The sequence below is a fragment of the Megalobrama amblycephala genome, linkage group LG12 (assembly GCF_018812025.1).
Source record: "Megalobrama amblycephala isolate DHTTF-2021 linkage group LG12, ASM1881202v1, whole genome shotgun sequence".
NCBI classification, from domain to species: Eukaryota; Metazoa; Chordata; class Actinopteri; order Cypriniformes; family Xenocyprididae; genus Megalobrama; species Megalobrama amblycephala.
Window position 1 is genome coordinate 30,547,219 of NC_063055.1, and position 72,089 is coordinate 30,619,307.

General features: G+C 40.2%; 3 protein-coding genes, 1 long non-coding RNA gene and 1 pseudogene across 7 annotated transcripts; all 5 read right to left on the reverse strand.

Annotated features, from left to right (window-relative positions):
• Positions 1-1,300: 1,300 nt before the first annotated feature.
• On the reverse strand, positions 1,301-2,595 carry LOC125280182. Its single transcript, XR_007187552.1, has 2 exons — positions 2,441-2,595; positions 1,301-1,424 (listed from the first exon to the last, which is right to left on the reverse strand). It is a non-coding gene; the product is annotated as an uncharacterized LOC125280182 (long non-coding RNA).
• A 1,690-nt stretch (positions 2,596-4,285) lies between these two features.
• On the reverse strand, positions 4,286-16,848 carry LOC125280181 (HLA class II histocompatibility antigen, DP alpha 1 chain-like). Of its 3 annotated transcripts, XM_048210527.1 has the most exons (5): positions 13,635-14,250; positions 13,161-13,408; positions 11,795-12,040; positions 7,891-8,181; positions 4,286-6,511 (listed from the first exon to the last, which is right to left on the reverse strand). In XM_048210527.1, the coding sequence occupies exons 2-5, from the start codon at positions 13,168-13,170 to the stop codon at positions 6,390-6,392; spliced, it is 669 nt and encodes a 222-aa protein (XP_048066484.1). In that variant the 5' UTR covers positions 13,171-13,408; positions 13,635-14,250; the 3' UTR covers positions 4,286-6,389. The 3 variants fall into 3 exon arrangements, with proteins under 3 accessions (XP_048066484.1, XP_048066482.1, XP_048066483.1); XM_048210525.1 differs by lacking the exons at positions 13,161-13,408; positions 13,635-14,250 and adding an exon at positions 16,705-16,848; XM_048210526.1 differs by lacking the exon at positions 13,635-14,250 and having other exon boundaries at positions 13,161-13,573.
• Positions 16,849-24,342: 7,494 nt separating this feature from the next.
• LOC125279293 lies at positions 24,343-28,250 on the reverse strand (annotated as a pseudogene).
• Positions 28,251-40,998: 12,748 nt separating this feature from the next.
• On the reverse strand, positions 40,999-44,234 carry LOC125280183 (DLA class II histocompatibility antigen, DR-1 beta chain-like). 2 transcript variants are annotated; one of them, XM_048210529.1, is made up of 6 exons: positions 44,089-44,234; positions 43,733-43,797; positions 43,525-43,629; positions 42,548-42,851; positions 42,353-42,466; positions 40,999-42,265 (listed from the first exon to the last, which is right to left on the reverse strand). In XM_048210529.1, the coding sequence occupies exons 1-6, from the start codon at positions 44,156-44,158 to the stop codon at positions 42,243-42,245; spliced, it is 681 nt and encodes a 226-aa protein (XP_048066486.1). In that variant the 5' UTR covers positions 44,159-44,234; the 3' UTR covers positions 40,999-42,242. The 2 variants fall into 2 exon arrangements, with proteins under 2 accessions (XP_048066486.1, XP_048066485.1); XM_048210528.1 differs by having other exon boundaries at positions 42,548-42,829; positions 43,525-43,797.
• A 15,643-nt stretch (positions 44,235-59,877) lies between these two features.
• Positions 59,878-66,708, reverse strand: LOC125280323 (H-2 class II histocompatibility antigen, A-D alpha chain-like). Its single transcript, XM_048210796.1, has 4 exons — positions 66,404-66,708; positions 61,156-61,401; positions 60,461-60,745; positions 59,878-60,357 (listed from the first exon to the last, which is right to left on the reverse strand). The coding sequence occupies exons 1-4, from the start codon at positions 66,459-66,461 to the stop codon at positions 60,236-60,238; spliced, it is 711 nt and encodes a 236-aa protein (XP_048066753.1). The 5' UTR covers positions 66,462-66,708; the 3' UTR covers positions 59,878-60,235.
• Positions 66,709-72,089: the final 5,381 nt, after the last annotated feature.

Here is a 72,089-nt window from a genome sequence, read left to right on the forward strand (position 1 = left end):
TTGGATTTATGATGTTTTGAGCAATTATAACGGAAACACTGATGCCACGCATCACACAATTCAATCCAATAAAGGCACAAATTCTTCAAAAGGTCTCTGTTTCTTTAGTCAATTTTGCCTTAGTTATTCAACACTTATACCCATTAAAGGGCACCTATTATGCCCCTTTTTACAAGATGTAATATTGGTCTTGGGTGTCCCCAGAATGTATTTGTGAAGTTTCAGCACAAAATACCCCACAGTTAATTTATTATAACCATTTGAAAATGTCATTTTTGGGGCCTGTTTTAAAAAGAGCTGTTTTGGTGTGTACCACCTTAAATATAAATGAGCTGCATATCCCCGCCCTGCCTTTGGATGAGGGCGTAACTTGCATACCTATGGCCAGAGCCATAGAGAGACAGAGTTGCGACAACGGAAGTTCAAAACGCTTGATCGTCACGTGATTCGTGTAGCCTTCAGATAGTTCCAGGAAGTGCTTCGGCGGCAATTCAAAATGATAGAGTTTGAGAGACAGAACCGTGATTTTTGGTAATTTATAGTCAATAAATGCATCGGTTTACAATATTTATATAATACACCGGCATGTGAATGTATGTAGTTACAGCAATGTTGTTTTTAAAAGATAAAAACCTGCTAATATTTGAGGATTAGTGTTTTCAACCAGCGTTGCCTGCCTTGTTAACATATTTCTGGCTAACATTACCTTGTTTAAAGATCGCGTTGCAGTTGTTTTGAAGTATTTTTATGTTTTTAAACTTGTATGTTAGTTAAGGGCAATCATGTCATGTTCACTATGGTTTTACAGGGACAGGAGACATGCAGGTGACAGGTGATTGTCTTAAAAAACCCATTGCAAATAAGTGAAATGTAAAATTTAATGAAGTGAAATTTAATTAATCTTAATGTTTACAATTCTTATGCACCCCATTCACTTATTATATATACATTCATACGCAATATATTCAATTCTAAAATAAAACATTATACACACATTGACTTTTGCACTGATTTTACAATGGATTTATACATTTATAATAAACTGCATGTCAAGCATTTCGTCTGTCCTTTCCTACATGTTCTTGTAGTCTCCGCTATGGTTTGCAGTGCTGGATGAGGATGATCCAGTCACTCAGAGAAAGCAGTATGAATGCATGGTTTCAACACTGACACGGAAAGGAGAAAGTTATGTTCTAGTCAACAGGAGCAATATAAATAGAACTAAAGATTGTGCGCCAAGTTGTGTGTTAATCATATACAGGTGTATCTGCCTTTTTTCACAAAAAACAACACTGGGAACTTTTATGTTTATTAAAGGTTTATTAAAAATAAGGAGCAAGGAAAAGCTTGCAAAATCCAAGGAGCAGAGACTGGCGGTGACAGCATCATTGCATGGAGTCTTCAGGATCTGAATCCCCTTTGTGCTTGTATTGAAAGCAAGATAAAAGGAAACAAAATGGGAGAAATTAAATACAGTAGTAGTATATAATATACAGTTTTGGTATTTAGTATGATTTCCCATTTAGCCTAGTGTGTGTGTGTGTATATATATATATATATATATATATATATATATATATATATATATATATATTTTTTTTTTTTTTTTTTTTTTTTTGCTGCTTTTAAGCATTGTTTTTTTTTAATCTCACTTATAAACTTCCCTCTCCCCATCAATCCAAAAATCAGCTGAGCTGACACATAATAGACAGTCAACAGAATCACAATACATTCTCGAATATAAATTCTAAAATAAGGATTTTTTTCTTTATTCCCAGGTGAAAAAATATTATAGTAATTTATAGTAAATACCATAGTGTTTTTGAACCATACTATAGTAAAGTACTTGAATTAATTTGTTGTGGTAATTCTATAGTTGCTGTGATAATAAAAGAACTATAGTAATATAAACAAATTACGTTACCCAATACTGTACTAAGTTTTCTACAACTTTAGGGTATATTATACTACAATATACACTACAGTATACTGTAGTAAAAAACTAAAGTATACTACAGTATTTATTACAGTTTATCAGTTCACTACATTGTAGTATGCTGTAGCATTCATTAACAACGTGTTGTAAATACTATAATATAGTATACTACAATTTACTATAGTATGGTTCAAAAACACAATACTATTTACTATAGTAGTTTTTCACCTGGGTTGTACATTTAATAAGGAATAAGGATATTCTCATTTTACCACTTTCACCCACCACAAGCCCCAAAGTTATATTTAACCCCGTTTAGAATCCCTTTTCTCTAATTACACAACGATGAATAAATTGTTTTAATCTATTATCTAATCTACTATCTGATAACATCCCCTGGAACTATTTATTTAGTGAGCAATATCAGATAGCATGCTTTAATACACAAGTTAATTTGATTCAGATGTACTGATACTATAAAACATTATAATTTAAACGGCTTACCTTTTAAAAGTGCATCACAAACGGTCTGTTCTGCTGTAACTCTACGGCGCGGCTGCTACTTCCGGGAACTATTGAGAGGCTCCACGAGCCGCCATTGCTGTAAAAAACCGTTCCATTGGAGTCTATGGAGTTGTCGCAACTCTCTCTCTATATGGCTCTGCCTATGGCAATAAACAGTTGGTAGAAGCAGAATGGCTGAGAGTGAGAGACCCGCTGTTTTGTATGGCATTCAGCCGTACATGTTTGAACCGGAATCAGACCCAGATGATGAAGAGACTCCGGCAGAAGAAACACAATTGAGAATGGAGCAGGACGTCTCTGAATGGTTATTTGATACATTTATGTACTTAAAGAGTTTTAATCGCGTCCCCTTTGCAATTATGGATGTGCAACACACACACACACACACACACACACACACACACTGTGATAACGTTCGCGCATTTTTTGAAACTACAAACACAAATACTGTGATAACGTTTGCTAAGTAAACATACACAGTTTTTAATACAATATCTTTAAAAAATATATATATACGTGTGGATACACACTATACAAACAAGGTTTAAATTATATACACAGACATTCTACGACGACGACAACAACTTTAGACGCATTTGTTATTGAACTGGCTGACATCGACTGAAATGACTATTTGCTCAAAAAACATTAAATACACTTACTTCTTCTGGAGGTGACGTTGGATCGCGAACAGTAGGCAACGATCCACACTTGAGGATTAACTTTGAAGCAAGACCTGCTTTGAATTGACCCTCGTTCTCAAAACAGTCAGTCAAAAAATGATTCGCGCAAACATAAACGTATTTTGGAATTTTGAGTGGCGCATTTCCTTCGTAAATAAAATCCATCCACTGCGTTTTCAGTGGCTCTGATGTCGGAAGTAAGTGAAAACTACTATATTCATTATTACATCCCACAACAGAACACTTTCTTAGGAGACATTACCGGCTGTCGTTGAAACAATGGAGGATGGTTGACAGATCACCGAGGTCGGGGTCTATGCCAAAACCAGATTGTCAATCAAACCACGTGGGTGGGGCTTAGCGCAATTCTACGTCACAGTGAGAGCAATCTTAGAACAGGGCGTTCTGAGACGGTGCTTATGAATTATTGAGATTGTAAAAAAACCACTGGGTGGATTTTTCTCATTCTAGGGTGGTTTTGCTCACACACTGCCAACACACATTTATGGCCAAACACCATGTACAAGTGAATTTTGCATAATAGGTGCCCTTTAAGAAGGTTTTTTTTTTTTTTTTTTTTTTTTTTTTTTTTTTTTTTTTTTTTATCAGAGGATAATAATTAGCTTCTGAAAATAGCATCTGTCACACCATTGGTTGCAAACTGAAGATGAATGGAAGTGAAGTGCAGCAGTAAAATGTTTATTAACAAATGAAAAGAAACAATATACTATGGCAAACAAACAAACAAACAAAAAAACTTTCAAAAACTGGAAACAGAACAACTAACTGTATCACATTAAAGACAGACCATGAACTGATGAAAACACAAAATTTAAATAAACATTCTTGACCAATCAATGCAATGAATGTGCAAATGAATCAAACTATATGAAAAAACATAGAAACAGATAAAAACCATGGAAAGCTGAAACATGAACAAAACCCAACCAAAACACATATTTTCCCTTACAGCAGCAAAGAATCACAATAATTACACTGTAATGTGATTGAAAATTCATTTACAACTCATTTTTAAATGAGTTGTAAATGAATTTAATTTAATTTATATATGTTTTTATATATATGTTTATATATGTTTTATATATGTTTTTAATTTAATTTATATATTTATTTTTTTCTTTTCATGTTGCATGAAAAATTTAAAGGGGACCTATTTTGTCCCTTTTTACAAGATGTGAAATAAGTCTCTGATTTCCCTCAAAATACCACACAGATAATTTTTATAGCATGTTAAAATTTCCACTTTTTGGGGGCAAAAATGTGCCATTTTTGTGTGTGTCCCTTCAAATGCAAATGAGCTGGTGCTCCCGGACCCCTATCAAGAAGAGGGTGGAGTTTCAAAAGCTCATGCTCTGGCATACCGGCAACAACAAAACAGGACAATCTCATGCAATGAAAATGTCACAAATTGTAAGTAGCGGTGTTCTTTAGCCTTACATGTTCAGTCATCTGTCATCTGACTGTACTGTGCATAATAAATACGTATTTATGAATTACGCTGATGGTGAGCATGGCAGGATAAAAATAACAACATAGCTCTGGTCTCCTGGTGTCTTCACGTGCTATCAGAAAATTATGAGCTTGTTGCATTCAAGGGAGACTTCAAAGGGCGTTCATGTGCAATTTTTACCTAGGAAACTTGTATTTACGATAATCCCGATAGCACATGATTATAATGATAGGCAGCATTAATGAAAACAGGCAGAGACTATTGTAGTTTTAGCACATTTGCCATACAGGGTGCCAACAAGCTCTTACAGAAAGGCAATTTGGAAGGACTCACAATATATGACATGTGATAGTCTGGATCTGAAGTTTGCACACAAAGTGTATTGACCCATCTTTTAGAATCAAACTTTTTGAAAATTCTGCTTTGAAAAGCCCCTTGTTTGTGAAGTAGTCAAAAATGATTAGCGCAAACGTATAATACTAGCAACTTTCTTCAGGACATTTCCTTCGAAAATTAATTCAGCCATGATGTCCTCTGTGAGTCTATGGTAATGCCTCTTTTGGTGCAGGCATTGTACAACTCCAGCTGCTAAAGTGAGGATACAGAAATGACGAACTCTGTGCTTCTCACTCAGGGCTGTGTCTATGCTAATAAGGCAGATTGTCAAAAAAAAACTACATAAGGTCACAATGAGATTGACTATGACTTTGTGATAAGAGTTTAGATTACTTCTTATTAATCTTATGAACTCTTTCCCAACAGTCCTTGATTACCAATCAAGTAGGCATAAAAGTCTTTGCAAGACATATGTTTAAAGTTTTATTGTGTACACAGAAGCCCCTGCTATGTTACCATCCTTCTATTTTATAAGCATTTTGGGATATCGCATAAAAAAAAATGATGGATGGACCCCAAGAAGACCATGATGTGCATAAAATCTAAAAATACACATAATAAAAAAAACGTACGTGCTCAGCTAAGTCAAATAAATGTATTATGCGACACAAAAACCTGCGCATTAAGTACAATGGAAACACTTTTACAGAATAAATTCCTTGATGCGCATCAAAAAATGTGACTTTGCAAACCGATCTTGTTGCACAGCATCTGAAATTCTTTGGTCATTTTGTAATGCCTGAGCAAAGTCTGTCGTGAAAGTGGTTTGGTATCCCTACCAGAAGCATCTCACACGACTGCATTCACAAACACCAGGAATCTGAATGCAAGAAAACATGATGGTATGATGGATAATATATCATTTATCATATAAATTTCATATTATATATGAAAATTATTATATACTTTGGCTTCTACTGCAGCAACTTCCATTTTTTTTTATTGATATTTATCGTCAGTTTGTCAGGAAGTGACAGTTTTGTTCTCTTTGACTCACTGGATGGAAACATTGCTTTATTTGCAAATGTTTTATGAGATATTCCAAATTTGCGGAAAAAAAAAACAAAATAAAAAACTTTTTAACAATTTGTTTGTTATTAGCCTATTCTATTGTTAAGGGCCACACGTTGAATGTAAAAAAAAATGTATTACTTAACATATTAAAGTTCAATAACATTTGTTGTGAATGCATCTGTCAACGTATTTAGCCCCCCCAAACAACCCCCCCTCCCCCTGTCCTCTTTTTCTGAAAACTAAAATATGGTCAACCTGTCAAGGAGAATGACACTTATGTTAATTTTAGCATTTTTGTCACATTGCTCAGTAATAGAAAAATTAATAGATATTTTCAAAGTTCTGCTTCCATATTTCTTCATAGTCAGTTACAGTTGTGTCCTTTAATGAGGAAAAACATTCCTACAGCTACTCCCAAAAGTCCAAGAGTCACACCTACTCCGCAGAACACAGCTGGAACAACACTTGGGAGGGCAACATCAACATCTGAAAAATACATACATAGGATAAAATATTAACAGGTTATTTTTTGTAGCAGAAAAAAAAAGTACTGTATGGTGGCCGAGAGAGCTTAAATGAAGAAAACACATGCAAATAGAAAAAACACCAGCAAATAAAGAAAACATCTTCATTAGTTTGACAACACATGCGCTGCAAAAGTTCACAACACATGCAAATACAAAAATGTGCTATTATTTTGTGTAAAAAATATTATTAATAAATTATTAATAATAAATAATATTTTTTTAATAATTTACTTGATTTTATGTCTCAAATCCCAGTCAGTTATTCACTGCAGAAAGTGAAACTATAAACTCAGTGATGAGAGCTCTACTTTAACATGTTCTGATAACACTATTTAACCTTAATTTATTCTTAATATTACTCTTGTGGCCCATACATAGTACATAGTGGAAAAAAAATTGAGAAAAGGTGTAGGTGTTAAACATGTTGTTGTTTTTAAATGAGGGGTTAGCTAATCTTATTACAGTGCATCGTTTATGTGTGATGCTCTATAAATTATTGCAGTGCAAATTAATATATTAATTTAATTCTAAAAGTAGCCTCATCATCATCATCATCATCATCATCATCATTCAGATCATTGCAGAAGGGGGCTTGAGATCACCGGGCCTGGTATGTGCTATTTGCAGCGTGTCTCTGTATTTGCTTGTGTTGTGAGTATTTGCAGCATGTGTATATTGTTGTGAACTTTAGCAGCGCGTTTCTGTATTTGGATGTGTTGTGAACTTTTACAAGCGCTTTTTTGTATTTGCATTTGTTGTGAGTATTTACAGCGCGTTTCTGTATTTGGTTGTGTTGTGAACTTTTGCAGCACATTTCTGTATTTGCATGTGTTGTGAACTTTTGCAGCGCGTTTTTGTATTTGCATGTGTTGTGAACTTTTGCAGCGCGTTTCTGTATTTGGTTGTGTTGTGAACTTTTGCAGCATGTTTCTGTATTTGCATGTGTTGTGAACTTTTGCAACGCGTTTCTGTATTTGGTTGTGTTGTGAACTTTTGCAGCGCGTTTCTGTATTTGCATATCTTGTGAACTTTTGCAGCGCGTTTCTGTATTTGGTTGTGTTGTGAACTTTTGCAGCGCGTTTCTGTATTTGCATGTGTTGTGAACTTTTGCAGTGCATGTCTGTATTTGCATGTGTTGTGAACTTTCCATCGCGTTTCTGTATTTGCATGTGTTGTGAACCTTTGCAGCGCATGTGTTGTCAAACTGATGAAGATGTTTTTGATGAAGATGCTGGTGTTTTTTCTATTTGCATGTGTTTTCTTCAGTTGCAGCGCGTTGAGCTCTCTCGGCCACCGTAGCACTGTTTAATTTTCATTCTATTTGAAAATCAAACTCACCCCATATTTTGGTCTGAGGTTGCCCTTGGAGGGCTTTGTGGTTCACCGTGCAGCTGTAAATGTCTCCTTCAGCAGGTGTAAACTTGAGAGTGGAAAAGATGTTGAAGCTATTATCTGTCCTTGGACGGTACTGACTTAAACTCATGCCCTCTGTCACATTAACATTATTCTTAGTCCATGAGATGTTGACAGATGGAGGATAGAAGCCGGTCACATGACAGATAAGGGTGTTCTGAACACCCAGCTGCACATCATCCTTTGGATAGATTGAAGTCTGGGGTGCATCTAGATCTAAACACAGATAACATTATTTGTTCATTTTTTTAGTTCAGTCAAGTAAGCAAATATATCTTATTATGCATTATATAAACTTTTGAGGCACAAGTTTGTGAATTTCTGATGCAAATTTAGCATAGGGAACGTGTCCCTCATGTGGATATCCCCAATCGCATTGAGTGAGATAGTAATTTTCCGCAGAAATTTGATGTTCAGTTAGCTCCTGTGCAACACTGAAACATGAAAAGATGTGGCTGATAATACCGAATGGCTTGTGTAGTGAACAGCACATTCTAGGGCCCAGTTTATGGCCGGGCCCCTCTCTGTCGTAACAGCGGACAAAGGTTTGCTACATTTTGATTGTATCTTGGTGGCCTAACACAAACAAACTGTCCAACGCCATCAGATAAAGATGTAAGGACAACATCCAGACCTCTCTTAGAGGGCAAGAAGAAGACCTCTTGTACCAAGCCTGACAAGGACAGGACTTCTCATTGGTCCTCATTGGCCCTTCACCCATCTAGAGACTACTTCCTAAGGTTGGCCACAGACCCGCCATAAAAATTCCTCGGGACCTTAGCAGCAATGGGTGAAACAAAGAGAGATCACAAAGATCCATCCAAATCCATTCAAAACTATGTTTGAAAACCTTAGAACTGATGCAAACTACACATCCATTTCATACTTATTCACAGAAATAAGTATTCTCAGTGACAGCTATTTGTAGTGCAACATCTGATACAAATTCAGCTGTTAATGTACAATTGAATGACAGTTCAATCTTTTTCCATCATGTTTAGTCTCTATTTGTTTAGAATATTGCCAAAGGTATTCTGGTGGTGGTTTGGAAAGTGAGAAATGCATTGGTAAACTTTAAAGACACTGTAAAGACTTCCAACTTTGTGCTTTATGCAAATGAGTTCCACAGGAGAAAGAAGGGTGGGTCACACTCTGTGTGTCCCCTCTGATGCCAGCAGCCAATCACAGCATTCGAATGGAGAAGTGCCAAAATGCAATCTCCTCCTCATCGGAAAGGAATAAAGGTACCCTTTCAACAGACACTCCTTGTTCTGAGTCTCCCATCGGGTGAGACATAACAGATATTGTTCTGAGTCCTGGCTTGCGAAGCTGAGACACAACAGATACACGGTTCTGAGTCTGTCCTGCACGAGGATAGATATTAACAGACACCGTTCTGAGTCTGTCCTGCACAGGGATAGACATTAACAGATACAACACCGTTCTGAGTCTCTGGTTCATCCAGAGAGACAACAAAAGGTCCTACGACCTGAGTCTACAGCTTGTGAGGCAGCAACCTAGACGACCACATTCTAAGCCTCCAGCTTGTGAGGAAAGAGACATCAACAAACACTACGTCCAGATTTTCCGTCCAGTGAGACAGTGATGACATCTGCAACAAGGTTAAGCTCAGGAGAGCAAACCTTCACTCCAAGGTACCTTCGTCTGTGTGTTCCAGATTGTTAAGGACCTTCTGCACCTACACCAAGGCCTCATCTGCGTGTTCCAGATTTTAGGACCCTTTGGTGCTCCAGGAGATCAGCATCCCACAGAGCTTCGTGTTCAAGACTGTTGAAACAGATTCTGGCTCCTCTCCCCACTGCATTGTCACCCAGCACAACCAGTGGAAGACGTCACCGTCATCGGACTCAACCAAGTGGAACGTAAATATCACTTAACCAAACCTCTTTCCAGAGACCTTGGTATTGTTGTATATTATCAGTATATAGTTTCCTAATTCCTATTAGATTCAATATAGCTGATGTTAGTCAATAACAAATAATCTCTTGTTTATTTGTTTGTTGCATAATAAGGTTCTCCACCTTATTATTTTCAGAGGAACAGTTTATCTTTCCATAAGATAATGTAACTCTTCCATAGCCACACCCAACTTAATCACTTGTATTCTATGTATCTTATGCACTTTATTCCTTCATCATTCATGGTATTCATTTAGTAGTTGTGTTAGTTATTCTTGTTTATCTTGTTTATCTACACTTGTGTCTTCCTTGTGCTGATAATACAGAAAAGGCTCTACAAGTTAGCAATTTCACCAGTCTTTCAGATAAATCAGCTGACCACTTTACATTAATTCTAAATGAATGAAAGCCCCTGTTGGGAGTGTTCTCATACTGCCAAGGTAAAAGACCTTGACTGGTGCCCTGAACAAGGGAAAAAGGGGGAAGTGGTCATCTGATGTACTCATAACCACACCTTAAGAGATGTGTGATCCAAAAATCACAACGTCAGCGGTGACGTGAGTACCAATCCCTATTTTACTTTGCGTCCTTGGATGGACAAAGTAAAAATCACTACACTTGGATGTTGTGATTAATGTCATTTTCCTATAGGTAAACATGGGTCAGTTGATTTGAGATCTGTCAGAACCAACACTATTCTTGATTATTGTAGAATATTATTACAGTTTAAAATAAATGTTCTCTTTGAATATACTTTAAAATGTAATTTATTCCTGTGATATTCCTGTTTATTTGTTTGTTGTTGTTTTTTTCTGATACATTTTTTCAGGATTCTTTTATGAATAGAAATACAGTTTGAAAGGTCAAAAATATTTTGTAGTCTTCTAATATTTTTTATAATTTTAATGGGGCCAGGGTGCCAGAGGACTGAAGTGGAGCCAGTGGGAATGAGGACCGAGGTGAAGCTGGAGGGAAGGCCGAGACGAAGGAATGGAGTTATGGAGGGCAGCAGATATCTCATAAATATCTACAGAGGCCAGTTGTGGGAGTGTGGGTGGGGCTTTCCTCCTTGCCAGATCACACACCTGCTCTGACTCTTGTGGGGCTTGGGCCCCAGGCCGATAGTTGGCTACTTGGCTTAGTCCTCTTTACTTCTGGCGCTGACTCGTGCATCTTGGTAAGCTTGAGCTCTCCATCTGTGGTGGGCTCTGGCATTCACTCCGTGCAAGGCATGGGATAATAATAATAATAATAATAATAATAATAAAACGCACAGACAGCTGTCCAGGAAGTTAATGCAGCATGCTTAATGTAAAAATCCACTGGTGTGGCTCTCGAGGGACTGCTCCATGTTTAGTTTATCCCTATACTGGAACTAAATGCCAGTGTCAATGCTAAGCAATGGAATGATTTGGACAAAATAAAGACTATTAACAACATAGATCCATATGACTTGGTAGCCCAAGTATAGATTACAGACTTACAGACTATCTTGTTTTTGTACACATTTTGCATGAGTTTAAATGTTATAAACTGAAATGAATCTGTTTTGAATTCACTTAAAGTGAGTAATGGCACTATTGTTTTCTATAGAGCTATTTTTAATATAGTTGACCCAGTTTACCCAGTTTTGAACTGAACTGAAGCGACAAGCGAATTGACTGTATAATGACACTATTGTCTTCTACTGTATTCAGTACTATTGTATTGAATTTGAATTTGTCAAATATCTGATTTAACATGAACACATTCTGCTTTCTGTTACTTCTTAGAAACAACTTAATCCATCATTGCTGTTTCTAACATGATGTTTTCAAATTAGTGATAGTGACAGAGGTTTGGACACTTTTTTTGAAATAGCATCTAAAGTTTAAACATTTAAAAGTTCATAGCACATTCTCATGACTTACCTATTTCTAGTGGTAGGCTCTTGAACGTATCAATAAATCGTGGCAAGTCACGTTTGCATCCTACTATTGCATCAGCACCAATTGCATAAATTCCGGGAAATGTTATATTTCCCACAAAATCAGGTAATGTAGGTACTCCTCTCTTCTGTTTAAAGTCGACATGCCCCACCTCTTCTTCATCATAGCCAATGTAATACTCTTCTTCTATATCAGAGCATGCAGCGTATTCGAAAGCTTCATGTTCAGCTGAAAAAGATTGAGCATCATAAAACATAAATACAATAAGCTTAATTTTTGAGGTTAACAATTTAGTTATTTATTGCTGATGTCAATCGATAGAGATTTTCCATATCCATATTGCAATGTAAATATTGTGCAGTTTTCAAGGCTGAAATACTACAATAACAGGATGTTATTTAAAAGTTAGCCCTCTGGTATTGTTCATTTGGGGGTCACACTGACCAAACACCTGAAATATAACATAGATCCATATGACTTGGATGTAGGCTAGGTGCTAGGTTTAGGGGGAAGACGGGGGAAGATTCTTTTAAACTATAACCTATTTAGATATAAGTTTAAAACATGTACAGGATGTGAGCAGTCATGCCCTAAGGGTTAGAGAGTCAGACTGGTAACCTGAAGGTTGCGGGTTCAATTTTCAATACCGGCAGGAAATGACTGAGGTGCCCTAACCCCCAATCGATCCCTGGGCGCCACAGCAAAATGGCTGCCCACTGCTCCGTGTGTGTCCATGGTTTGCGGCTTGTGTGTTCACTACTTCTAATGTGTGTGCCCTTGGATGGCTTAAATGCAGAGGACAAATTGTAAGTATGGGTTACCATACTTGTCTTTAACTTTCACTATTTTTGACTATGATTGTCAGCCAATGTTGTTATTATAGGAAATAAAAAAGAAACGTTTGCTAAACATCTTTTCAGCATTTTGTGTTGTTATTTTGGTCAAGAATAGGACATCAGTTTGATTAGCATATTTTACCTGTTTTTGACATCACTGTTCGATGTCAGTTTGATGTCTTTTCAACATCAATTGCTCACTGGGTTCGTTGTTAGTTCTAAAGTGATTTTTTAGAATTAGCAACGGAGGCTTGGGCTCAACTGTTAAACAGTCAACATGAGACTTGACAGAGCAAGAGAATCTGTGGGAGTGATTGTGTCAGGCATGTGTCACTTTGCTTATAGCTGATTAGTCCAATTTCAGTTTGAGGTCTCTTACATACCCTGAACATACCCTGCCCTGGAGCAGGTTAACCGCAGAACATAAGTTAGTATGGTGATGAACACTGCTCAAAGCCAAGCCAATTTCACACCTAAAACCCAGGGTTGGCACAAACTAAAATGAAACATACCTAGTTTCATAGCTGTCCACCTAAACCGGCTTCATGGTATAGGCCCAGAGTTTGGTCTTGTGCTCCCTGTCTCCCTCTGCTGGACAGGTAATGATTTGACATTGTCTCGTTTAGTTCCTTGATTGCCCTCATGCATAAATAGCCCTGTGTTTTCTTTTGTGTTTGTGGTTGTCGTTGACACATAGCCTGGCTTCTGTTGTTCCTTGTTTCTAGTGGTTTTCATTGTAAAGACAATTTCCTCTGTACATCTATGCACGCATATGGAAAAACTTGTTACATTATTGTGTGACCGATAACTAAAGTAACTAATTACACATTTTTATTTTGTATTTAAAGTAATCATGAACTGAAAATTCTTATTTTGTTATGGAATATTGCAGTATTTATTAGGAATGATTTAGCTGTGCACATCTTTTTTTTTTTTATTTTTATTTATTTCTCCCTCATAATCTAATCAAAATATCTTCCTCTCACACTTGCTTCTCTTCTCTTCTCTTCTCTTCTCTTCTCTTCTCTTCTCTTCTCTTCTCTTCTCTTCTCTGATGATGTGTTCACTGACATGAGGGGCGGGACAACCTATCACTCACATGAGATTGCATCAATAACAAACGACAACTGTTCATTTAAATTCCGATGGACTAAATCAAGTCTCTCCAAAATTTTCTTGTTTGAGAAGCTGTTTCACTTGACCACAATAGGGAAGAAAAGACTATCACAATTTCAGTTTAATGCAGACTTTAAAACAGACCATCAGTTATGCTATTAAAAGTGTTGTGTTCTTATGTCACGTGGCAGATAGTGTGCATGCTCTTTCTTTCTCTCCCTCTGTCTCACACACAAATGTGCATACCCAGAGTGAGTCCGCATGTGCCTCTGTGTCATGTACAGTGCAGATAATAGTTGTAAAATAAAAGTTTAGGTGTTAGGTTTGAATATGTTCTTTTTAAATATTCTTAAAAACTCAGTAAATGACTGAACATTTTTGTTTAACACAACCTCTGCTCGCACATGAGGCAGTCAATCCAAATAATAAAAAAGTCATCAAGTTATAAGATCAAGGTTTTTATAGAGTGGTGTAATTAAATTTATAATTACAGTTGACCCATTTTATATATATATATATATATATATATATATATATATATATATATATATATATATATATAAGGAATGGGTCAACAGTGTAATTATAAATTTAATTACAGAAATTAATAGATATAATTACATGCAAGTATTTTTTTAAATATAAGTACAATGTAAAAACATGTGTGTAAACAATAAGTGCATTGTATTAAATGATTAATTACATAAATTATATTACAGTACATTACATACACTATATTGCCAAAAGTATTGGGACACCCCTCCGATTTATTGAATTCAGGTGTTCCAATCCCTTCCATGGCCACAGGTGTATAAAATCAAGTACCTAGGCATGCAGACTGCTTCTACAAACTTTTGTGAAAGAATGGTTCGCTCTCAGGAGCTCAGTGAACTCAAGCGTGGTACTGTGATAGGTTGCCACCTGTGCAATAAGTCCATTCGTGAAAAGTGGAAGCAATTGGGAACAACAGAAACTCAGCCACGAAGTGGTAGGCCATATAAAATCACAGAGTGGGGTCAGCACATGCTGAGGCACACAGTGCGCAGAAGTCGCCAACTTTCTGCAGAGTCAATAGCTACAGACCTCCAAACTTTGTGTAGCCTTCAGATTAGCTCAAGAACAGTGCGTAGAGAGCTATATGGAATGGTTTCCATGGCCGAGCAACTGCATTCAAGCCTTACATCTTACGTCAGATGCACTGGTGTAAAGCACACTGCCACTGGACTCTAGAGCAGTAGAGATGTGTTCTCTGGAGTGATGAATCACGCTTCTCTGTCTGGCAAATCTGGGTTTGGTGGTTGCCAGGTGAACGGTACTTGCCTGACTGCATTGTGCCAAGTGTAAAGTTTGGTGGAGGGAGAACTATGGTGTGGGATTGTTTTTCAGGGGTTGGGCTTGGCCTCTTAGTTCCAGTGAAAGGAACTCTTAATGCTTCAATATACCAAGACATTTTGTACAATTTTATTCTCCCAACTTTGTGGGAACAGTTTTGTGATGACTGGCCTGTACAGAGTCCTGACCTCAACCCGAGAGAACACCTTTCGGATGAATTAGAGCGGAGACTGTGAGTCAGGCCTTCTCGTCCAACATCACTGCCTGACCTCACAAATGCGCTTCTAGAAAATGGTCAAAGATTCCCATAAACACACTCCTAAACCTTGTGGAAAGCTTTCCCACAAGAGTTGAAGCTGTTATAGATGCAAAGGGTGGGCAAACTCCATATTAAACCCTACAGATTAAGAATGGGATGTCCTTAAAGTTCATGTGTACGTAAAGGCAGGCGTCCCAAAACTTTTGGCAATACAGTGTATATGTACTTTTATGTACATTAGAATATTATGTTACATCTAATGTTGTTAAATTAATGTTTATTGCATTTTTAAAATTTCATGTGTGTTACCATGATGGTGTTTAGTGTTTGTGTGAATGACACTGTGTGCACCTTCTATATATTTCTATATATTAGTGTTGTCCTTCTCAGCATGTGGAAAAGTTGCTTGTGATGAACTTTAATTCATAATGTGACTCTCATCACCACTGTGTTTGGTGGTTTTCAGTGTATTAAAAATGTACAAAACAGATATTAGTACTTCAATAGGTTGGTAAATTAACATTATATCACTTAATGAAATATGTTTTATATATATATATATATATATATATATATATATATATATATATATATATATACTGTACATTTAAGTTAAATCTGTAAAACCTAAAATGTTGCTACCATATTTTTTACGGTAAATTTCTGGCAACCACAGCTGCTATATATATTTTTTTATTTTTTTATACCATAAATTTAACAGATTTATTTATTTATTTTACAGTGTGTATAATAAAGTAATGAGCCATACTTATTACAATATTATATGGTTTTGAACTGTAAAATAGACAGTAGACTAAATTCTGTCCTGTAAAACCAAAAATGTTGCTACAGTATTTTTTATGGTACAGTTCTGGCAATCACATCGGCAGATTTTTTTTTTTTTTTTTTTACCATAACTTTTACAGGATTTTTTTTTTTTTTTTTACAGTTTGTTTATTTACTGTTAAAATTTCTTATTAGCACCTCTAAAGGTGATATAAACACATTACTACATTGCTTATGAATTAATTTGGATTGATGTGAAGTTTGTTTTGCTGATTAAGTCAAATGTTCTCATTACATAGTTCTCAGACATTTTGTACTGAGTTTTAAAATTTACTTGTCGGTAATACCAAAGCAATAAAAAAATATAAAACAAATCTTCTGATTACTTTACACAATATTTAAACAATTGCTGTGTATCAGAAGCATTTATTGAAACTTTCGACCCCAATAAAAGCACAAAAAAAGGTTTTAAATGAACGATAGGTGTTACAAATGATTTTACAAGTTTGCTATTTTTTATGAAATTAATCAACAGTAACAGCAATTTAAAAACTTCAACTTACATTGTGCACTAGTTGAAAGAACAATGGTTAGGGTGAAAATGATTATATACAGCTCCATCTTGATAGATGAGTGTTGAACAGTCATCTGAGAAATTTTTAACTGAGGTAAAACAAGCAGGTATTTTTTCCTCTGTTAGTGCTTTTGCATCATCCACTCAGAGTTTGACTAACACAGTGACATCACTGTATCTAGGAGGAACAGAAGTTTCCTCTTTCATAATCTTATCTAACAAAACTGCAATAACAAAATGTTGTTTAACTGCTGTTTAACTACTAAAAACTTTGGATTAGAAAATCAAAATATTGTCATTTTTTGTCTTGATGATTAACTAACTTAACATTAGTACTCTTTAACATTAACATTAACAAAAGTACTAACTTAACATTGCTCTGACACTGACAATCGTTTAAAAATCATTAAAAAAAAATCATAAAAAAAAAAAAAAAACTTTCAGTAACAATTTACTCCGATATGCACAATAGTATGAAGGCTGTACTATACAAGGTATGTGAGTGTTCACTATTGACAATATTTTTTGTATGCATGGCATACCCGGAGGATCTTCTGTGTCAAAAAAAGAAATACAATAGAGAACATTACTGATCCTACAATGCAATGGGCCTCATTAATGAAACACAAGCCAAACAAATTTTTAGTGTACAGTAAACCTTCAAGACCAAAGAGGTGGTGGTGGACCACACTCACAACCAATATCAATGAGGGGGTCAGTGTTAAGATGAGTACCTATATATAAATACCTGAGACTGCTGCATGATGATAGACTTGACTGGTCTGAAAGCATTGACTCCCTCTATAGGAAAAGGGAGAGCAGACTATATTTTCTGGGAAGGTTGGGGTCTTTTAACATCTGTCAGAAACTGCTGTTGAAAAATATCTGATATATGTGAAGAATATTGCTGGTTGCATTTTTATATTCAGTAATTGTTTATAAAACATACTATCTGCAAAATCAGATACTAAAAACACATTCTGCCAGGGATGTTCCATATTGTAGCCACCAAGGCGTCTCATCTGGAAAATCGTTGCAGCTCCAAAGTGCTCTCGAGCGCCCCTGGCTGGTTGTTTTCAGAAGAGCTCCTGGTATTTTGTTAGGCATATGGCCAATTACTCTCTTTTGCATTTATGCAGTATAGTGGGAACAACATGTTTCCTGGAAATGGTGTACAACAGGGTTTGAGATGTGTTTTCTCTTGTTTGGTGGGTTTGTCAAAAATGTCAGCCCAATCAGCAGAAACATATATATAAACCACGCAGTATTAAAGAGACAGCTCGCACAATGGGTCCAAGTAAAGTCGTTTACAAATGTGCCCGCTGCAGCTCGGTATACGCGACAATTGAAGATATTAGAAGACATGTTTGTCATAAGAGTTTTATATTTTTAGCTTAATTGCAAGTTTATTTATATACCAAATTTCATACACAATGACTTTTGTATACACACTGATGCACATGCTGCTGTGGGAATTTGTAAGTAAATGTAATTAACATCAAAATAAATTCACAAGAGCAAGTATATTGTTAGCACATTTATTTACATTAAAGGCAATAACTGAAATAATAAGAGCACAAGTAAATCTGAAACTTCTTTAAGTCTGTCTAAATATAATTTAGTAATTGCAATGTCTTCTGGTCCATATCCTTTTCTTAAGAAGTGCTAGATTAATGTAACATAAAAATACTAAACATATTTATATATTTTGCTATTGTATTGTGGAGTGACACTTTCATAAACTTTTCTCTGCTCCTCTGATTATAGGCCTATAATGTTAAATATTACAATATCATAGCACAACAACAGTGATCAGCAATAATGATAAGCCTAATACTCACTTTAAAAATAATAAGGTCATATATATCATAACATAGTCTCGGAGGTAAGAGGTGGATTATCCTTCACCTGAAATGTTTGTCTTTTCATCCTGAAATGTGAGGCAAATGTTGAATCAACAATAATTAGGAACCACGGTATCCACAAATCCCTTCACTCGATTGGAATGTTCTCTTTTATTCTGGATGGATGGCAAGGGCAGTGACTGTAACATTGAGCATATTTTGCAGTATAAAACACGTATTTATACCAATTTCATCAGGCTCAGCAAATTCTTCAAAAATAACACAAAGAATGGCCTTCTCAGCTGCCATAGTTGCAACTCTTGCATCATCAGAACAGGGTGTTCAACACTTTAAAAAATGTTTTGCAATGTTTTGTCGGGGCTGATCGCAACCCTGTTCAAGCAATTATCATAATGTCCACATGATCATGTGCTCTCAAACTTTTGAGAGTTTTAGTACTAAATGCTTTCAGAAGACACTTACTACTTTGTATCAAAATTCTGGAAAATCATTCATCCATCAAACAGACAATAATAGCATATACTTCACATAATTGAGGTAGACTTTCATAAGAGTTTAGCTGTAATAAATGTTTAACACACAGAAAGAACTCCTACAGGTTGTATAAAAACACACATGCTATATAAGATATATCTAAGGAAACTACTGTTGATTAATTCATATAATTGAGGTAGAAGTTCATAAGAATCTGGCTACAATAACTTTTTACACACAGAAATAACTCGGGTTAGGCCTATATAAAACATACATGATACAAAGTATATATCTAAGTAATTTATGAGTGAATTTATTGAAGTTTAAGAGAAAGTCTCTGGAATGTTCCACTGGAAAGGAGGGGGAAAAAAGAAACTGGTCAATGGTTGATTTCGTGCCATGGGACTGTCTCCCCAAATCGCAAATCGCAACCTACCTCACATAAATAAATTTTATTGCACAGCATTTTCCCCCAACAAACATACTAAGCTTGGAATAGAATAAAATATGCAAAAAACTCTATTAAATACTCTGCAGTTTGACAGAATCATGTAAGTGAATTTAGGGTGTGTACTTTCCTGATACATATATACAGGGATGGGCAGTATTTATGATGTATTTCAAATACGTATTTCAAATACAAAATAGTATTTTGTAATTTGTATTTGATAGGGTTGAGGAAAATGGCTTTGTATTTTGTATCAAAATACTTTAGTGTTTTGTATTTTTGTATTTTTAAAATACTGTAAAATACTTAGTAAGAAGTCTACATGATGACATCATAAAATTGCAACCTCTGATTGGTGCCTACTCAGTAGTTTGCAGAGACTTGTTGCGATCAGAACAGAAAATTGATCCATATGGAAGAAGGTGGTCAAGGTAAGAAACGTGCAGGCTGTCAGCTTTCCATCAATTTTTAGCATGAATTGCTATAATTTTTAACAGTTCATGTTAAGTTTTGGTGTTCATTTTAGTAGCCTAGGCTAAATAGTTTACTAATTTACATAATGTTCTTGAAAACAATTATACCAAGCAGCAGCCTATATTTATGATTAACAATCAAATGATTAATTGGTTAAAAACCAATGCCAACAGCATTGTGGGTGACCCTACACATCCGTCACATACACTTTTCATTCTCTTGCCATCACGGAAGCGGTTCCGAAGCATTCGGGCCGTTACATCCAGGCTGTGTAACAAGTTTCTTTCCTCAAGCCATCAGGCTTCTTAACAAAAACTGAACTGAACTGAGCTGAATATGCACACACACACACAAACACACGCATAATTGTGGGATTGACCTGGACTTAACACACATTCGTACTCACTTCGTATACTCACGATTCAGTATCATTCATACTATATCATTTCATTACTATATGACTGTTTACATGCTGTTTTTGCACATCTTCCTGGACTGCTGCTATTTTTTCATTTTTGCACAATATTTTTACTTACATTTTTGTTACTGTTCACTTTATCTTGTTAAAACATGTTTACTGGCGGAGCTACTTTGCTATATTTGCTATTTTTTTCTGTTTTGTGTTTTTGTCTTGCACTGCTCTATGTTGTCTTGCACTGATGTGTGTTGTCTGGTAATCAGGTTGCACACATGCATCATATGCACTTTTTTGTTGTTTTATGTAGCATCAGGGTTCTGGAGGAACGTTGTTTCATTTCACTGTGTAATGCGTCAGCTATATATGGTTGAAATGACAATAAAAGCTTCTTGACTTGAATGACTTGTTTGTCATTGAGTCAGTGTTGCTGATGCAAAGTAGGCCCTTCATTACCAAACACCAAGTAACTAAATTAGGATACAATTATGAGTCATTCGCAAACATTACACTGTTGGTTACTTTAAAACTAACCTTCATCAGGGAGATCACAGGGATATGTGAATATTTGTTCTGTTAAAGCCACAATATGTAAATTTTCGCCTCTAAAGATCGCTAATTCAAAACAAAGGCGAAGCTCAATGACACCTTGATTTCACGGAATCATGGGATGTATTGTCTTCTTCACGTCTTCAGCCGGTGGAAAAGAATCGGGACAGGACTCAGGCAGAAATCATGTTTATGGAGAGATTATTAACGTTACTTTAGTATGAAGTAGAGCAGGACCAAATGCTGTGGAAGCTGAACGAGCCCACTGGAGCGATTACTAATGAGAGACAAGCGCCAGTGCGACACACAGCACGACAGCAGCGGATCTTTTATTATGCCACAGTCGCCGCTTCCGCTTCTTTCGGTCATGTGAACGTAGGGTAAAGCAGCACTGTTTATCATATTAGATACATTTGGTGTTGAAATTTGGTATAGCGCTACTCTGCGCGTTCGCTCAGCAGCTATATGAGACACTTGTTGCACACTGAAGTAAGCTAGATCGATATTAGTCATGGTAAAACATGGTACTCGCAATAAATCAAGAAAACAAGATTCAAACAAAAAGACTTAGGGCCAGATTTACTAACAGCTTGTGCCAGCGCAAACCCACTTTTGGCGTTAAAAAACTACTTAAATTTACTAGTTGTGTTTGCGGCTGACCTTATTGCATATGCACTTTTAGGAGTTTCCCTTTCAGATGCAAAACTTATGGGAGGAGAATATTTAAATGAATCACACAATGCGATTTACTAATGTTTGCGCTCGTCAATTTACTGGTATTTACACCATTATTTAACGCCCTAAAAAAGCTTGTCTGAACCCATTTTGACATGGCTGCAATTGTTGCTGTTAGGAGGAGACACCGCAGAGAACAGAGAGCATGTGGTAGAAGGATTATTAATTTCTTTGAAATGCCAGAGTAAGACATTATCCGAATATATTCGTTTGCCAAGCTATGTTGGCCTATAGGCCAACATGGCTTGGCAAACTATATTATACAGTATATGTGTTTGTCAGATTACATGTTAAGTTGTGCCTGTGTCGACCCGCACCTGATGAGAACATCAGCATCAGGATTCAGCTCTGTTTATATGCGACCCAACTCTAATTTGCACTGCTCTTGGTAGATTGCGTTAGTCATTATGTAAATGATCTGACCATGTCTGTGTTCTTTAATTTGCATGTCAGCAGAACACGTGCAAAACTTGCCACACACTTGCCTACACATCTGTGGAATTGCGCTCTCACGCTAATTTGCCCCGTTTAGTAAATCTGGCCCTTAATGTTTTAAGCGATATAACATGATGAGTTTTCTGTTGATGAATGTATCCAAACAGTTACTTCCCTGTCTAATAAAACTCATAAAGTACTAAAGTGTCTTTGATTTTTCCATAGATTTTCGACAAAATAAAACGGGAAATCGAGGGTAATGATGTCATTGATAGGCGACACACAGACACGGTGTGTGTCCTGGTTAAAATTGCTTATTTCTCTGGATTTAGAATTTCTTGGAAACATTTGGGATAATGTAAGTACACAAGGCAACAAAAAATATAACATTGTTTTAGTGGTTTTTGGAAATTTAATCTAAAAAATCCTACATATTTGTGCCTTTAACTGGTTGCATATGTCAGATTTATTGCATGACTTTATTGCAGAGAAAAGCTGTTGCTATCAAACATTGTTTACTTAATCAAGTCAGTGTAATGATGAAGGGATCGATCAAATAGGCCAACTGATGGAGGGTTTGCGAAGAAATTTCATGCTCATTTTCAAAATACAAAAATACAGTATTTTATTTTGATACATGGTGTGGCTGCTGTATTTTGTAGTTTATTTTGATACATTTAAAATTAAGGTATTTGGTATTTTATTTTAAAATACATTTTGATGTATTTTTGCCCAACCTTGCATATATAGTAATTATGTTGTACATACAAGTAAATAGTGGTGACACAAGGTACTTACCTGACATGTATGTACATGGAAACTAATAAGAAACACTGCTGTATGTTCCAATGGTACATACATGGTAATTACTTTGTACCTATAGACAAGTGTTGGGTAATAACAGTCACTTTTATAGTGTCTGTATATGGTAACTAACAGACACATTACTGTATTTACTAATGGTATGTACATGGTAACTATGTAGTACTTATAGAACTTATAAGTGTGGTTAATAACAGGCACTTATTTATGTTAACTTGTAAGACACATTAATGTACTTACTAGTGGTATATACATGGTATATATGTACATGTTGTACTCAGGGACAAGTGTGGACAAAAATAACGGACACTTACTTAACTACTGTGAAACAAATGTGCTTACCAAAATGATATACTACAGTAACTCTACAGCACTTTATAGTGTTAATACTTATTAAGTAGTCATTTTAAGCAAGGCTTTTGACACATGACAACCAATCGGTTAAGTGAATCATTGTCCAGTAAAGATTGGTCAAGTTGAACCGCAGTAGTATAACATGTAGTACTCAAGAAGTATCTTGTACCACATTATCTAACTGGTATATTCACTAGTACGTTCATAGTATGTGTACAATAAAATGAACCCTTGTACATAAACATTACATAGGAATTACCAACTCTTTAACCTTTGTAATAATAAAGCATATTAACTAGTAAGAACTGTAAAATAAGATGCACTGCAATGTGGAGAGCAATTTAGCATTAACAGTTCATAAAACACTACATAAAGTACATACATAGTGCAGCAAAACAATTAGTTTATTTCTTAAGAATTTTGTTTTTAAATGACATCAGTGAGGAAACACTATTTGGTAAGCCTCTGTTTTTTTACTGTTGTTAACATGTACACACTGTAAGTGTCCGTTATTTGTGCCCACACTTGTCCGTGAGTACAACATAGTTACCATGTATATCACTAGTAAGTACAGTAATGTCTTACTAGTTGCCATAAACAGTGCATAATAACAGTGCCTGTTATTACCCAAACTTGTCTGTAAGTACTACATAGTTACTATGTGCATACCATTAGTAAATACAGTAATGTGTCTGTTAGTTACCATATACAGACACTATAAGTAAGTGCCTGTTATTACCCAAACTTGTCTGTAAGTACTACATAGTTACTATGTGCATACCATTAGTAAATACAGTAATGTGTCTGTTAGTTACCATATACAGACACTATAAGAAAGTGCCTGTTATTACCCAACACTTGTCTATATGTACTAAGTAATTACCATGTGTCATGGAGTCATGTACCAGGAAAGTACACGAACTGTAAAATAAAGTGCTACCGAATTTAGCAATACACATTTTTACAATTTCCTTTTTGGTTTGCAGTGCACGATAAACACATAATGGCTGTCCTTTGCTAAGAATAAATAGTTGAAACACAATAATGATATCACAGTCACTTACAGAAAGTTGTATTAGACATTGCTGATGTGACACCAGAATCCTTCCTGTCAAAACAAAAGGGGAATTGATTGTCATAATAAGAATACACTACTAAAATATTTGTCTTTATCTATTCTGACCTGCTGATTTCTGATTTCTTCTTGTAATATTAATGAGTCCAGAAGCTGCTATGATGATTCCCAGCACCAGACCAGACACCCCGATGGTGATTTTAATCCTGTCAGATTCAGAGATAGAGGGGTCTGTGGAGTATCATTTTGTTACCATAACATTTAAAAGTGGGTAATGTCAGTTCAGCATGTCTGCATATTATATTGACTTCAAATTTTTAAATCTAATGTAAGACTGGCAGAAGCTTTTAACAGAATTAGACACTTTTACCCCAGTCAGTGATCATGGGCTTGTTGAAGCTGCCATGCTCCACCATACAGGAGATCTTCTCTTCAGATTTGGGAGTATATTAAAGATAGGAGTGAATCTGGTAGTACCAGTCCCCATCATCCAGCTCCTCAGTGGACATTGTTCTTTTGTCTCTCAGCCAGGACACTTTGATTTGTTCAGGGTAGAAGTCATATGCACTGCACACCAATGCAGCAGGAGAGCTGCTGCTGACCAGATTTACTGACCTAAGTTTAATCTTGGGTTGCACTGAACAAAGAGTAGAAATTTACCTCACTTCTGCTCACAATGCATGACAATATCCCAGAAGACCTCAAGATAAAAATAAAACAGCTAAACCTTTTTTGTAATTATTTTAAAAATGCAGTTTCTGTTAAAATTAGAAACTAAAAAGAGTTTTTTTTTTCCAACTTACCAATTTATCCATTATTTTTGCTGAATTTCTAAACACATTTATAAAATCTAACATGGTATGTTGTTCAAGTAGCGTGCATAATCCATTCCAATCTCAGTAAACCCCAGAAACTTTCCCAGAGTGCTGTTGAATTCAATTTGCACAATTTTATTAAAGGAAATTGAATAAATGAGTTCCACATCACTGAGATCACAGGAAATATAGTTCCCTTTCAGTCGGTCACGTTCGACGTACGTCAGTAGTGACCGACGAATTGGGATATCGCTTAGAGAGCCCTATCATCTTCGTGTAAACTAAAACAAGCCAATGGAATTGGCGTGCGATATTTGCATAATGCGCACCGCCCCCGACAGGTGTATATAAATAGGAAGCGGATGCAATCGCACTCTGTCTTTCGCTTCGGAGCCATTCACTGGTGTCCTGTTTGAAGACTCCTTTCTTCGTTTGTTTTCTGAATTAAAACATTGCCTCAAGAAGAGGGTTACAGCGAGCTTCAGTGCTGGTGAAGAGGGCACGTTCAGCGAGGTCGCGAGTGTCCGAGGAGCTGAGCTATAAGCTCTAAAACTGCTGTTTTCACAGCAACACAAAGAGTGTGTGTGTGAGCGATTTGGGCCGGTTCCTCGGTGTGTCAGGGAGTGGTGTACCTGACACATCGCGTCGCTCCCTGGGTGCTTCAGCACGAGTGAGTTGACTTCCCCTTCTAAAAGAGCTTTACAGACGAACCCTGACAGTATGTCATTTCGTCTGTGCGTTACTGGGTGCGGTCGTTCCCTGGTCCCTGCTGATGGGCACAATCGCTGCATCTCGTGTTTGGGCGTTCAGCACGCTGAGGCAGCTTTTGTGGATGGTTCATGTTCCCATTGCGGGAACATGACCATCACGGTGCTGAGGTCGAGGCTCTCCTTCCTGAAGTCTCAGGAAGCGGGAGTCCCCTCTCCTATGCCGCGTACGACCGTTTTTTCCGGCCCTGGGAACCGGAAGGACGGTACGGCGCTGTATAGGGAGGGCGGCCTGAGGATAACGGTCAGGGCTCCCCCGCCGAGCGGAAACGCTCCTCGGGCCCCTGCCCCCTCGCCAGCACCGCAACCCATCTTTCGCCCGTTGGTTTCCGCTGGGCCCTCTTCGGACTGTCCAGCCGTTACCTTCGGTGCGCCGGCGGAGGATCAGATGTCGGTCGCTGCGTCGGAAGGCGAGTTTGAGAATTCGGGGAGGAAGATCCGGACGCGCTGCCGCCCTCCGGGACGGTAGCGGTGGCCGAGTCGGATCCCGAACTCTCGGCTGTGCTCTCTCGGGCAGCCTTGTGCGTCGGGCTCGAGTGGAACCCTCCACCCTGTCCCGGCCCATCTCGGCTGGATGATTGGTACTTGGGGGGGGTCGCGCTGGGCAGCCCCAGCGTCCCGCCCCAATGCCTTTCTTCCCGGAGGTGCATGATGAGGTGACCAGGTCTTGGCAGACACCGTATAGTGCCCGTACCAGGCCTGGCCCCCCGTCCGCCTTCACCTCCCTGGACGGCGGGGTAGCCAGGGGGTACGCGAGGATCCCGCCAGTCGAGCGGTCTGTTGCGATGCAGTTGTGTCCAACAGCCACCGGCTGGCGTGGTGAGCCGCGTCTCCCGTCCCGGGCCTGTAAGTTCTCAGCCGGTCTGACTGAGAAAGCTTACAGTTCCTGTGGGCAGGCTGCCTCCGCCCTGCACGCGATGGCCCTCTTGCAGGTTCACCAAGCAAAGGCGCTGTCGGAGATGCCCCAGGAAGGTCCTGACCAACAGCTGCTGGGGGAGCTGCGCGCTGCCACTGACCTTGCCCTCCGGGCAACGAAGGTGACAGCACGCGCTGTTGGTCACGCGATGTCTACCTTGGTAGTCCAGCAGCGCCACCTCTGGCTGACCCTCGCGGACATGCGGGATGCCGACAAGCAGCGGTTCCTAAATTCCCCCGTGTCCCCGGTCGGCCTATTCGGCGACGCGGTGGAGAGCTTCGCCCAACAGTTCTCCGCTGCACAGAAGCAGGCTGAGGCTATCAGTCACGTCATGCCACGGCGGTCCGCTGCTGCCTCCACCCAGCCGCCCGTGGCTCAGCCTCAGCCCGCTCGTCGCCGAGGGCGCCCGCCTGCATCGTCCTCCGCCCCTGCTAAGACGGCAAAGCAGCAGCCTACACCAGCCAGACAGCAGGGTGCCGGTCGCGGGCGTGGTGCCCAGCCCGTCTCCGCTAAGCCCGGTGGTAAACGCAAGAGCAAGACACGGCACTGAGACGGGCAACCTGGAGGGGAAGGATCTTGCTCTTCGGGAGAGTTTTCCACCATCTCTCCCACCCCCGGAGGAGGGCCGGGGGGAATTTGTGTTTGTCTGTCCACCGCCGCTGGCTCTCCGGAGTCCAGCGGTACCCACTTTTTCACAAAAAGAGCAGTTTCCTCAAACTCCAGGTCACAACAAGGGGTGTCTGCCAGTGTGCCAGGCTCCGCCTCGCCGCTGACAGCTCCCTCCCCATTCGCCAGCAGGTGGCAGTGTGTTGGTGCAGACCGTGCCCCGTGCGCTGTCTCCCATGCACACTGCTGCCTCGCAGAGTCCGACCCCACTCCGGGCCGCCCCCAAGCCGTCCGGGTCGGGTCCCTCTCTGCCTTGCTGCCCCACCCCCGGTGCGTCTGTGGTGCCTTTGGTCCCGCTGGCTCAGTGTCTGGAAGCGTGGATCACGCTCCCCAGCCTGTCCAGTTGGCTCATTCGTACTATCAGACTCGGCTATGCGATTCAGTTCGCCCGGCGTCCCCCGGTCTTCAGGGCTGTCCACTTCACTCAGGTGTTCGTTGGACAATGCACCTGTTCTCCGGGCGGAGATTGCTGTCCTCCTGGCGAAGGATACAATCGAGCCGGTCCCTCCAGCCGATATGAAGTCGGGGTTCTACAGCCCCTGCTTCATTGTACCGAGAAAGGGCGGTGGGCTACGGCCAATCCTGGACCGTCCCCAGGATTGGTTTGCAGCAATGGACCTGAAGGACGCGTGCTTTCATGCCTCGATTCTGCCTCGACACAGACCCTTCCTAGGTCGGTCTGCGTTCGAGGGTCGGGCATGTCAGTACAAAGTCCTACCCGACATGGTTGTAGCTCCCAGCCGGTTGGGTCTTCAGGTCAACTGGGACAAGAGCAAACTCGCCCCCGGGCAGAGGATCTCTTGTCTCGGTCTCGAGCTAGACTCGGTCGCACGGACTGCGCGTCTCACCGAGGCGCGCGTCCAGTTGGTGTTGAACTGCCTGAGCTCGCTCAAGCGCAGGACAGCGGCTCCACTGAAAGATTTTCAGAGGCTCCTGGGGCATATGGCATCTGCAGCCGCGGTAACGCTGCTCGGATTGCTTCATATGAGACCGCTTCAACACTGGCTCCGCGGCCGGGTCCCGAGATGGGCGTGGCAGTGCGGCACGCTCTGTGTCCCCGTGACACCGAGCTGCCGTCGCACCCTTGTCCGGTGGTCGGACCCTTCGTTCCTGCGGGCCGGAGTACCCCTCGAACGAGTGTCCAGGCACGCTGTGGTCTCCACAGATGCCTCTGCCACGGGATAGGGGGCCACGTACAACGGGCAGGCAGTGACAGGTCTTTGGACGGGGCCTCAGCTGCATTGGCATATCAATTGCCTCGAGTTGCTAGCGGTTCGTCTTGCGCTGGCCCGCTTCAAGAAGCTGTTGTCAGGCAAGCACGTTCTAGTCCGCTCACACAGCACTGCGGCCGTTGCGTACATCGACCGTCAAGGTGGTCTACGCTTCCGTCGCATGTCGCAACTCGCCCGCCATCTCTTGTTGTGGAGTCAGAAGGTTCTGAGGTCCCTTCGGGCCACTCGTGTCTCAGGTGTGCTCAACCGTGCAGCCGACGAGCTGTCACGGCAGCATCTACTTGCGGGCGAGTGGCGGCTCCACCCCCAGGCGGTCCAGCTGATTTGGCAGCGTTTCGGCGAGGCCCAGGTAGTCCTGTTTGCCTCCCCGGAAACTGCCCTCTGCCAGTGGTTTTATTCCCTGTCCGGCGGCACGCTCGGCACGGATGCCCTGGCACACAGCTGGCCCCCGGGTCTGCGCAAACATGCGTCTCCCCCAGTGAGCCTTCTCGCACAACTCATGTGCAAGGTCAGGGAGGACGGGGAGCAGGTTCTGTTAGTGGCTCCGTACTGGCCCACTCGGACCTGGTTCTCAGACCTCATTCTCCTCGCGACAGCATCTCCCTGGCCGATTCCTCTGAGGAAGGACCCCCTGACTCAGAGACGGGGCACCCTGTGGCACCCGCGTCCCGATCTGTGGAACCTCCACGTGTGGTCCCTGGACGGGATGCGGAGGTTCTGAGTGATCTCCCGCAAGCGGTTGTAGACACCATCACTTCCGCTAGAGCTCCTTCCACTAGGAATCTCTATGCGTTGAAGTGGAACCTGTTCGTCGAATGGTGCGCCTCTCGCCGAGAGGACCCCCGATCATGTTCGGTCGGATCCGTGCTTTCCTTTCTGCAAGATGGGTTGGAGCGAAGGCTGTCTCCCTCCACCCTGAAGGTGTATGTTGCCGCTATTGCCGCACATCACCATGCAGTTGAGGGTAAGTCCCTGGGGAGACACGATCTGATCGTCAGATTCCTGAGGGGGGCCAGGAGACTCAATCCTCCTCGCCCTTCCTCCGTACCCTCTTGGGATTTGACCCTGGTTCTCACAGCTCTCCGGGGTCATCCCTTTGAGCCTTTGCAATCAGTCGACCTGAAACTATTGTCTCTTAAGACGGTTCTTCTGGTTGCATTGGCTTCCCTGAAGAGGGTAGGAGATCTGCATGCATTTTCGGTCGACGAAACGTGCCTAGAATTCGGGCCCGGTGATTCTCACGTCATCTGAGACCCCGGCCTGGATACGTGCCCAAGGTTCCTACCACTCCCTTCAGAGATCAGGTAGTGAACCTGCAAGCGCTGCCCTCGGAGGAGGCAGACCCAGCCCTAGCTTTGCTCTGTCCCGTCCGCGCTCTGCGCGTTTACGTGGATAGAACGCGAAGCTTCAGGACCTCAGATCAGCTCTTCATCTGTTACGGAGGCCAGCAGAAGGGAAAGGCTGTCTCCAAGCAGAGGATGGCCCACTGGATAGTGGATGCCATCGCCTTGGCGTATGATTCCCAGGGCGTGCCTTGCCCGCTCGGGTTGAGAGCCCACTCCACCAGAGGGGTGGCCTCTTCCTGGGCGCTGGCTCATGGCGCCTCGCTGACAGATATTTGTAGAGCTGCGGGCTGGGCGACACCCAACACGTTCGCTAGGTTTTATAGCCTACGTGTAGAGCCGGTATCTTCACGTGTACTCGCATCCACTAGTCGGTAGACGTGTTGTACCCACTCTAAGTGTCGGCTTGCAATGCCATTCCCGCCACTGGCCGGATACGTGCATACTTCTCTCCAGTCGTGTTCCCCGCTTGGCGAACCCTGTCGAGCTCCTCCGCCTCCCCCTTCGGCTCGGACATTGCGGAGTGTCTGATGCCAGGCCTACATCCGTCGCTGACGCTGTCTGTTGGCTGGGGCCCATATGTCGTGACCCCTCTACGTGAGCGGTCCCATATGTGTATTTTCCACGGTTTAAAACTCCCTACGGGCCGAGTCCGTGTCTTTCCCTTAGCAGAGCCAGCTCTGCTGTCACCTGTCAGATGAGTCTCCCCCTAACCAGGTGGAGCCATCCCAGGGACTCCATATGCGTACTGCCCCCCGGGCCAGTCCATATGTGTTTTCCCACGTAAACTCCTCCCCCATTGGGTAGGTAGTGGTCTCCGCAGCGTCCCTTACGGGTTCGCTTCCCCAGTGTAGTCTAGTTTACTTAGTGGGTATTGGTTAGACAGCAGTAGACTCTCTCGGTGTAAGCTCGCCCCCTTCACCGTCAGCCGGTGCTATGGGCGGCTGAGCTTGCGCTGGGCACTGGAAGGGGTTTCGTAACTGTGGCGCTTTAGTTGGGATCCCAATTCGTCGGTCACTACTGACGTACGTCGAACGTGACCGACTGAAAGGGAACGTCTCGGTTACGTATGTAACCCTCGTTCCCTGAAGGAGGGAACGGAGACGTACGTCCCGTCGCCACAGTTTCTGTACCCTCGCTGTAGTGCGGACACCAGTTGTCTCCTCAGCGAAAAACAGAGTGCGATTGCATCCGCTTCCTATTTATATACACCTGTCGGGGGCGGTGCGCATTATGCAAATATCGCACGCCAATTCCATTGGCTTGTTTTAGTTTACACGAAGATGATAGGGCTCTCTAAGCAATATCCCAATTCGTCGGTCACTACTGACGTACGTCTCCGTTCCCTCCTTCAGGGAACGAGGGTTACATACGTAACCGAGACGGTACATTTGGTACAGTACATAGACATAATAACTATCTGGTGAGAGAGAGAATTTAAAAAAAACACACAATAACATCCTTGTATTTGCAACTATCTTTCTCAAAAATGCTTTAGCTTGGGACCATTTTGGGGATTTCCGCCTGGATTTGGCCTACCCAAATTAAAAAAGCTTCCCATACCCACATACAGTGCTCTAAATACAAAATTGTGTGTCATTTTACAGGAAACCCTTTGAAGATACATAAACCACTGCTGAATGTGATGAAAATTATAGTTTAACCATTAAATGCATGAATGTTTTGCCAATCATTCTTATATATTTGGGTCTTGTGACCCAGATCTACAGGTGTATCTCAATAAATTAGAATATCATGAAAAAGGTTTTTTTTTTTTTTTTTTTTTTTCAAAACAAAAAAGAGGCCAAGAGGTACAATACAAAAACATGCAAGATCTAGCCAGGAGTAACTGATAAACCATGCTTTATATAGGCAGGGAGAACAAGATGATGAGATACAGCTGAAAGCAACAATTGATGAGTCCAGGCAATGGATTATGGGGAATGTAGTTTGTGAAAGTGAAAAGTCTGAGGTGGAGTGCCCCCTGATGGCTCTCAAGGGCACTCCAGCTGATGAACGTGACAGCAGTGTTCATTTTTCTCTGCATCAAGAGGTCTTAAAGTTAAAATGTTTGTGAATGCTATTGCAAAGTGTGTGGTAAAGACATGGTTATGAATAATGGTAGTAGCTTTGAGTTGAATGTTTCTGCAATTTTTTTTTTAATCTTTTTGATTTTGCTGCCTTGCATACATCTAATGAGGGCAAGTTGCAAATATGCTAACAATTCTAGAAACAGATCATGTCTCTTCAGAAGAACTTCTGAGACCATGTAGATATGGTTGCACTGACATTATTTGTATTGACTCAATTAGATATCCATTCTTAATAGCATGAGTTTAAATAATGTCAGTCAAGCACTGCTATTACTGATGTGTTGTGTAAAGAAAGTCCTTACTATGGCTCATCTTACCCGACTGCCCTCTCTTAAGAGATAAAAGTATAACTTTTTAACAACTAACACCAAAGGAAGTGGCTGGTTTTGTTGTAATTTCTTTGACATAGCTTGGTTGATGAAATCAGTTATGGTCTTGGTCACCATTTTTCAGGACAATGTGATACCAGCAAATCTGCTGTCTTTTGCCATGATCAGGCCCAACAGATACATTTAATGTTATATTCATTATTATAAACTCAGCAAAAAAACAAAAGAAAAAGAAAAAAAAGAAATGTCCTCTCACAATCAAATACTTATCCATTGACTACACTAGATTTGCTAGTTCTTGCTGTGAGATGTTACTCTACTTTTCCACCAAGACACTTACAAATTCTCAAACACGTCTTGGGGGACACATGGTTACACGTGGGTTGCCCTTCCAAGGGCAATCAGCTGTCCTTCCCATCTCCCTGTTACACTGTCTAGGACATTTTACATTTCAGACATTGCATTTTATTGCCCTATGCACATCTGCAGTCCTCATGCCTCCTGCAGCATATTCACACAGGTAATCAGGGACCCTGCATGGGCATCTTTCTTCTGGTGTTTTTCAGTCAATAGAAGGGTCTTGTGTCCTAAGTTACTGTAACTGTGTCTTTAATTGTCTACCACCTGTAATCTGTTAGTGTCCACAGATGCATGTGCAATAATTGTTTATGATTCATTAAATTATTTTTAATTAAAGCTCGGGAGGAACACATTCAAATAATGTATCCAATCATCATGTCATTTCAGCCAGCTGTCAACAATCAGCAATCAACATATGTACCTGATCAGCATAAGTGGAGGCCTATATATAAACACAGTCAACTCATCCTTATTCCTCAACAGTTTTTCGGCATCCCTGTAACTCCTCACACTCGCCTGGTTACTTTCCTAACCTGAAATACGGGGGAAGTACTCGTGCCAAATACTGAGCTCGGAGCCCTTTCTTTAGACAGCATGCCAAATGCGCATACTATTACTATCTGATTATTTGTATGTGTGAACTTGTGAAACAAGCATGTAAAACATTGTTTATCCCTTTGGGGTCAACAAACACATCCGGGCGTTGTGGTAGTTTTTTTTTTTCTTTTTTTTTTTTCTTCACATTGCAGCAAAATCGACTTAAATACTCTGTCATTTATGATCATACAGATAAAAGCAATACATCATCCAAAACTGAAAAGGATTTACTTTTATTAATGTCAACAATCAAAAAAAAATATTGTGTCTTTGTAAAATACAGAAAACAAACAGGGTGTGCTTTCTTTCATCACGTCTCCATGAACTTTTTTCTGAAGTGCATCAAAAAAATTAAACCAAACTCAATGAATACTTGTTACACAGACATGAACAATAAAGAAACATTTAAGCATCTACTTTTAAATGATCTAATTCAAAACGAAAACAAATATTCTCTGTTCATGTATGGAAGGAGAGCGATGTTCAGTCTGTGAAAAGGGTCCATTGTTGAATACTGTATTATGAAACTATAGGGAAGTTTGTTAAAATCTGATCAAAACTTCCCCATAGTTCCCCCAAATCTTTCCCATGATTACAAGCTTCAGTTCTTTTGTAAAAGAACCTGTTTGTATGTTTACAACAATCATGGAAAACCAGTTTTTAAATACCAGAGATGCATGACTTTCATAAACACAGTCAAACCTGCACCAGATATTTAAGTTTGTGATGCTTCCTCATACAAAAGCTCACAGAGTGAAAGGAAGGTATTTTAATCTTGTGAAAGTTACTGTCATGGTGAGGGAATACCTTTCATAATATTCAGCTTTTTATAAAATTTAGTCACTGCCCACATTTCAACATTTAATAATCAACAACCACATTAAACACCACCATTTTACACACAATGTTTGATGAAATAAAAAAAAAAAAACCTCAGCCTTCACTTGGCTGTTAACATGCTTGCTGCAAGAACATTCAGAGGAGAGTATGAGGGAGTATGGAAAAAAATAAAAAATAAAAATAATAATAATATATATATATATGCTGCACAAAAAAAAAAAAAAAAAACCTGCTGCTTAAATTGTACCTGCAGAAAAGTAGGTGAAAAGCTGCAACAATTGGTACAAAACCACTTCGCAATGTGCTGCAAGTCTACGCCAGCACAGTTAGTTGGTGCTCCAACACAGGACCCAGCAAAGGGATAGAATACAAGAGCTAGATGCACAAACTAATAACAATGTGCAGGACACTTTGTCTGTGACCATGTTAAGCTCCGAAGGGTGAGAATTTCACAACTCTGAAACTGAAATTGAGAATGGACAACTAAAAGTTAAAGTTGATATCAAATATGATTTCCAACAAATACTGAATAGTTTCAACCACACAATCTATCTTTTTATCAATCTGTCTTTGGTCACAATAAAAAAATCATCGATTGGACACTAGGTGGTGCTATAACTTGAAAAAAAAAACATGAAAACAGCTGTAACTATGCAACTGTTAGTCTGATTGATTTAATCATGCAGTGTCTTGGTCCAAGGGGGCATGATCTAGGAGGACATTGGCGTATCTCAAAAAACATGGCCGCCATTAGCCAATGAAGTTTGAGCACCTATTAGACAAGGTTAATGGAGGCCGATCGGAACGAAACTCGTGGCCATGTTTGACTCATGGGCCTAGAAGTCTGTAAGAATTTTGAAAGAAATCGGCCACTAGTTGGCGCTAACGAGTTTTTACACCTCAGTAATCACGTGGTGTTTAACAGATCTACACAATATGCATATCATTGGATAGATCTCCACATTCTGAACAACTTTGCCTCAAGAATCAATGCTGTCAATCAAATCATTCATTAATTATTCATGAATATGTGAAAAACGTTTGCGAACTAGTCCTATGTTTTTGGCCCGATCGGAACAAAACCAGTGCAGGACAATTCTCTGGACTCTCTAGATCAATAATTATTAAAAAAAGTTTAACTTTACCCTTTGGGTCACTATAACAGGGTCATTTAGAAAGTGGGCATGGCTAAATATGCCCAAAAGCCGAAAACTCAGAAATTCAGAAAAATAGGTGAGCATATGCAGCTTATGACTCTAAAGAAGCATGCCATTTTTTATGGAGATCGGACCATAGGTGGCGTTATAACTGTTAAAAACTTTTATAAAAACATATGTTTTTAATGGTTTTGGATAAAATTGTGTATAACTTTGGGTGTGGTCGACTTATTTTCATGGGAGTCACGTGCTTAGACTCCTGAAACCTCATACCAGACCTACCAGATGATACCAGACTTGCCAGGTTTTGGCTTATGGTTTGTACAACGTTGTGATTTAGCGCTTAAAAACTAACAAATATCTTGGAAACTGTTAGTCCGATCGAGACGAAACCAGGGTAGGAAACACAGAACCTAAGTTGATTAACTACATGTTAGAGCCCAAATGTCAAAATTTTGATAGGAAGTGGCAAAAAAATCAAACACATTCTTGGGTCATTTTCTAACCTATAATTGATTTCAAATGTCCATATCTGCAACAAAATGTGTGAAAACACATTTAATTAATGGTTTTTACATGGAAAATGTACTTTAAACACAAAACAGACAATTTTAAAATGAAAGTGAGCCAATAATTGGTCAGCCAATAATTTAAAAGTCATGTTGTCATACTACTCACAAATATTGTTCTATAATTCATATTTAGAGTTTATAAAATCACTATTTTAACATTTAATATCACTTTTTTGTCAAAATTCGTCACTTAATTTCCAGTTGATTATTAGTTTTAACAGTTGTGCCACATTATGAGTAAAATGAAACCTGAAAGTGGTGTTATAGAGATATGCAGAAAACCCATCATGTATTTCAAATACTGAATCTACAATAAAATATGTGTCTCTGTGTTTGTTCGTGTGTGTGTGTGTGTGTGTGTGTGTGTATGCATGCTTACTGTGCATCAAGTAGTATTGTTTAAGCCTGTTCTTTCTCTTGTTTTAGCATATATCATAGCTGTTTCTCTATGATTTCAGTGGTGACATGCTTGCTAAATAAAACAATTCCTATTTACGCATATTTGCTTAAAGGCCTTAAAGTGCTTGAGCCCTGGTAAATGCTGCCTGCAGCTTTAATTATCATTATTGTTTTTATGTACTTATTTATTGAATTTTTTTTTTACTTTTTTATTTCCTTTAAACCTGAATGTATTGTAAAAAAAACCCCATAAATAAATCATAAATTTAAAAAAAAGTATAATTTAAAAACTTAATGTATATCAGAAATGTACATACCGAACAAATCGAAATCGAAATTGAAAATCAAGAACATGTTTATCTCAAAATTATACGATACCAGATGAAGAATAAGGGTCTTATCTAGCGAAACGATCGGTCATTTTCTAAAAAAAAAAGTAAAAATGTATACGTTTATAAACACAAATGATCGCCTCTCACAAGTGCTTTTGCCATTCAAATTACAGATCGAACATGGCGCCAGTTCCGTTTTTTCCATAAGTTGAATAGGGAAGGTGTAGGACATACAGCGTAAGCTTTTTGAAGAATACGGAAGGCGGCCTGACGGAATCACTTGCGAGGTGGTCATTTGTGTTTATAAATGTCAGGAAATGAACACGGAGAGAGGATCCAAGTGCAAGTAAAACAATATTTATTGACAGAATACGCTGTACAATAACTTCACTCCAAATGGGCAGTCGTTGCAGTGACTGAGGCATGCTGAAGCAATGGTGTGCGGAGGCAGATGAACAGGGTGGCGCAGGGCTGCAGCGGGTATCAGAAACCAATGATAATCCAACACAGACGCGGGCACAAGACGACAGTTCATATAATCCACCCAGACGCGGGCACAAGACGATAGTCCAGAAATCCAGGAAACGGGAAGTGAAACACGAAACACGACACCGGGACAGCCTGCAACGAACTGACAAAGACACCATGTAGACACGCACATTAAATAGCAAACACTGAACAAGACACGGCTGGCAGCACATCACAATCAGACAGGTGGGTGACGCCAACACAATCACTCACTCACCGGCAACACACACCGCAACCACACGAGGGCGAGTAAGTGAACCCATGAACCGTGACAATAAACTAGACATTTTTATTTTTTTAGAAAATGACTGATCGCTTCTCTAAATAAGTCCCTTATTCCTCGTCTGGTATCGTAAGCCCTTTAAAGCTGCACTGAAACTGTAATTTTGACCTTCAACCGTTCAACCGTCCAACAGGTCTATTGAAGTCAACTATAAGGAGAATAATCCTGGAATGTTTTCATCAAACACCTTAATTTCTTTTTGACTGAAGAAAGAAGGACATGGACATCTTGGATGACATGGGAGTGAGGAAATTTTCATTTGAAAGTGAACTAATCCTTTAAGTGTCATGATCACCAGTGAGAGTGCCCTTTCAGCCACTAGAGGGCACTCCATCCCGGACTCTCTGTTCACCCATTTCATGGACTACATTTCCCATACACACTCCCTGGACTAATCACCATTCATCATTGCACTCAGCTGTTTTGTGTTTCATTATCAGTGTCTGTCTATTTAGTCTCAGTTGTTTCTGTCCTTGGTTGTGGTTTGTTATATTCTGTTATGTGCACATTTTGTACCGCTGGCTTTTGTTTTCTGTGGACTGTCACTCTGGATTTTGACCCATGCCTGTGCTGGATGTATGATTTTGGATTTCCCTTTTATTAAACTGCTGCACTTGGATCTTACCATCTTGTTTCTGTGTGCAACCGTGACAGAACAAACCACCACTATATTGATCCAGCAGCATGGATTTCCGGATCCCTTTCCCGGCCCGCATTACAGAACGGATGGCTCAAGTTCGGACATTGAGAGCCCTACGGCAAGAAGGATGGGAGGTAGGGTGCTTTGCAAAGGTCTTTTGGGCGATGGCGGTGGGGCTGGATTACAATGACGCGGCTTTGAAAGACCTGTTTAATGGTTGCCTTGACGAGCCGTTGTCTCATTGTGAGATGGAAGGGCTACAGAGCTTAAACTTTTGGAAGTTTGCCGCATATCTCTGCCATCGGATAGAGTGGGCCTCACCTAGACAACCAGCCAGTGAATCCGCTTCAGAGCCCGTTCCAGTCAGTAAGTCCGTTCCAGCTCGTGAGTCCGTTCCTGAGATCACTGAGGAGGTGGGCGCTGAATCTTCGCTTCCCACACGGAAGAAAAGGAAGCGGAGGAGGAAGGCTCCAGCCAGTGAGTCCACTACAGAGCCCGCTCCAGCCAGTGAGCCCGTCCGCTCCAGCCAGTGAGTCCGCTCCAGCCAGTGAGTCCGCTCCAGCCAGTGAGTCCGCTCCAGCCAGTGAGTCCGCTCCAGCCAGTGAGCCCGCTCCAGTCAGTGAGTCCGCTCCAGAGCCCGCTCCAGTCAGTGAGTCCGCTCCAGAGCCCGCTCCAGCCAGTGAGTCCGCTCCAGCCAGTGAGTCCGCTCCAGCCAGTGAGTCCGCTCCAGCCAGTGAGTCCGCTCCAGCCAGTGAGTCCGCTCCAGCCAGTGAGTCCGCTCCAGCCAGTGAGTCCGCTCCAGCCAGTGAGTCCGCTCCAGCCAGTGAGTCCGCTCCAGCCAGTGAGTCCGCTCCAGAGCCCGCTCCAGTCAGTGAGTCCGCTCCAGAGCCCGCTCCAGTCAGTGAGTCCGCTCCAGAGCCCACTCCAGCCAGTGAGTCCGCTCCAGCCAGTGAGTCCGCTCCAGTGCCCGCTCTAGCCAGTGAGTCCACTCCAGTACTGCATGCTCTCCCTGTCAGTCCCGTGATGGCTAGGAGGGCTGTCTTCACTTTTTATATTTTGGCTGTCTTGCGTGCCTGGAGGATGCACTCAGAACAGCCCGAGCCCGCTCCAGCCAGTGAGTCCGCTCCAGAACCCGCTCCAGCCAGTGAGTCCGTTCCAGAGCCCGCTCCAGCCAGTGAGTCCGCTCCAGAGCCCGCTCCAGCCAGTGAGTCCATTCCAGCCAGTGAGTCCGCTCCAGCTCCGCATGCTCTCCCTGTCAGTCCTGTGATGGACTCAGGGCAGCCCGAGCCCGCTGCCGTCTCAGAGCAGCCCGAGCCCGCTGCCGTCTCAGAGCAGCCCGAGCCCGCTGCCGTCTCAGAGCAGCCCGAGCCCGCTGCCGTCTCAGAGCAGCCCGAGCCCGCTGCCGTCTCAGAGCAGCCCGAGCCCGCTGCCGTCTCAGAGCAGCCCGAGCCCGCTGCCGTCTCAGAGCAGCCCGAGCCCGCTGCCGTCTCAGAGCAGCCCGAGCCCGCTGCCGTCTCAGAGCAGCCCGAGCCCGCTGCCGTCTCAGAGCAGCCCGAGCCCGCTGCCGTCTCAGAGCAGCCCGAGCCCGCTGCCGTCTCAGAGCAGCCCGAGCCCGCTGCCGTCTCAGAGCAGCCCGAGCCCGCTGCCGTCTCAGAGCAGCCCGAGCCCGCTGCCGTCTCAGAGCAGCCCGAGCCCGCTGCCGTCTCAGAGCAGCCCGAGCCCGCTGCCGTCTCAGAGCAGCCCGAGCCCGCTGCCGTCTCAGAGCAGCCCGAGCCCGCTGCCGTCTCAGAGCAGCCCGAGCCCGCTGCCGTCTCAGAGCAGCCCGAGCCCGCTGCCGTCTCAGAGCAGCCCGAGCCCGCTGCCGTCCCAGAGCAGCCCGAGCTCCCTGATACGGCCACGGAGGCCGTCACCGAGCTGGCCGCTCTCCCTGATACGGCCACGGAGGCCGTCACCGAGCTGCCCGCTCGCCCTGATATGGCCTCGAAGCACCCTTGGCTAGTCCTGCCGCCGCCGTCCAAGCCTTCTGCCCTGCCGCCGCCGTCCAAGCCTTCTGCCCTGCCGCCGCCGTCCAAGCCTTCTGCCCTGCCGCCGCCGTCCAAGCCTTCTGCCCTGCCGCCGCCGTCCAAGCCTTCTGCCCTGCCGCCGCCGTCCAAGCCTTCTGCCCTGCCGCCTCTGCCCAGGCTGCCAGAACCGTTGAGACCCGCCTGGTCTGTTCCTCCAGCGCCGCCCTGGCACTCAGCCAGGAATCCAGACCTGCCAGTGCCCGCCTGGTCAGTTCCTGCAGCGCCGCCCTGGCACTCAGCCAGGACTCCAGACCTGCCAGTGCCCGCCTGGTCAGTTCCTCCAGCGCCGCCCTGGCACTCAGCCAGGACTCCAGAACAGCTGGAACCAGCCTGGTCAGTTCCTCCAGCACCGCCCTGGCACTCAGCCAGGAATCCAGACCTGCCAGTGCCCGCCTGGTCAGTTCCTCCAGCGCCGCCCTGGCACTCAGCCAGGACCTCAGAACCGCTGGAACCAGCCTGGTCAGTTCCTCCAGCACCGCCCTGGCTATCAGTTGGGCACCCTGGATCTGGCCCACCATCCCTCCCCCTGATCCTCCTCCTGTCCACCTCCCTCCTGAGTTTTTGTGTGTTTGTGTTTTGTCTGGTGGAGCGTCTGGTAGCCGCTCCTTTGAGGGGGGGTAATGTCATGATCACCAGTGAGAGTGCCCTTTCAGCCACTAGAGGGCACTCCATCCCGGACTCTCTGTTCACCCATTTCATGGACTACATTTCCCATACACACTCCCTGGACTAATCACCATTCATCATTGCACTCAGCTGTTTTGTGTTTCATTATCAGTGTCTGTCTATTTAGTCTCAGTTGTTTCTGTCCTTGGTTGTGGTTTGTTATATTCTGTTATGTGCACATTTTGTACCGCTGGCTTTTGTTTTCTGTGGACTGTCACTCTGGATTTTGACCCATGCCTGTGCTGGATGTATGATTTTGGATTTCCCTTTTATTAAACTGCTGCACTTGGATCTTACCATCTTGTTTCTGTGTGCAACCGTGACATTAAGGACATATGGGGCAGTTTCCTAAATAGAAATATGTCATTCATAAAAATTAAGACCAATTAGATGCAAGTTTACACATTCACTTCATCTAATAAGTTGGTTTTTTTTTTTTTTTTTTTTTTAATAAAGAAAGAAGAGTAAAATATGCTCATCAGATATGTTTTAGTTGTTTTATGTATTCAGCATAGCAACAAAGACTTATGAGTTTCAACACTAACAAACTCCTCTACTTCTACTGTATGTACAAAAAGAGACAAACTCAGTGAGAACAATCTGTATTTTCTCGATATTTTATACATCATTTACATCATTGTCAACATTGTCACATCATTTGCATCGTCACTGATCTTACTCAAATATGATATTATATTCATACAATGCTTCCTAGAAAAAAAATAAGTGTCAGATTTTATGCTATATTTATATCATTGTTGTTTCCCTTGTTTTAAATTTAAAAAACAAAGCATCAGCTAAAGGATTGTGCAAATTGTGACGAGCAGGGCGGGCGAGAGCCGTGAGGGAGCGGTGCGAGGCCGGTGACGCAAGTGATAATGAGCATCAGCTGCGCATTGCACCGGTCTCAAATCTCTCATGGAGGAGCTCCGGAAGCCTAAAAGGAGGAGCGACGACAGTGAAGGACGAGGGAGGACCAGGCCTGGACTTTACTTTATGTTTTATTACGTTTGTGTGGCTGGCAGACGTCCGTGAGGGTCTGCCGGCATTACTTTAATTTTATTCTTTGTTTATTTTACATATTAAAGTTTGTTTACACGTTTGCCAGTTCCCGCCTCCTTCCTGTACATACAAACTGTGTTACAAGGATTGCATATGATAATTGTGGCATAAAGGACAATGCCTCATTCTTGGTCTCATTGCAGTCAGAATGAGTAACTAAAATATGTAAAAATAGGCCTAATTATTAATCATGTGCATGAGTTATCAGAAATCTACCATCATCAATGAGGTACTAGGATCCTCCCTGTCAAGAAAAAAAAAAATTTATATGTTACATGCATTAACAGGGATGATGTAAATAGACTAACGTCATTCTGAAATTCTCACTAACCTGTTGATTTCTTCTTGTAATAAATGAGTCCAGCAGCTGCTATGATGATTCCAAGCACCAGACCAGAAGCTCCAATAACGATTTTATTCCTCTCAGACTCAGGGAGAGATGGATCTGTAGGGTACACTGGTGTGTCAAACTATGTTGTCCACAAAAGTAGTACTAAGATTAGAGTAGGTGAGTATCTCCTCTTACCCCAGTCGTAAATCATGGGTTTATTGACGCTGGCATGCTCCACCATACACGAGATCTTCTCTCCAGATTTGGGGGTGTACTCCAGCTCAGAGTGGATCTGGTAGTACCAGTCTCCATCAGCCAACTCCATTGTTGAGGTCGCTTCAGAGGTCATCAGTTTACCATCTCTCAGCCAGGACACTTTGATGTGTGGAGGATAAAATTCATATGCGCTGCACATCAACACAGCTGGATGTTTGCCACCAGCCTGCGTCACTGAACTGAGCTTAACCTTCGGTTTCACTGAATCAAGAAGAGCAACATCCTAAATACACAGGTTGTACAGTATAAAAATCATTATGTCTAAGGAAAGTAACCATAAAACACAGAAACCCAAAGAGTGTGTGTGCGCGCTTTTGTTGTGATTTATGAGGACACAAATTTGTATAATGACATGGGTATTACACTGGTATTATGACGCAAACATTAAATATGAGGACATTTCATGAGTCCTCATATTTAAAATAGCTTTAAAAATATACTAAATGTTTTATTAAAAATGTAAAAATACAGACAGTTTCCTGTGATGGGTAGGTTTAGGAGTAGGGGTAGTCTGGGGGATAGAATGTACAGTTTCAGTACAAAACAGTACAAAAACCATTACGCCTATGGTATGTCCTCACTTTGATAGCAAAACAAACCTGTGCGCGCGCGTGTGTGTGTGTGTGTGTGTGTGTGTGTGTGTGTGTGGTTAATTTGCTAAAAGAAAGGTCAATTGAAGAATCCCTGTAAATATGAATTATTATAATAATTTTTAAATAAATTTTTAAAAAATAATTATAATAAGTTTTTAAAATTTGATTCCTTTCAAATGCTACTATTTAATGCTTACTATTTCTGGTGATATTAAAACTTTCTGCAAATAATTATTTTCTAGATACTAACATGTGCTCTACATGTTGACAGTAAAAATGAGAGAAGAGTCTTGAGCCACTTACCTGATTTATCACAGATATGGGAGTCAATTTCTTGAGCATTACCTTTGCAGAACCAGTCCACAACAGCTCTTTCTTCCTGCACAATGGTGCCATTGTTCCAGATCTCTGCAAGTTTCATTCCATACTCATTAGACCCCACAAACCTCCCCAGAGTGCTGTCAAATTGTATGAATAGATATTTATTGAAGTAATAGTTGTTAAAATACACCATGTCACTCATATTAGAGGAGCTGTAGATGCATCTTGACATACGGTATCGGTAATATACATTAGCTGAAAAAGAATTTAGACAGAGAACAAACTGTCAGATAAATATGTCAAGAAGTAAGAAACAGAAGAACTTGGATGCATCAGTCAGCTGGTTGTCTTTATAAAAAGTACTTGTCAAGTAATATTTTCCTTGGAAGGTCCACCACCATTAGAACGTCACCCTTCTTAAGATAATGTTGCACCAACACCACCACTACTACTACTACAACTACTACTACTAACAATTATAACAATAATAATGCAATTATTTTTTATATTTAATTATATTACTTAGATACCTCTAATGTTACTTACCACTTTCTGCAACAAGGAATGCAGCCAGTGCCAATATAAGATCAATACTCAAGAGCTTTGGCAGTGACATTTTCACTCACTGAATCCCAGTTGAATGTTGTCAGTTTTTTGTTCATGTTTATGAGATGTCTAAGATAACTGTTCAACCATTTAGTGCAGGGATAAGCGTCAAGAGTTGCTAGGCAGAATACTGCTTTCATTTGAAAACAAAAAACAGTTATTTTCAAGTTATCTATCTGGTGAATTGTTACATTATTTAGTGACAAATTTCAATAATTAGGTATCCAAGCACTGAAATGTAACAGTGTAGAGACCATAAATCCAAAAATTGGCAGGATGGTCACAATCGTGCACCATACTCACCACTACACACACCCATCTGACATATATATACAGTACAGTCCAAAAGTTTGGAACCACTAAGATTTTTAATGTTTTTAAAAGAAGTTTTGTCTGCTCACCAAGGCTACATTTATTTAATTAAAAATACAGTAAAAAACAGTAATATTGTGAAATATTATTACAATTTAAAATAACTGTGTACTATTTAAATATATTTGACAAAGTCATTTATTCCTGTGATGCAAAGCTGAATTTTCAGCATTGTTACTCCAGTCTTCAGTGTCACATGATCCTTCAGAAATGCTGATTTGCTGCTCAATAAACATTTATGATTATTTCCAATGTTGAAAACAGTTGTGTACTTTTTTTTTTCAGGATTCCTTGATGAATAGAAAGTTCAAAAGAACAGCATTTATCTGAAATACAAAGCTTCTGTAGCATTATACACTACCGTTCAAAAGTTTGGGGTCAGTAAGAATTTTTATTTTTATTTTTTTGAAAAGAAATTAAAGAAATTAATACTTTTATTCAGCAAGGATGCATTAAATCAATCAAAAGTGGCAGTAAAGACATTAATAATGTTACAAAAGATTAGATTTCAGATAAACACTGTTCTTTTGAACTTTCTATTCATCAAATAATCCTGAAAAAAAATATTGTACACAAATATTTTGTACAATTGTACACATTAAATGTTTCTTGAGCAGCAGATCAGCATATTAGAATGATTTCTGAAGGATCATGTGACACTGAAGACTGGAGTAATGATGCTGAAAATTCAGCTTTGCCATAACAGGAATAAATAACTTTGTGAAATATATTCAAATAGAAAACAGTTATTTTAAATTGTAATAATATTTCACAATATTACTGTTTTTACTGTATTTTTAATTAAATAAATATAGCCTTGGTGAGCAGACGAAACTTATTTTAAAAACATTAAAAATCTTAGTGGTTCCAAACTTTTGGACTGTACTGTGTGTATATATATATATATATATATATATATATATATATATATATATATATATACACACTCACCTAAAGGATTATTAGGAACACCTGTTCAATTTCTCATTAATGCAATTATCTAATCAACCAATCACATGGCAGTTGCTTCAATGCATTTAGGGGTGTGGTCCTGGTCAAGACTATCTCCTGAACTCCAAACTGAATGTCAGAATGGGAAAGAAAGGTGATTTAAGCAATTTTGAGCGTGGCATGGTTGTTGGTGCCAGACGGGCCGGTCTGAGTATTTCACAATCTGCTCAGTTTCTGGGATTTTCAAGCACAACCATTTCTAGGGTTTACAAAGAATGGTGTGAAAAGGGAAAAACACATCCAGTATGCGGCAGTCCTGTGGGTGAAAATGCCTTGTTGATGCTAGAGGCCGACTGATTCAAGCTGATAGAAGAGCAACTTTGACTGAAATATCCACTCGTTACAACCGAGGTATGCAGCAAAGCATTTGTGAAGCCACAACACGCACAACCTTGAGGCGGATGGGCTACAACAGCAGAAGACCCCACCGGGTACCACTCATCTCCACTACAAATAGGAAAAAGAGGCTACAATTTGCACGAGCTCACCAAAATTGGACAGCTGAAGACTGGAAAAATGTTGCCTGGTCTGATGAGTCTCGATTTCTGTTGAGACATTCAGATGGTAGAGTCAGAATTTGGCGTAAACAGAATGAGAACATGGATCCATCATGCCTTGTTACCACTGTTCAGGCTGGTGGTGGTGGTGTAATGGTGTGGGGGATGTTTTCTTGGCACACTTTAGACCCCTTAGTGCCAAATGGGCATCGTTTAAATGCCACAGCCTACCTGAGCATTGTTTCTGACCATGTCCATCCCTTTATGACCACCATGTACCCATCCTCTGATGACTACTTCCAGCAGGATAATGCACCATGTCACAAAGCTCGAATAATTTCAAACTGGTTTCTTGAACATGACAATGAGTTCACTGTACTAAAATGGCCCCCACAGTCACCAGATCTCAACCCAATAGAGCATCTTTGGGATGTGGTGGAACGGGAGCTTCGTGCCCTGGATGTGCATCCCACAAATCTCCATCAACTGCAAGATGCTATCTTATCAATATGGGCCAACATTTCTAAACATTTCTTGTTGAATCAATGCCACGTAGAATTAAGGCAGTTCTGAAGGCGAAAGGGGTCAAACACAGTATTAGTATGGTGTTCCTTATAATCCTTTAGGTGAGTGTGTGTGTGTGTATATATATATATATATATATATATATATATATATATATATATATATATATGTATATATAGTGCTGGTCATATAGTTAGAATATCATCAAAAAGTTGATTTATTTCACTAATTCCATTCAAAAAGTGAAACTTTATATTACATTCATTCATTACACACAGACTGATTATATTTCAAATGTTTATTTCAAAAATTCAGTATTATTCCAAAATTCAGTATCTCAGAAAATTAGAATATTGTGAAAAGGTTCAATATTGAAGACACCTGGTGCCACACTCTAATCAGCTAATTAACTCAAAACACCTGCAAAGGCCTTTAAATGGTCTCTCAGTCTAGTTCTGTAGGCTACACAATCATGGGGAAGACTGCTGACTTGACAGTTGTCCAAAAGATGACCATTGACACCTTGCACAAGGAGGGCAAGACACAAAAGGTCATTGCAAAAGAGGCTGGCTGTTCACAGAGCTCTGTGTCCAAGCACATTAATAGAGAGGCGAAGGGAAGGAAAAGATGTGGTAGAAAAAAAAGTGTACAAGCAATAGGGATAACCGCACCCTGGAGAGAATTGTGAAACAAAACCCATTCAAAAATGTGGGGGAGATTCACAAAGAGTGGACTGCAGCTGGAGTCAGTGCTTCAAGAACCACTACGCACAGACATATGCAAGACATGGGTTTCAGCTGTTGCATTCCTTGTGTCAAGCCACTCTTGAACAACAGACAGCGTCAGAAGCGTCTAAAGACAAAAAGGACTGGACTGCTGCTGAGTGGTCCAAAGTTATGCTCTCTGATGAAAGTAAATTTTGCATTTCCTTTGGAAATCAGGATCCCAGAGTCTGAAGGAAGAGAGGAGAGGCACACAATCCATGTTGCTTGAGGTCCAGTGTAAAGATTCCACAGTCAGTGATGGTCCACTGTGTTTTCTGAGGTCCAAGGTCAACGCAGCCGCATACCAGGAAGTTTTAGAGCACTTCATGCTTCCTGCTGCTGACCACCTTTATGGAGATGCAGATTTCATTTTCCAACAGGACTTGGCACTTGCACACAGTGCCAAAGCTACCAGTACCTGGTTTAAGGACCATGGTATCCCTGTTCTTAATTGGCCAGCAAACTCGCCTAACCTTAACCCTATAGAAAATCTATGGGGTATTGTGAAGAGGAAGATGCAATATGCCAGACCCAACAATGCAGAAGAGCTGAAGGCCACTATCAGAGCAACCTGGGCTCTCATAACACCTGAGCACTGCCACAGACTGATCGACTCCATGTCACGCCGCATTGCTGCAGTAATTCAGGCAAAAGGAGCCCCAACTAAGTACTGAGTGCTGTACATGCTCATACTTTTCATGTTCATACTTTTCAGTTGTCCAAGATTTCTAAAAATCCTTTCTTTGTATTGGTCTTAAGTAATATTCTAATTTTCTGAGATACTGAATTTGGGATTTCCTTAGTTGTCTTAGTAGTTATAATCATCAAAATGAAAAGAAATAAACATTTAAAATATATCAGTCTGTGTGTAATGAATTAATATAATATACAAGTTTCACTTTTTTAATGGAACTAGTGAAATAAATCAACTTTTTATTAACTTTTTCTAGACCAAGCTGGCAATAAAATATTAAAAGAATTTTGATTGATCAAACAGTTTACAGATACAATTTTTGCATGTGTTTGGTATGACCTGTTATCCACAAAGTCCAAACTTCTCAAAACTTTGTACACATGGAATTTATGATTCTCGGGAGGTTAACAGCAAATTCTAAAGTCTACACTCCATTTCAACTAAAAGATGAAGGCTGTGATATTAATGTTGTCCACTAGAGGCAATATTTTAAGCCTGATCATTTTCTATCAGTTTCCATCCCTTTGAATGATAATAAATGCATTGATATTGTTCATTGGTGTAACTAGTGTACTGACAATATAGTTTTGTATAATAAGTATACATATATATATATATATATATATATATATATATATATATATATATATATATATATATATGGGGTTGGGAAGGTTACTTTTAGAATGTATTTCACTACAGATTACAAAATACATGCTTTAAAAAGTAATCTGTAACGTATTTCGTTACATTACTCATGTTTAGTAACTTAATCTAAATACTTTGGAATACTTTGAAATACTTAACACAAAGGACAATGGATTACAAGAAACACAAAGTATTAACTTGATGTTCTGTTTTAAGTTTACAACCTGTAAATAAAAAAGACCTCTACCCACCAGGATTTGGTTTTCCACAAAATTGTATTTTTAACATCAGTTACAAAATATATATCTGCAGTTTATTAGACATAACCTATGTATTGGTAAAGAATTTCAATATCTTGATAAACAAATTATGAAAATATTTGTTTCTTTTAACATCACATCAATATATAATTACTATTGATATATCATTCCTAAATTATATTTTTATATTTGTAAAGATGTGCATCAGAGGGATAACAAAATATTAATTAACAACAATAAAATATTGTTAATAATATAGGTTGTTTTATAGGTGTATAGAGTCAAATTGACACAGTGGTTTAAATTGTTTTATTAACAAAGTTTCTTTGTAACATTTAGAATGTTTATAAAGAAAATGAAATGAAATGATCTACCCAATAATCTTGAGAGAAGGCCTATATTCAAAGCTGACTCACCTACAGTTTTTTGCATCTCTCCACCACCACAATTTACAGGTTTGGAAAAAAAATATGTTTATACTAATATTTAACCTTAGTGCACTGATAGCTGCATTAATATTAACCATATAAACAACAAACAGCGAAAAAAATAAATTGTTTTCTCATTTAAATTATTGTATAATTTCAAGATTAACAGCAAAAACAGCCTGGTCTGACTTTAGCTTTGTGAAATTATGCTACATTAGACACCTGCGCAAAACACAATCAGCAGACAGACTGAATGAAATGCAAATTCACTCTCTGACAGTAGGTGGTGCTTGTGGAACAGCAGCCATAGAGCGTTTCCACGGTTACCACTATACACAAAGCAGCTGTGGTGGAGATAAGAGGAATAGCCATCAAAACTTTTCTGAAGACAGTTCCCTTCAGAGATACATTCATATCAACCCCAATTCAATATTTATATTATTCTTCCTATATTTCGCGAACAGTGAGCTTGTGCATGGTGCTGTATTTTCTCTGCTGGTGCATCTGTTCTCCTCTTTGTGCCCGTTTTCAGCGTGTGCATGTGTTAATGTCCTGTTGACAGACTTAATAAATATTTCCTGACATTTTGTGAAATTATAAAGCAGTTTGTTTGCAAACCCGGAATAAAGATAGACCAAAATAAAATTAAAAAAACCTTTGGATTTATGACCAGTGGACTACTGCATCTCTATTTTTGATCATGAACTCGAGTACGCGCCATATACCTAAACATTTGGAATTAATTAAGATTTAAAGTTTCTCTGTAAAGTACACCCAAGAAATTGGCTTTATAAAACATTATTTACCGCATGATTAATTGAATGTTAATTTTATGAGGATTTTGTTATTTTTCAAAGACCTAATAAATTCTTATAAATATTAAAACGTAGGCTAACCATACAAAGCTCAACGTACGAGTAAATAGGAAAATAAGGAGTAAATAAGGAAAATAACATTTTCAAAGACCAAGAGTTTAGGCCTACCTCAAGATGCTTTAGATTAGATGTTGAATCCTTTGAAGCCGTTTTGTTGCAGGTAGCATCTTGCATTGCACTATGATGTTACTTTACACCCTTTTTAATGTTTATATAAGTAAAACTGTCTTTGAATTTCCACTAGAGAAATGCGTTATGCCCTGTTTTCCTGTCCATTTCTTGCGTGCGATCTCATGTGTGCACTCTGCAGTTTTCTAATATCTGAACAGGCTGCGCGCAGTTTGTTTTGTTTTTAAACAGACAAAGTCGGATAATCATCAACATTGGCTCATTGGTTAAAAATCCCCAAACAGCTTATGTTAATAGCTATTAAATAAAATAAATGACATTAAAATTCAAAGTAATCACTTTGGTAATCTAAAATACTTTTTGAATGTAACTGTAATTTGATTACCATCTATTTAAAATGTAACTGTAACGAAATACAGTTAGGCCTACTCAAATTTTGTATTTTAAATACTTAACATCGTTACATGTATTTCGTTACTCCCCAACCCTGTATATATATATATATATATATATATATATATATACACACACAGGTGCTGATCATATAATTAGAATATCATCAAAAAGTTGATTTATTTCACTAATTCCATTCAAAAAGTGAAACTTGTATATTATATTCATTCATTACACACAGACTGATATATTTCAAATGTTTATTTCTTTTAATTTTGATTATTATAACTGACAACTAAGGAAAATCCCAAATTCATTATCTCAGAAAATTAGAATATTACTTAAGACCAATACAAAGAAAGGATTTTTAGAAATCCTGGCCAACTGAAAAGTATTAACATGAAAAGTATGAGCATGTACAGCACTCAATACTTAGTTGGGGCTCCTTTTGCCTGAATTACTGCAGCAATGCGGCGTGGCATGGAGTCGATCAGTCTGTGGCAGTGCTCAGGTGTTATGAGAGCCCAGGTTGCTCTGATAGTGGCCTTCAGCTCTTCTGCATTGTTGGGTCTGGCATATTGCATCTTCCTCTTCACAATACCCCATAGATTTTCTATGGGGTTAAGGTCAGGCGAGTTTGCTGGCCAATTAAGAACAGGGATACCATGATCCTTAAACCAGATACTGGTAGCTTTGGCACTGTGTGCAGGTGCCAAGTCCTGTTGGAAAATGAAATCTGCATCTCCATAAAGTTGGTCAGCAGCAGGAAGCATGAAGTGCTCTAAAACTTCCTGGTATATGGCTGCGTTGACCTTGGACCTCAGAAAACACAGTGGACCAACACCAGTAGATGACATGGCACCCAAAACCATCACTGTCTGTGGAAACTTTACACTGGACCTCAAGCAACATGGATTGTGTGCCTCTCCTCTCTTCCTCCAGACTCTGGGACCCTGATTTCCAAAGGAAATGCAAAATTTACTTTCATCAGAGAACATAACTTTGGACCACTCATCAGCAGTCCAGTCCTTTTTGTCTTTAGACGGTTCTGACAATGTCTGTTGTTCAAGAGTGGCTTGACACAAGGAATGCGACAGCTGAAACCCATGTCTTGCATACATCTGTGCGTAGTGGTTCTTGAAGCACTGACTCCAGCTGCAGTCCACTCTTTGTGAATCTCCCCCACATTTTTGAATGGGTTTTGTTTCACAATCCTCTCCAGGGTGCGGTTATCCCTATTGCTTGTACACTTTTTTTCTACCACATCTTTTCCTTCCCTTCGCCTCTCTATTAATGTGCTTGGACACAGAGCTCTGTGAACAGCCAGCCTCTTTTGCAATAACCTTTTGTGTCTTGCCCTCCTTGTGCAAGGTGTCAATGGTCGCCTTTTGGACAACTGTCAAGTCAGCAGTCTTCCCCATGATTGTGTAGCCTACAGAACTAGACTGAGAGACCATTTAAAGGCCTTTGCAGGTGTTTTGAGTTAATTAGCTGATTAGAGTATGGCACCAGGTGTCTTCAATATTGAACCTTTTCACAATATTCTAATTTTCTGAGATACTGAATTTGGGATTTTCCTTAGTTGTCAGTTATAATCATCAAAATTAAAAGAAATAATCATTTGAAATATATCAGTCTGTGTGTAATGAATGAATATAATATACAAGTTTCACTTTTTGAATGGAAGTAGTGAAATAAATAAACTTTTTGATGATATTCTAATTATATGACCAGCACCTGTATGTATATATATAACACAATTTTTCAAGTTGCAAGTCATGATTAAAATGCTATTTAAAATGAATAGACAATTTTATGTCTTTCGTGATAATATATTCTAGAAGTTCTATAAAGCCATTTAGTGTAGTGGTACATTGTGAATAATAAAACTATTTTGTGTTAAAGTACACATGAAATCAAAATCGACCCTATTTACTATGTTAGTGCATATTGCTAGTCTTGTGGTAAACAATTAATCCGTGCACGTTAAAACACAGAAAAAAAATTGTTTGTCGCAGTAATCTTTAATCAAAATCTGAAAAGTTACTTCCGGTCTGGAACTGTGTTCCTTCTCTGATAACGTCAGTTTGACAGCTTGGGTTGAAAACGCGCAAACCACTCCTCTGCAACCGTTCGTCTTCTATGAGCGAGATATGGATAGGAGGAGCGCGAGAGATGGAGAGGAGGAGCGCTAAAGTAAAACTCTGCCCTCTATTCAATATTCCGTTTCACTTGGAAATATGTCACAACGCTGGAGAAAAGTCGTTTGCAACTTCCGGTTCACGCGGACTTTAAACTGCAAGCATATGGTTAGGAAGCAACACATATAGAAATAAATTATACAAATAAAAAGGACTTAAGAAAAATGCTTAAAGTAAATAAGGTTTTGAGCAGCAAATGTTCTTCACATGATCTTCACTGAAGTGGAGACATGGGCCTGGACCCCCGAGGTGCAGCCAGGGATTCATGCTGAGCTGATGGAGGGGAAGTCAGACGTGAGGTAGAGCCGAGGAGCTGGACAACACCAGTGGTGCCAACAGATCCAAGGGACTTGCTAACCAATGGTGGAGATGGGACCAGGAAATCAGACAGGAACATCGGCAGAGGAAGATCATCTCAGACAGGACTGACGAGGAAGATGAAGACTTGGTCCGCTCCTAGCTCTGAGATGGACTGATCCGCATGTGTAAACTCCAGGGCTTTGATGTCATCTGGCTCAGGTTCTGGGATGACCTCGGTGGGTGCCTCGGGCCGCCGTCTCGGAGCATCCAGCCCAAATACCCCAGCCACCTTTGGTTCTCAGAGAGAAGGAGGAGATGCAGCACTGGTGAGTCCATGGTTTCCCTTGAAGGGCACTTCGGGTTCCAAATGAAAGTGAACAACTGGATCCCAACATGAAGTGCCCTTCCACAAGGCTGTGTGAGGCTTAGTGAAGGGCAGGGCCGTGCACAGACCTTTTGAGGGGCATGTGCTGAAACTGAAAAAAAGGGCACTATAATATATATATATATATATATATATATATATATATATATATACATACACATACATATATACAGGGTTTCAGGGCTTCTTTAAAAATAATTACAACAGCAATCTTCTGTGCGCCATGTGTTTGAAGATGTTTGATTTCACTGTGATCCAGGGATGTCCCTCTCAACACATTAATACACACACATTACATTCTGCATTATAAAATATAAAGAAGCACAGTGACCTGATGATTCTATAATGTTTTTTAGTTCCTACAACATTACTGTAGTAAAACCATGTTTTACTATGTTTATACATGTGAAGAGCGGGGAGTATACAATACTAGATTAAAAACATTATATAGCGAGCAAATACATATTAACATCGTAAACATTAACCATACTGTGTGACCATATAATATGATTAAATGTTAATGAATTAAGTGTATGCAGATAGCCATCATAAATCAAAGAAGAAATTCCTTAGAAATATATTTTACCTAGCTGACGACGGGGATCACTCAGTCGCTTTTTTGTCAAACTCAAATGCAGTTACGCCGGGTTTTTGACCAGCGAATATGTGCAAATGTGCAATTTGTCCGTCATTAAAACGATGGCATCACATTAGGCTACGTGTTACGTCGTCATCAATAGGTTATGAGCGCTCAATTTTTCCTGTTGTAAAATACGTTTGGCCACAATCTCAATTTATAAAAGATGTAATACTACACTGTATGCACAGGCTATTTAAGGCTATTTGTAGGCTATTGGTATTGGCTATGACTTAGAAGGCAAATGCTAGCCCCCTCCCTCTCTCTCCGCCGCCAGTCTCAGGCCTCAAATGCATAAAATATGAAACTTTATAGACATACTAATGTTTCTTTCGTAAAGACAACGTTGTAGCCTACTTATTCAAACAACAAGATATTTATTTACTGTAGCAAGACGTTCAGCTGCTCTGCTGTGGAACTTCAGTTCGCTGCACTCAGGGGGCGGAGTTAAGAGGTTTGACTGACAGTTTGAGCGGATCCAAAAAGATTTTGTCACAAGCTCTTTTTATGTTTAACAATTTTTATTGGGTTTTTTCTTAAAACAAGTAGGATTTCAACAGCACATAGTGGATCATATATATACAAAAATGTAATGGCTGTATAATACAAGTATTAACCAAGATAACATAAGGGCATGAGGGATCGACATTAGGAAAGATTTTCACCAACCTTGTCTTAGTCAAGTGTACTCTTAAAACTATTTTAAGTTGAATCACGTTGTGCCTGGCACAAGGAGAGGAGGTATGAATTGAGTCAAGCACAGCCTTCCAATGATCATTTGTAAATTCCTCCCCGAAATCGTTCTCCCACGAACTCCTGACATCTTGCAAAGAATGTGGGGAGACATTGCTGATACAGTTATAGAGAGTAGAGATTAGGCCTTTACGTGAAGGGGGTAATGAGAGAATATGATCGATTGTATTGCTCGCTGGAAAGTCTGGAAAGGAGGATATATTTTTCTGGACAAAGTGTTTAATTTGGAGAAATCTAAAGAAGTGGGAAGGAGGTAAGTCAAATAATTGAGAGAGTTGGGCAAAAGACACAAACTTGCCATCTACATAGAGACTAGAGATAGAATTTATGCCCTTCGAGGCCCAAGTTCTAAAGGTCGAGTCTGTGAGAGAGGGGGGAAACTATAATTATTCTTTATGGGAGAATACACCGACATTGTCTGCAACTTGAAGTGTCTTCTGAATTGAGACCAAATTCTAATAGAATGACAGACCACCGGGTTAGCACAAAATTGGCTTCGAGGTGGGGGGCGTGGGGCACAAAGCACGGCGCCCGGATCAAATGGGCTAGAGGCAATCTCCATCCGTATCCAGGCCCCATTCCCACTGTACCCCCCCCCCCTCCCAACCAATGCAGCATTGTCTTTATATTGCATGCCCAATAATAGTAAATAAAATTGGGTAAAGCTAGACCGGCCAACTTTTTAGGTTTTTGGAGGGCGCTTCTTTTGATTCTAGGCGGTTTGCCGTTCCAAATAAAGGAGGATACATTACTCTCCAATAAACTGAAGAATGATTTTTTAATCAGAATGGGGATATTTTGGAAGAGGTACATAAATTTTGGTAATATAATCATTTTAATAAGATTAATTCGTCCTGCTAGGGACAGCGGGAGATTCATCCATCTAGCCATATCTTTTTTACATTTTTCAAACAAGATATTAAAATTTTTAGTGAAGAGGGAAGGAAAAGTTTGAGTAATCTCTACCCCGAGATACTTAAAGCCCTTGTTAACAATTCTAAATGGGAAATGTGATGCCGGTATTAAAGTGGCTGCATTGTTGAGAGGGAACATTTCACTTTTTTCAAAATTGATTTTATAGCCGGAGAGGTTTCCGAATTGAGTCAGAATGTTGAGAATGGAAGGAACAGAGCCCAGTGGGTCTGAGACATATAAGAGGATGTCATCTGCATAAAGGGATGTTTTGTGTAGAAGGCCCCAACGCTCTATGCCCCGGAAGTCCTCAGATTGTCTAAGAGCAATGGCCAGTGGCTCGATGGCAATGGCAAAAAGTAAAGGAGATAAACTGCAACCTTGACGTGTGCCTCTGCCTAGAGAGAAGTACTCTGATTGCTGTCCATTAGTAATTACTGTGGCAGAAGGGTGAGAGTAGAGGAGTTTTATCCAGGAGATAAAGAAGTCTCCAAATCCGAATTTCCTTAAAGTTGCAAACAAATATTGCCATTCAACCCGATCGAACGCTTTTTGTCAGTGACTTGAAGTTTGGCAGGAAAAAACATCCGATATGCTAATCCAGCGTTTCTCAGCTGCGATTTCACTGTATAGTACGCTGTTCTTTTCTTGGAAACCTCCGCGCTGTAGTCGGGGTAGATGTGTACCTCAGAGCCGCGAAAGAAGAGGGGCCCAGTCTCTCTAGCCAGTTTCAGGATGCGCTCTTTGTCCTGGTAACGGTGAATCCGTGCAATGAAAGGGCACGGTGGGTCATCCTGTTTCCTGCGAGAAAAGGCTACTCTGTGTGCCCTGTCAACGGATGGAGGTGAGGAAAAAGCTTCCTCGCCAAAAATTTCAGCCAAGAATACCTCCATGAAAGCTGTAGGCTGCGATCCCTCAACTTTTTCAGGTAAGCCGGTTACCCGGATATTATTGCGCCTCGACCTATTTTCAAGATCGTCTGTCTTAAGTTTGAGGGCCTCGTTATCTTTGGACAGAGTCGCGCAGGTCGCTTCCAGGGTCAGCAGTCTGGATTCCATGTCGTTAAGTGACGTTTCCATCTGTTGGATGGTCTGGTCGTGCCTATCAATCGTTGCTCGGTCAGCAGAAAGTTGAACAGACAATTTGGTTATAATGCGGTCCTCCATTGAGTTGAGGAGTTTTTCCATGTCAGCCAGGGTTAGCGGCGTGTTATTAGCAGCATGCGGTTCATTTTGATTAGCCTGCGAACCGGCATCGTGATTATCATCAGATGAGCCCTCTGCGGGTTGGTTTTGCTTTTTGGTCGGTTTCCCCATGATTAATATGCATTCACACAGGCTTGCTCAAGTTGACTGTAATAATAATGCGTGTAATAGTCGAATTTAGAGAGGATTTCAACAGAGCTCTCCCAGCTTGCGACCTACCACAACATCGCCCAAACCGGAAGTCCCGTCACAAGCTCTTTTTAATACCTTTATTAGGCTAAATATATTTGTAAATTTATTGATTTTTTCAAGAAAATAAATAAATAAAAATAAAACACCTCCAAAAAAAAAGGTGACTTCAGAGTGTAAGGACAAAAAAGGCATGTGCTCTGCACAGGTTGAGCCCTACCTGTGCACGTGCCTGGTGAAGGGAACATGTGATGGTCACTTCAAGGAAGTAATTTTATCATTTATGGTCATGTGACCCAGCAGATACTTGTGATTTGTTTTAAAAATAGATGGTGGAAGAGTTCGAGTTATCTTACTAACAGAGCAATTCAAGTTGTTGTTGTTTTTTTTTTCTGTGTGTGTGTGTTTTTTTTTTTTTTTTTTTTTTTTTTTCATGATATATTCCACAAATTTTTGTCATGTTATGTTTAAATAAGTTTCATAGGTAAGAAATGTGTTTTCCATACATGAAAATGCAGGGTGATCACTGGCAGTTAAGTTCAGTTGCAAATATATATTATATCAGGGATTAAAGGTGGTAAAGAGGATGTTTTGTTTTATACATTTTTGCAATATTACTTGAAACTGTCTTTACTAAGTGATAAAAGACTATTTATTAGGTGCACTGAAAGGAATATTATTAATATACATCATCTGTGCACGAGGTAGGGCCTTAAAAACATCAGCCAATCGTTTACGCGATCATCGCGTAAACGATTGGCCCTCTGGCTTGTCAATCATTGCCATTACGAGAGACGTGTGCGGATTGGCCCTCTGGCTTGTCAATTACTGCCATGACGTTCCTTGTGAGAGACGCGCGGCTGCACGCTCTAGTAACTTTCCACACTCCACAGGCGCTGCATGCAATGTTTTTGTCGGGAGACAGGAATAACAACTGCAGATTATGAGTCACCTGCAGTGAGTCCGACATAATGAATCCACTAAGTGTGTGCGCGGCTTAATGATTGTAAGGCCGATTATGAATGTAAATTGATACTTATGACTGATCGCGCTCAAACGTGTCCAGTCAGAGCCAGTTGCGTTTATTCTGCGATTACAGTCGGTGTTCAAATTCCATGTGAAAGTATATAAATCTGCTTCAGGAGCAGGAAACTATCGCTGTATGTTGAGCATAGTCAGAATGTTTTAGCTAGTTGTAAAATGTGTGCCCGGCTTAATAACACAGTGAATGCCGGTGGTAAACACTCGTATTCCGATACTCGTGCACGAGTTTTGGGAGGCGTTCACTTGAAATGAGCTGTGAAGGAGGGGGATTGTTCTTCCGCATGCGCTCATTTCAAAAACTCAGTCGACGAAAACATCCCCTGTACCACCTTTAAATTGCATAGGGCTGTTACTCTGGCATCAAGTCCTGGAACAGTTTATATATTAATTATATAAAATAATTAAATAACTATTTAAATTATTTAATGAAGTTATGCATAATTAGCATATGAACTGCAAATATGATGTTTAAGTACATATATTTATTTTTGTTTTAATAAAAGGGTTGTAGACTTTTAATATAAGCATGTCTGGTGTTAAAAGTTGGCCATGCTTTGAAGAATCAATAGAATGCTAGAACATATTGAATCCAGATTTATTACTTTATTTATTCATACCTTTAACATCAAATATGACATCACGAGAATGACACACATGTACTAGTTGTCTAATTGGCCAGTTCCAATAAGAGATATTGTAGCTTCCAGGGGTGCGTTTCCCAAAAGCATCATTAGCTAACTAACATCGCAAGTTCCATCGTTACTTACATAGTTCAACGATTTGGTGTTTCCCGAAACCATAGTTCAAACGAACATAAGCAAACTGCATCCCAAACTTGTGTGGTTGGAACAACAGCTCTCGAGATGTGGTTAGAAGCATAGTTTCTTGTTTTTATAACATGTGGACTTAATAAATCGTTATCTTGAGCAAAATAAGCAAGCTGACATCAAAGGTGCTAAAGAGGATGTTTTGTTTTATACATTTTTGCAATATTACTTGAAACTGTCTTTACTAACTGATAAAAGACTATTTATTAGGTGCACTGAAAGGAATAATATTAATATACATCATCTGTGCACGAGGTAGGGCCTTAAAACATCAGCCAATCGTTTACGCGATTATCGCGTAAACGATTGGCCCTCTGGCTTGTCAATCACTGCCGTGACGTTCCTTTTGAGAGACGAGCGCGGCTGTGCTCTCCAGTAACTTTCCACACTTCACAGGCGCTGCATGCAATGTTTTTGTCAGGAGACAGGAGTAACAACTGCAGATTATGAGTTACCTGCGGTGATTCCGACATAATGAATCCAAAAAACACGACACAGCGAATGCTGGTGGTAAACACTCGGGTTGTTCTTACGCATGCGCTCATTTCAAAAACTCAGTAACAGTCTTTGGATTCTCAGTCGACGAAAAAATCCTCTCTATCACCTTTAAGTATATCTTTTATGTATATCTTTTAATTCAAATACATACAAATGTCATTTATATATTTTAGTTTGTCAAGAGATTTTAAGCACCGTTTTTGAAGAGTGCGCATGTGCGTACATGCTCTAGAACAAGCACTTGATTTAATCTGGAAATAAAGCAAAATAACTGAGAAAAATGAGAATTAGTCCTCTAATGCCATGTCTGTAATTTATAGCAAAAAAATCCAGCATTAATTTGATCTCAAACGGATTCATTTAAAGAAGTTATTTCTCACCACCTGCGTGACGTCACCCACCAACGTGGTTGAATGACAGGTTTACGACAATATGGTTTCGGGAAACAGTCATGACTAGCTAGTTGATTTGGTCAATGATGCATCATACTATGGTAGTTCAGCAGAAAGTTACATTGTTGTTTGGGAAACGCACCCCAGGTCAGTTGCAGTTGTTTCCTTTAATGAGGAAGAAAGTTCCAACTGCGACTCCCAACAGTCCAAGAGTTAGACCCACTCCACAGAACACTGCTGGACCAACACTTGGGAGGGCGATGTCAACATCTGGAAAAAAACATGAATAGGATATTGGAAGATGCATGAAAATATGATTTAAAAAAGAGAGAGAGATTAATATCCATTTATTCAAATTGAAAATCCCACTTACCCCATGTTTTGGTCTGAGGTTGACCCTGGAGGGCTATGTGGTTCACCGTGCAGCTGTAAATGTCTCCTTCAATAGGTGTAAACCTAAAAGTAGAGAAGGCGTTGAAGGTACCATCTGCCTTTGGGCGGTACTGGCTTAAACTCATACCCTCTGTCACATTAACATTATTCTTAGTCCATGAGATGCTGAGAGATGGAGGATAGAAGCCGGTCACATGACAGACAAGGGTGTTCTGAACACCCAGCTGCACATCATCCTTTGGATAGATGGATGTTTGGGGTGCATCTAGAAACAAAAATAACTATTTTTTAATTAATTCAAAGAAATATAGATATCATCATAATGTAACATTATATACACTTTTGAGGCAACACTTGATGACACTGGATGCATATAACTCATTTCATTTCTGTTCTCACATAGATTAAAAGTTCACATCATGTAACACTTCATGCATCATAACGTAACTCATGAATTTGGTTTTGAATAAAATAGGTAGTAGCAATAATTAGCATCATGATTAAGCATTCATAACCTGAGTTGTTATAACTGCCTAACTTTTCATGCACTTGTAGATGGGATATTAATTATTAATGATCACCTTTATAAATAGTTACTATATCCTTGTATGTATATATGCACTATTGATGTTCATTCAAAAATGTAAAATTTAAATGCATGTTTTCATGCCTTACCCATTTCTGGTGGTGGGCTCTTGAAAATGTTAGTCAAAGTGGCTACATCACTTTTGCATCCTTTCATTTCAATAACACTTTTTTCATAAAAACCAGGAAATACCATAGGATTTCCAAAATCAGGTAATGTTACTACTCCACTCTTCTGATTAAAGTCGGCATGCCACATTTCCTCTCCATCAATTCCATGCATATCCTCTCCATCTGTCTCAGAGCATCCATGAATTCCAAAATATTCATGTAACACTTGAAATAGAATGAGCAAATAAAGTCAGTTTAGTTATATACATGAAATAGCTATGACTCTGAGTCAATTACTTCACTTCTACTACGGTTACCACACCTCAAGACATTTTATTTTGTCAGGTTTTTGTCTTTAAAACAATCTTTTGTGTAGGACTAATTTTTATGCATCTCATCCCAATCCTCCTAATTCCACAATTTGCTTTATTTTTGGATCTTTGCGAAAAAGTATTCAAAATCAAATTGTTAAAGGGCATTAACACATATGCTGATATTTATAATTGTCACGATCACTGTCAGTTCCTGTCAGCTCCTGGACTACACTTCCCATAATCCTCCCTGCCAGTCACATGTTCACATTCCACACCAATCACCAATTGCCACATACACCTGTAGCTTCTTATCTGGACTATAAAGGACTCACTCACACATCACTGGATTGCGAAGTCTTGTTTACCTTGTGTTACATTTCTAAGCATTATTATCTTGTCTGCCTGCTTGTTACCCGTTATCGACCCGTTGCTGCCTGTCCTGATCCTTGCCTTGACTGCTGTTCTGTGTATGATATCTGCCTGCCTTGATATACTGCCTGTATCCTGATTACGACTCTGCCTGTCCCTTGCTGTTCCTGTTTGCTCCTGATTGACCCTGCCTGTACGACCACGCTCACATTTAATAAAGCTGCATATGGATCTTACCATGAGTCCCGTATCATTACAGAAGACTTCGCCGCCACCACGATCCAGCAGATTTCCTGGAGAGCATTTGTACGGTATGGACATTGCTCAGTTGTTGTTGTGGAGTACGCAGGGCACATGATCATTGGAGGAATATGTAGTGGAATATTTGGACATTGTACAGTATTCAAATTTGCCTGACTGCGCACTCATAGACTTCTTCTGTGATGGCGTGAACCAACCACTCAAATCACAACTCATCCGTGAGGGACCCCGTTCATCTCTAAGTCATTTCATGGATTACGCTTTATTGACTGTTGGCTGTCCGTTTACTGTGGGTGTCGCGAAGAAATGCGACATCATGGTGAATCACGTAATGGCTGCCGCGCCAAGGAACATGCACAAAATGGCGGCTACCATCACAACAACAACAGTTCATGTCTCTGCTGATCTTCCTGACCCACGGCACACATCTGCCGATCTTCCAGAGTCACGTCACGTCTCCGCTGATCGCCCAGAGCCACGTCACGTCTCCGCTGATCGCCCAGAGTCACATCACCTTCCTGGATCTGTCCGAGAACGGAGAGCGCTGCGTTCCAGTGTGGCTGATCCACCGCTGATTTCAGCACGAGCGGTTGGCATTCCTAAGCCTCTGCCCGCTTCGCTCTCATGCCCGTCGGCCGCTTCGCTCTCAAGCCAGTCGGCCGCTTTGCACTCAAGCTCATCGGACGCTTCGCACGCAAGTTCGCCAGTTGCTACGCACTCAGGCTCGCTGGTTGCTACGCACTCAGGCTCTCTGGATGCGATGGACAAGATGGCCGCGTCGCCAGTGCCCACGGGCAAGATGGCCGCCCCTTCGGTGTCTGTGGACGTAGGGGTCGTTCCAGCCGTTGAGTCCGCTCCAGCCAGTGAGTCAGTTCCTGAATCCGCTTCAGCCAGTGAATCCGCTCCAGAGCCGGCTCCAGCCAGTGGGTCCGCTCCAGAATCCGCTTCAGCCCGTGAGCTCGCTGCAGTGTCCACTGAGGAGGTGAACACAGAGCCGCCGCCTTGTCCACGTAAGAGGAGTAAGAAGCCTCTTTTCATCTTTCAGGGCTCGGAGGCCTTCCCAGAGCCCGTTGTGGGCCTGGAGACCACTCCAGAGGTCTCTTCTGCTCCGCCCAAGTGTCGTTCTCTGCCAGCACCGCCTAAGCTTCTTGCTCTGCCAGCGCCGCCCAAGCTCCTAGCCCTGCCAGCACCGCCCAAGCTCCTAGCCCTGCTGGCGCCGCCCAAGCTCCTTGCTCTGCCAGCGCCGCCCAAGCTCCTTGCCCTACCGGTGCCACCCAAGCTCCCTGTCCTGCCAGCGCCGCCCAGGCTCCTTGCCCTGCCGGCGCCACCCAAGCTCCTTGCCCTGCCGGCCCCGCCCAAACGCCTTGCCCTGCCGGCGCCACCCGAACTCCTTGCCCACGAACCCGCTACGGACCCCGCTGAAATCCCCAACGGGTGGGAACCCTGCACGGCCGCGGTCATCAGCGGCCTCCGAACTGCTATGGCTGCCTGTGGCTCCTGACCCGCTGTGGCCGCCCGAGGCTCCTGACCTGCCGTGGCTGCTCAAGCCACCTGACCTGCCGTGGTTGCCCGAGCCACCTGACCTGCCGTGGTTGCCCGAACCACCTGACCTGCCGTGGCTGCTCAAGCCACCTGACCCGCCGTGGTTGCCCGAGCCACCTGACCTGCCGTGGCAGCTCAAGCCACCTGACCCGCCATGCCTGCCCGTGGAACCTGACCCGCCATGGCTACCCGTGGCACCTGACCTACCGTGGCTACCTGAGTTCCTGGATCTGCATTGGAGACCCGTCTGCGTCACCAATGCACCCACCCCCCCTCCCCGGTTGTGCCATCTACGGCGCGAGGACGCGCCTTCCGGGAGGGGGACATTCTGTCACGATCACTGTCAGTTCCTGTCAACTCCTGGACTACACTTCCCATAATCCTCCCTGCCAGTCACATGTTCACATTCCACACCAATCACCAATTGCCACATACACCTGTAGCTTCTTATCTGTACTATAAAGGACTCACTCACACATCATTGGATCGCGAAGTCTTGTTTACCTTGTTACATTTCTAAGCATTATTATTTTGTCTGCCTGTCTGTTGCCGTTTCTGCCTGTTACCCGTTATCGACCCGTTGCTGCCTGTCCTGATCCTTGCCTTGACTGCTGTTCTGTGTATGATATCTGCCTGCCTTGATATACTGCCTGTATTCTGACTACGACTCTGCCTGTCCCTTGCTGTTCCTGTTTGCTCCTGATTGACCCTGCCTGTACGACCACGCTCACATTTAATAAAGCTGCATATGGATCTTACCATGAGTCCTGTATCGTTACAATAATAAAGTAGTTTGTTTTTTTGTTTTTTTGTGTTTTTTTTTTTTACAGTATGTTATTAATTTAGTTCTGCAGAGCTCATTTGTTGCTCTTGTTCTTTTCAGTTTAGCTTTTTCTTCTTTTGTTTTATTTTTGGGAAGTCTATCCTGGTGCTTAAGCTGGTAATTTCTGAGACTTGGGAAAGGCCCTTTTTTTTTCTTTCCTTTGTTATGTTTGTACAGTGTTTGTTCCCTCACGCTGTACAAGGATGCCATGCCATGATGTTTTAAGCAGAATTGAGTCATTTGCATTGCATTTATTATGTATTATATTGTTTAAATGCTCATTCTGTGCCTGTGATGTACTTTTGTGTGAAGCCATTAATAACTGTTCTTCATAATAACAAACCTGAATTGTGCTTCTGGGAATTTAAGCTGGGAATCCCTTTCATTCATTTCTTTCTTTCTTTCTTTCTTTCTTTCTTTCTTTCTTTCTTTCTTTCAACTAGTTTGGAATCTGAAACATGCAATAGCAATGTGATAATACAACCACCGAGTATCCTAGCAAGCACATAGCAACCACCCCGTGTACCTTAGCAGCCACATAGCAACACCCTAGCAACCACCCATAAAACCTTAGCAACCACTCAGAGTACCCTAGCAACCACCTTAATCACCTTAGCAACCACCTGAGTCCTTAGAAACCATCAGGAATACATTTGCAACCACAAAGCAAACTGAAAACCTTCAAATTTCAAGCTTTAACAACTTTTTTAAACTTTCTGGACAGGCTTTCTCAAGCCAACGTAAAAGATTGTCTCAACAAACTTCTTTATTTAGTTCAGTATGGCAAGGTCTTTTCTTTTCTTTTCTTTTCTTTTCTTTTCTTTTCTTTTCTTTTCTTTTCTTTTCGATTATCCCCTCAAAATACTAAGTACATGCTGTGTGATGCTGGCCGGTACTGGTTCATTATGGACATTGGCTTGAATTTAGCATTTTGTGCTATTTTTTCTAATGTCACTTCTATTTACTTTAAAAATTTACAATTAACTGCTACTGTTTAAATGGAGAGTGACCTAATAATAAATGCTACCTATCAGAATGTTCTTCCAATGCTATAGTTATGAGGTTCATCCATCCATTTTCCAAAACCGCTTGAAGATAATATAGAAGATCATGTGTGTGTGTGTGTAATTTCTTAAATACAAGAACATTGAAAAATACAAGAAGATTCTACAATAAATATGATGTGTTTAGATAACTGTATTATCTTGCATTATTTGCATTGTCTGCAACTGTGTAGTATATTCTACTCTCAAATCTGACAGAAACTTTGACTAGAATTGACTAGAACTTCTGATAACACAAGAAGAACTTCTACTTCTGAATAGAACCTCTGATAACACACTGCATACTAATTTTAATAATTACTGATTTTTTAAGTGTTCTCTATGTTGTGATGTTGGAGTACTGTAACATTTCTTAGCACCTCTAAGGGTGATTTAAAACATGTATCAAATGTTCTCAAGAAATAGTCTTTTGTACCAAGAGTTTTGAAAATTACTTGTTACTTACTTGTGGAAAACAGTACCAAAGTCATTAAAAAATGGCAGCATTTTATTTTACAGTCCTGTTCCCCATATGTATACTATGTACTTATTAATTACAATAACTGGGTAATAACTAGGTAATAACCCTGAACCTACACCTAAACCTAACCTTAATCCATGTAGTTACCTTATATTACTACTTTCTTGGGTAAGTACACAGTAATGTAAGTGCACATACTGTAAAATAAAGTGAAACCAAACATTTTACAAACCAAATTTACATGACAATCTTTTGGTTTCAAGCATTTAACCCCCTAAGCATTTAAACCCCTAAGAAAAACACAGGCAGATTTTGAATGAATGACTAATGGTGTTAAACATGATCAGTTTTGTCATTTTACCACTACCTAAGTGATTAAAAAACTTTAACTTACATTCAGCATCAGCTGAAAGAACAACAGTAAGGGTGAGAATGATTATGTACAGCTCCATCTTGATAGATGACAGTCAAACAAATGTCAGAGAAATATTTAGCAGAGGTGAAAAAGTAGGCATTTTGTTAAGACTTTTGCATCACCCTCTCAGAGTTTGACCCACACAGTGACATGACTGTATCTAGGAAGAATAAAAGGTTTTCCTCTTTCAGCTGTCAAGCTGCTGACTAAACTTATCTAAAATTATGATTCTGTTTTTTAACTGCCAAAAGACTGATGAGCTTTGGATTGAGCCCTAAAAATATTATTAGTGTTGGTGAGTAACTAACTAAATTAATTTTAGTTTGTGCGAATCCCTGTGGCTGATCACAGTAAATCACACTCAGTTCTGTGTTAAGACTCATTTAAAGGTCATGCATGCAGCAGAGGAAACAGTGAAGAAAAAAAAAACGTTTCTTTTAGAGATTTTTTTTTTTTTTTTTTTAGAGAACTATTATAGATTTTAGAGACAGCTGTCATTGTTGGAGACTTGAAAATTGCTCTATAATGCAAACATTAACCAAATAATAAACAAAAAAGAGCAATTTTACGAAGCTGGAGGGTTGTCATTTCCTGGCTTTTTCCCCCTATAACCTCGTTCTTCCAGCACAGCCCTCCATTCACCATATGTTTGAGTCTCAGACACTACCAGTTACCAAAGTACTGAAGATGTGATGGTGGCTTTCTTTCTTTTTTACACTTTTTACAAAGAATGACATCTGTCTTCCTCACATATTTTCTTGTGACACATCCAGTGAGCTCCCGCTCCTGTTTTCTCTTTCTGTATATTTACTTTTCACTAGGGTAAGGATCCCTTGTTGATGGCTTCTTCACATAAGCCTACTGCTAAGAGGAATTTAGATATATCTTCTATAAAAGCTTTATACAATTCTTAAGTAAGGCCATCATTTCCAGGGGATTTGTCTTTTTTTAGTGCTTTAATGGATATCTCAATTTCATTTAGAGAAAGGTTTGAGGAACATTCAATTTTACTTTCTAAATATAGCATTTTTGGATTTCTAATTGTTTTAAAAAGAATGGAATTATCTTGATCTTCTTCAAATGAATAGATATCTGTATAATATTTAGAAACAAATTTAGAAATCATAACTAGGTCTTCAGTAACAATGTCATTAATTGTTAACTTTCTAATCAGACACATTTCTGCATTCCTTTTTTCAAGAAAAGTATTTACTGTTTATTTCACCTTCTTCGATCCATTTTCTTCTAGATCTTACAAAAGTACCTTTGGCTTTTTCTTATTAAATATGGTTTAGTTCTTTCTGCAAATTTTCTAAAATATCATTATTGGGTGGGTGGGGTGTTTTGAGTTAAATTGTAAATCTCTCTAATTATGTCTTGAATTTGTGTTCTTTTTTTATAGCCATTTTTTTTCCAAATTGAATGCTGAATTTTCTTACTTCAAACTTAAATAGTTCCCATACCTTGCCATATTCCTTTTTAATATTTGCCTCTGTCCAGTATTTATTTATTAATAATAATCTTCATGGTACAAAAGTGAATTGTTCAGTTTCCAATAGCCTAGATTTCTAGAATTATACTGTATATATTCAGATTTAATCTTTAAGGTTAAAATGTTGTGATCGGTGAGAATAGCTGGGCAAATTTCGGTTTCTAAAACTTTCTGTTCTACATCAGAGGAAATCAGCCAAAAGTCAATTCTCAATTGCTGAGTCATCTGCTTATTGCTCCATGTAAATTGTCTAATGAGGGGGTTTCTATTTCTCCATATGTCTATGAGAGCTAAATTATCACAAAAATTCTGGAGATTGTTATTCTTATTAAAGATTTTGGGGGGAATCTATCTAGAATATTATCATGAACCATACTGAAGTCTCCACCAATAATTATCTTTGGCATTGGAAATTTAATTGAGAGAATATTGACATTTTCTTCTATAGTTTCTAACAAACCAGAATTCAAAGAAGAGGAACTGTATCCATAAACATTACATAATATAAACAAATTACTGCTAGTTTCAATAAACAAAATAACCCAATGCCCATTGACATCACATTTGTTACAAAGAATTTTCCCTCTGAAGTTGCCTTTTAAAATGCTCACACCGGTTGAGTGATTATTTCCATGTGCTAACCAAAGATCATCATCCCACTGGTTCTTCCAAAACAAAACATCTTCAGCACTTGAGTGGGATTCTTGTAAAAAATAAAATATGCCTGCATCTCTTTACAAAACAAAAATATTGCTTTTCTATTTACAATATATCGAATGCCCTTTACATTAAGTGATATAAGTGATAACTCCGTTATGAAATATCAACAGTTCAAATATCAACATATCAAAAAGTATGAAGAGGGTTTAGTCCATCCTCAACTTCAAGAGCAGAACAGACTTGAAACAAACTCGATAAAATATAACTAGGCCACAATATGAACTCAGTATGAAAAGTATATATATGTTATAAATTATGAACAAAGAAACGTTGTTAGGTTTAAACATGATAAAACAGTAGCATGTGTTTGTGGCTGCAGAATTCCAACTTAGCCGTATAATGTTCAATCCATCCTTTGGCCCTCGGCGTCAAGCTTGATTTCAATACCTTCAATGAACACCTTGGATCCGACCAGAGCCGTTAAATATAATTAATGTTAGCTGTTTTGTTCGAAGACTGACAGATTTATTAGCTAACTTTCGATTGTGAGTTTGTGTGAGTTTTCTTTTATAAAGATAATGTCAAGATACTGTGTAAAAATGTAACGTTATAGTCTCAAATTGTGTGTTCGTCATCTAAGCTCATCTAAGCTTCTGTTTCTCCCTAGATGGTGTTAAAGCACTCAAAACCTGTTGTTTTGGTGAGCAGCCATTGTTCCTGTGTGGCGGGCTGTGCTTTATGCAATCATTTGGTTGCACTTCTTTATCAGTCTGCCCATTATTCACAGCTAAACATTCCTGCTGTTCCCCCAGTGCGCAGCTGCACAGACACAAAGCAGATCTGGCATAAACCATGGACACTGGTAAGTCATGTAACATGTGAACTGTACTATTATTACTGTGCATATTGTAACTTTTGTGATGCCATGTTGAATGTGTCTCTGATGTTAGGGTGTTAGGCCAGGCCCAGTTGGAGGCCCAGAGTTTCGAAAACCCAGCAATTCAACAACAGACTGTGTAAAGTGAGATTATCTTTACTTTGTATCTTGGTGTGGTTTTTACATGTAACCCATTTTATGTAGTCAAAAATTTGGACATGGTAAGTTTCGTCTGCTCACCAAGGCTGCATTTATTTAATTAAAAATACAGTAAAAACAGTAATATTGTGAAATATTATTACAATTTATAATAACTGTGTTCTATTTGAAAACATTTTAAATTTTAATTTATTCTTGTGTTGGCAAAGCTGAATTTTCAGCATCATTACATCATTCTAATATGATGATTTGATGCTCAAGAAACATTTATTGTGTAAAATTGTACAAAATATTTGTGTACAATATTTCTTTTGACTTTTGAAAAAGAAATATTGTACACAAATATTTTGTACAATTTTACACAATAAATGTTTCTGGAGTAGCAAATCAGCTTATTAGAATAATTTCTGAAGGATCATGTGACACTGAAGACTGGAGTAATGTAACATTTTAAAATATTTTCAAATACAACACAGTTATTTTAAATTGTAATAATATTTCACATTATTACTATTTTCACTGTGTTTTTAATTAAATAAATGCAGCCTTGGTGAGGAGATTAAACCTCTTTTTAAAACATTAAAAATCGTACCATGTCCAAACTTTTTACTGGTAGTGTATGTTGTGGCAGAAGTTTGATGTAGTGATTTTTACTTTAATACTATATATTTTTTTTTTACTTTTAATATTTTATAGACATTCTCTGTATTGTTCCTCTATACTCTGTATTCAAGGACACAACTCACTGGATGAAATCAGGCAACTCTTTAACTCTTCTTCTAAGTTGTTGCTTAACAACCTTAATCTCTGGCCCCACCAAGTGGCCATAATCTTCCACTACATCACCCCCTTTTAGATTAAAGTATACTTTTGACAGAACTTTAAAATAATGGGATACATTCGACAGTATGGCTACTCCGTTATTTCACTCACTTATTTTATAACTTTACGAATTCCTTCAAATCCTTTCTTTAACTTAAAAGTGTAATCAGAGAAACTAACAGAAGTCATTTTACTTCATAGTAGCCCTTTTGTAGACTTTATCTTAAAGTAACTGCAAACTTAAATAAATCAAACATGTCTTTTCTAATAAACATTTAACTTTTCAAACAGAAAATTATTACTCTTTTTTTCCCCTTTCCTCTGTGGTGTGTATGCATGTGTTTCATGTTCAAAGGTCTACCCTGTGTCTCAATCAGCTCCCTAGCTCAGTAGTCAGGGCACTGACCAGGGAGTCGGCCATTTTAAGGGCTGTCTCAATCGCAGAATCCTTCCAGGGCACTGAAACGTTCGCTCCCTGAAAAGTCCCACAATGCACCGTGAAAACCAGGGAGCATCGATGCTCACTATGCTCCCTTAACGGAAGTTCTGAAGCGCGAAACTTGAATCACGTGAGCCAACTCACTACACATAACGATACGCGATAGATGTTTTTTAAAATACAAACCGTTATTTTATTATATTTCAGCATAAACATACATCGCTAGACAGGTAATGAACATAATCTAGCTAACATTTATAATTTATTCACGGCTGAAATGTTGCACGTATATGTAACAAGCAAATAATTAATCACAATGTACTTTAAATAACATTACAAGTAATGTCAGAAAATATCAGCTCTGTTGTTGTTCATAAATACCAGTAGTGATGTTGTACAATGAGGACGTTGTCACGTCGCCGGAAATAGAGTCATAAGTGTCCCAATGTGTAGTGAACCAGCATCTTTTACTGTCCTTATCAGTGCCCGAATTCGTATACACGATATACTGATTCACGAGCTCGGGAGCTAGGGAACTGATTGAGACACACCCCTAGTCTCTCATGAGCAGGGCCGGATTATCCATAGACGGGATTGGGCGAGTGCCCTGGGGCACCAGCCAATAGGGGGGCACCAACCCAGATAGCACACGTACGTCTGCAAGACGTCTGTTAAAGATCACTTCATCTGGAAAGCATCTGCTGTTTACAAACATCTAATAGACGTCTTTAAGATGTCAGTTTTACATACATTCTAAATCATAAACATCTTAAAGACGTCTTCTAAACGTCTATTTGACATCTGACAGGATACGTCCTATAGACGTATTCCAGATGAGCAAACACCCTAAATAATACGTCTTCCAGACGTAAACACACACATCAAATAGACGTCTCCGAGATGTACGTGTGCTATCAGGGAAGTGATTGAGATAATGACTAGAAAAAAAAAAATCATGTTTTGTATATATATTATTTAGCTGGAAAGATACAGAATTAACAGTTAATGATACAATATATACAGAGAGAATATAAAGAGCCCTGCCCCTTTGATCGCGCCCTTTGCGGTCCCATCGCGGTGAGACCTGCACTCCATACACTCCCGGATCCGCGGGACCCAACACAAAAGAGTGCAGCGCGGGTGGTAAGACTACTCGCGTGCGAGTTGCGGGAGAATCAAATGATTCTTGCGGGAAGCGGGCGAGCGGGAGCGGGAC

What these genes read in the sequence shown, in the direction of transcription:
- LOC125280181 (XM_048210525.1), bottom strand. Translation starts at nt 16,789, where the DNA reads ATGACTGTTCAACACTCATCTATCAAGATGGAGCTGTATATAATCATT. An exon ending in GAGCCTACCACTAGAAATAG is followed by an intron (nt 8,182 to 11,794) that starts GTAAGTCATGAG and finishes ATCTGTGTTTAG; the next exon opens with ATCTAGATGCACCCCAGACT. An exon ending in ACCTCAGACCAAAATATGGG is followed by an intron (nt 6,512 to 7,890) that starts GTGAGTTTGATT and finishes TGTATTTTTCAG; the next exon opens with ATGTTGATGTTGCCCTCCCA.
- LOC125280183 (XM_048210528.1), bottom strand. Translation starts at nt 44,158, where the DNA reads ATGTCACTGCCAAAGCTCTTGAGTATTGATCTTATATTGGCACTGGCT. An exon ending in CCATATCTGTGATAAATCAG is followed by an intron (nt 42,830 to 43,524) that starts GTAAGTGGCTCA and finishes TTCTTGATTCAG; the next exon opens with TGAAACCGAAGGTTAAGCTC. An exon ending in TTACAAGAAGAAATCAACAG is followed by an intron (nt 42,266 to 42,352) that starts GTTAGTGAGAAT and finishes TTTTCTTGACAG; the next exon opens with GGAGGATCCTAGTACCTCAT.
- LOC125280323 (XM_048210796.1), bottom strand. Translation starts at nt 66,461, where the DNA reads ATGGAGCTGTACATAATCATTCTCACCCTTACTGTTGTTCTTTCAGCT. An exon ending in TCTTTCAGCTGATGCTGAAT is followed by an intron (nt 61,402 to 66,403) that starts GTAAGTTAAAGT and finishes TTCTATTTCAAG; the next exon opens with TGTTACATGAATATTTTGGA. An exon ending in ACCTCAGACCAAAACATGGG is followed by an intron (nt 60,358 to 60,460) that starts GTAAGTGGGATT and finishes GTTTTTTTCCAG; the next exon opens with ATGTTGACATCGCCCTCCCA.